The sequence below is a fragment of the Muscardinus avellanarius genome (assembly GCF_963383645.1).
Source record: "Muscardinus avellanarius genome assembly, chromosome: 16".
NCBI lineage: Eukaryota > Metazoa > Chordata > Mammalia > Rodentia > Gliridae > Muscardinus > Muscardinus avellanarius.
In genome coordinates this window covers 68,620,819-68,681,766 of record NC_137802.1, presented here as the reverse complement: position 1 = coordinate 68,681,766, position 60,948 = coordinate 68,620,819, and the positions used below count along the sequence as shown (strand labels likewise).

Here is a 60,948-nt window from a genome sequence, read left to right as displayed (position 1 = left end):
GGCTGGCTGCGAACCTATGATTCTCCTTTCTTGGCCTCCCAAGTGCTGGGATTACAGACTTGTGTCACCACACCTGGTTTTTACTCTTATTTTGAAACAGGGTCTCACTAGGTTGCTGAGGCTGTCTTCAAGCCTGGAATTCTCCTCTCTCAGCCTCCCAAATACTGGGATTACAAGCATGTGCCACCATGCCTAGCTTACTAACTATTTAATGATATATATATTCTTAGACTTTGTTTTATTCTTTCCTTCACCCTCAGCCCCCCCCTCTGAGTGTGTGTGTGTGTGTGTGTGTGTGTGTGTGTGTGTGTGTGTGGCTGGCTGGCTGGCTGGCTGGCAGGCAATTGAACCCAGAACATTCTACCCCCTAGTCCAATTTTATTTTTTATTTCGAGATAGGGTCTTGCTGGGTTGCCGAGTGTCTCACTACTTGCTGAGGTTGACTTCCAGCCTTTTTTTTTTTTTTTTTTTGGCGGTACTGGGGATGGAACTCAGGGGCACTCTACCTCCAAGCTACACCTCCAGCCTTGTTTTTATTCTTTATTTTGAAACAGGGTCTCACTAAGTTGCAGAGGGCCTCACTAAGTAGCTGATGCTGTCTGCACCCGTATACTCGTGACTCAGCTTCCCAAATGCTGGTATTACAAGCATGCGCCACCACGCCTGGCTCCCAGCCATTTTTATTTATGTATTTTTTGGTACTGGAGATTTTTTGGTACCAGGAGTATTCTGCCTCTGTGCTATACCCCCAGTCCTTTTTTTACTATTTTTTATTTTGAAATAGTGTCTCGCCAAGTTGCTGAGGCTGGCCTCAAACCTGCAATCCTGTCTCAGCCTCCCAAGTGCTAGGGTTACAGGTCTGTACCACCAGGCTTGGCTGTGGTAGACTTTGTTTCAGGTAGGGCTTGGAGGTATTATTTCAGAGCACAGCCCGGCCCCGCTGTGTTAGGATCAGTGTGTGTGAGGATCAGGGGAGGGGAGCTGGGCATTTGGTTCAGGGGTTAAACATGTGCCTAGCACATGGCCCTGGGTTTCATCTCAAGCAGTATAAAACAGAAAAACAACAAAAAGAAAAAAGCAAGAATAATGAGGAAGGGAACTGGTAGTAGGACGCTTGCCTAGCTTGTGCCACCGTGAGTTTAATCCCCAGCACCGAAAAAAGTTAAAGAAGGCTGAGGGCCAAGGGCTCTGGGCCGCTCCACTACTGTAGAGCACCCAGCCCTTTCTCTGGGCCCAGTGGCTGGCCGCGCCTCTCCGTGGCTGACGCTTCCCCCCAGGCTGGGTTTGCCATCCAGTTGCCAGGTTCTCTCTGGACGTGAATGATCGCCTACCAGGCCTGCTCATTCAGTCTCCAGATACTGAGCACTGCTCCAGCACCGGGCCTGCAGTGGCGAGGAAACGAGGTCAAGGCCCTGTGGCCCTGGACTTGCATGTTAGCAGGGGCCTTCCCCGGGACCGCAGAAATATAATAATAAATAAAGTATAGCTGGGTGGAGTAGCGCACGCTGTAACCCCAGCGCCTGGGAGGCTGAGACAGGAGGATCGCACGGGTTCAAAGCCAGCCTCAGCTACTGAGTGAGGCTCTCAGCAACTTAGTGAGACACTGTTTCCAAATAAAGTATAAAATAGGTCTGGGAGTGTAGCCCGGAGGTAGAAAGCCCCTGGGTTCCACCCCTAGTATCACACACACACAAAAAGAATAAAATAGGGCTGGGAGTGTAGATCGGAGGTAGAATGCCCTGGGTTCAATCTCTAGTACTACAAAAAAAAAAAAAGACTGGGGGGTGTAGCTGGGATGTAGAATGCCCCTAGGTTCAATCCCTAGTACCACACAAAAAAGTAATAAACCAGGCGTGGTGATACATGCCTATAATCCCAGCACTTGGGAGGCTAATGTAGGAAGACTTCAGGTTCAAAGCCAGCCTCAGCAACTTAGCAAGACTCTAAACAACACAACACAGCAAGTTGTGTTATTTTTTTCCAAATAAAAAATGGCTGAGGCCGGGCGTGGTGGTGCACACTTGTAATCCCCGCGCTTGGGAGGCGGAGACAGGAGGATCGCACAGGTTCGAAGCCAGCCTCGCTGGCTTAGGAGACCCTGTTTCCAAATAAAAATATAAAATAGGCCCGGGAGTGTAGCCCGGAGGTAGAAGGGCTTCCAGAAACCCCAGCACCACACACACACACACACACACACACACACACACACACACACACAAAAATGGCTGGGGGTGTAGCTCAGAGGCAGAATGCCCCTGGGTTCAATTTTGAGTAACACACACCCATACACACAAACACACACACACATACAATAATAGAATAGAGCTGGGGGTGTAGCTCAACACAAACACACATACAATAATAATAGAATAGTGCTAGGGGTGTAGCTACACACACACACACACACACACACACACACATATAATAGAATGGGGCCAGGGGTGTAGCTCAGTGGTAGCGCACCCCTAGGTTCACAACAACAACAGAAAATGAGAAACTAAATCGCTTCCGTGCTTCCCCGTGTGTTCTGTGTTTAGCTCGGTACTGATGGACGCCGCATGGGCCAGAGGCAGGGATGGTCGGCTATGACCCCAGAGCAGATGTCGAGAGCATCTCCAAGTTTGAGGTGGCGGTGGCCGGGTCTGTGTCTGGACTGGTCACCCGCGCACTCATCAGCCCCTTGGACGTCATCAAGATCCGCTTCCAGGTGCCCTCCCCCCACGCCACAGAACGTGCTTGGTCTTCCTTGCAAAAGCACTTCCTAAAGCTGGGGATTTGGTCGGGGCGAAGGATCCTTGCCCCGCTGCCTCTCTGGAATCTGCCCTTCTCACGCCGCCCGCCCCGCCACCCTGCTGACGCGCTCCCTTTCGGTTCTCAGCTGCAGATTGAGCGCTTGTCTCCCAGTGACCCCTACGCCAAATACCACGGGATCCTGCAGGCCGGGAGGCAGATTTTGCGGGAGGAGGGCCCAGCGGCATTCTGGAAAGGACACATTCCGGCCCAGATTCTCTCCATAGGCTACGGAGCTGTCCAAGTAGGTGGCCGGGACCCGGTCAGGCCCCTGGGGTCACATTGCTTGGGGTGGGGCAAGCAGGAGCACGCCTGGGGTGGGGTGAGGACAGGCTTCTCACCTGCCTTAAGGGGAACTGCCTGACCCCAGCAAAGATGGCGTCAGACGAGCTGTGCCCTGGGCATCCCCTCCCCGTGTCCCAGCCCGCATCCCTGTGTCTGGAGTGAGCACCAGGAGCAGACAGGACACCATGTTCCCGCTCCCGTGTGGGTCGGCAAAGAGCGATATTAAGGCCTTTCATTTCTCTTTGCCCTCTCTCTGGTACTGGAGGCTGAACTCAGGGGCATTCTACTTCTGAGCTATACTCCTAATCCCTTTTTTTTTTTTTTTTTTTGGGCGGGTCTGGGATTGAAACCCAGGTGCATTCAACCTCCAAGCTACAGCCCCTGCCCTATTTTTTATTCTTTTTTTTTTTTTTTTTTTGGTGGCACTGGGGTGGAACCCAGAGGCGTTCTACCTCCGGGCTATACTCCCAGACCTTTTTTATATTTTATTTGGAAACAGGGTCTCACTAAGTTGCTGAGAGCCTCACTAAGTAGCTGAGGCTGGCTTCGAACCCGTGTGATCCTCCTGTCTCAGCCTCCCAAGCGCTGGGATTACAAGCGTGCGCCACCACGCCCGGCTCCTCTTATTCTTTATTTTGAAACAGGGTCTCACTAAGTTATAGAGGGCCTTACTAAGTAGCTGAGGCTGTCCACAAACCACGATCCTCCAGTCTCAGCCTCCTGGATGCTGGGATTACAAGCGTGCGCCACCACGCCCGGCTCTCCTAACCCCTTTTACTTTTTGTTACGAAACAGGGTCTGGCTGAGTTACTGAGGTTGTCACTAAGTTGCCTGGAACCTATGATCCTCCTGTCTCAGCCTCCCAGGTAGTGGGATTAGAGGTGTGAGCCACCATGCCCAGCTACAAGTGGAGTTTTTTCTTTGTTTGATTCATTAATTCATTAATTCATTTATTTATTTTGTGGCATTGGGGATTGAACCTAGGGGCATTCTACCTCCAGGCTGCCCCCCAGCTCAATTTTATTTTTTATTTTTGAAACATGGTCTTACTAATTTGCTGAGTGCCTCACTGAGTTACTAAGGCTGGCCTCGAACCTGGAATCCCCGTCTCAGCCTCCCAAGTACTAGAGTTATAGGCGTCCGCCACCATGCCTGGCTCAAATGGAAAGTTTTCTTTTTCTTTTTTTTTAATGGTACTGGGAATTGAATCCAGGGGCATTCTGCCTTAGAGCTACACCTCCAGCCCTATTTATTCTTTATTCTGAAACACAGTCTCACTCAGTTGTGGCGGGCCTCACTAAGTAGCTGAGGCTGGCCTTGAACCTGTGCTCCTCCATTCTCAGCCTCTTAAGTATTGGGTTTGCAGGCATATGCCCTCACACCCTGCTGACTTTTTTGTCTTCTTATTTGAGTATATGTGTTGCTAAGGATGGAACCAGGGCCTCACATATGCTAGGCAAGCACTCTTCCACTGAGCTACACCCCCAGACCCCTTAATATGCTTTTTTTTGTGTGTGTGTGATACTGGAGGTGAAACCCTGGGGTCACTTACCTCCAGGCTGCATTTCCATCCCTCTTTTATTTTTTATTTTGGGATAGCATCTCACTAAGTTGCTGAGTTATCACTGAACCTATGATCATCCTGTCTCAGCCTCCTAAGTGCTGGGATTACAGGCATGTGCCACCATGCCTAGTATCATATCTTTCTTAACACTTTTGGTTGCACTCAAATAGAATATAAAATAGCAAGTTGGTCATGGTGCACACCTGTAATGCCAGTACTTGGAAGGCTGAGACAGGAGGACCACAGGTTCAAGGCCAGCCTTGGCTACTACTTTTTTTTTTTTTTTTTTTGCAGGTCTGGGGATGGAACCCAGGGCCATTCAACCTCCCAGCTACACTCCCTGCCATTTTTTTTTTTTTTTTGTGGTGGTACTGGGGGTGGAACCCAGAGGCTTTCTACCTCCAGGCTATACTCCCAGACCTATTTTTGGAAACAGGGTCTCACTAAGTTACTGAGAGCCTCACTAAGTAGCTGAGGCTGGCTTCGAACCTGTGTGATTCTCCTGTCTCAGCCTCCCAAGTGCGGGGATTACAAGCGTGTGCTACCACGCCCGGCCTTATCCCTGCCCTATTTTTTATTCTTTATTTTGAAACGGTCTCATCAAGTTGTGGAGGGCCTCACTAAGTAGCTGTCGGCAAACTGCAATCCTCCGGTCTCAGCCTCCCGAATGCTGGGATTACAAGTGTGCACCGCCATGCCTGGCTATTCTTTTATTATTTATTTATTTATTTATTTATTTATTTACTTTTGCGGGTCTGGGGATGGAACCCAGGGACATTCTACCTCCGAGCTACACCGCCTGCCCTATTTTTTTATTGTTTTATTTTGAAACAGGGTTTCACTGAGTTGCAGAACCTCACTTAGTAGCTGAGGCTGTCCTCGAACTGTGATCCTCAGGTCTCAGCCGCCAGAACGGTGGGATTACAAGGGTGTGCCACTAGTCTGGCTTATTCTTTTATTTTTGAAACAAGGTTTCACTAAATTGGAGGGCCTCACTAAGTAGATGAAGGTGGCCACAAACCTGTTATTCCCCCTAGCTCAGCCTCCCAAGTACTAGGATTACAAGTGTATGCCACCATGCCCAGCTGTGAGACCCTGTTTCAAAATAAAACTAAAATAGGGCTGGGGGTATAGCTTGGAGGTAGAATGTCCCTGGGTATAAAACACACACACACACACACACACTTTGTTTTTGTTCCCACTCACCGTGCTTGAAGGTGAAGCATTGGAGTTTTACACAGAATCATACCAGTGTGTCTATGTTTGTCACCTGCTCAGGCCCGGCCCCACCTGGGGGCAGGTGGTTGGGAATATTTGGTGTGTGCCCCCATCCTTTGGGCTGTCAGGGACTCTCACTTGTTCTTGCAGTTTTTGACTTTTGAGCTGCTGACCGAGCTGGTCCACAGAGCCAACGTGTACGACGTCCGTGGCTTCTCGGCGCACTTTGTGTGTGGTGGCCTGTCTGCCTGCGCCGCCACCCTCTCTGTGCACCCCGTGGATGTCCTGCGCACCCGCTTCGCAGCGCAGGGGGAGCCCAAGGTGAGTGGTCAGAGGCAGACGCGGGGCCTGGACGAGGGAGCTGGAGGGTTTGTCTTTGGAGGAAGCAAAGCTGGGGGTGCGTTGGGTTCTCGTACAGCAGCCAGTTGGTCAAGCCCCCGGCTGTGGTCGGCACCGTGCAGGGTGCTCTGTGTCCTTGCCCTGAAGGAGCTCGTGGCTGCTCTGGGCAGACAGAACTAAGGGTGCGAAGTAGAACACAGATGTGCCAGCGGTGGGCTAGACGGAGGCAGGCGTCTGCGAAGGTGGGGCTCTGCCTGTAATTGTGAGGTGAGGGTGCCCTTGGTGTCTGTGAAGAGTGGGTTGGAAGAAATGAGATGGCCCGGTCAGACTTGAGGAAGGACTCGCTGAGTGAAAGCCAGGGATCAAATCCCGAAAGAGAAGCCGGGCGTGGTGGCGCACACTCGTAATCCCAGCATTCGGGAGGCTGAGACTGGAGGATCGGGGTTCGCGGACAGCCTCAGCTACTTAGTGATGCCCTCCACAACTCAGTGAGACCCTGTCTCAAAATAAAGAATAAAAAATAGGGCAGGGGGTGTAGCTCGGAAGTCGAATGCCCCTGGGTTCCATCCCCAGACCCACACACACACAAATCCTCAAACAGACCTCTACCACAGTTAGCTTCCATGACTTTTTTAGGAATAGCTGGGGGCAGGGGGAGGAAGAAGAAGAAGAAGAAAGAATAAGAGAGAGAGTGTGTGTGTGTGTGTTCTCAACTAAGGCGAATTTTCCCCACTGTCTCCCTGTGCTTTAGGGCACCATTGATGTGGAAGGAAGGATACTTGGTTTAGTAACTTAACCTCAACCAAGTTAATCACTCGCCAGGCTGGGGCATGCCTGTAATCCCAGTACATGGGAGGCTGAGATTAGAGGGGCCCTAGGTTCAAAGCTAGCTTCAGAAACTTAGTGAGGAAGTCAGGCGCGGTGGCGCACGCTTGTCATCCCAGCATTCCGGCGACTGAGACCGGAGGATCGCGGTTCGCGGACAGCCTCAGCTACTTAGTGAGGGCCTCTGCAACTCAGTGAGACCCGGTTTCAAAATAAAGAATAAAGCTGGGCGTGGTGGCGCACGCTTGTAATCCCCGCGCTTGGGAGGCAGAGACAGGAGGATCGCGCAGGTCCGAAGCCAGCCGCACGCATTGGTTTAGGAGACCCTGTTTCCAAATAAAAATGTAAAAATAGGTCTGGGAGTGTAGCCCGGAGGTAGAAGGGCTTCCAGGAACCCCAGTACCACAAAAAAAATATAATAAAAAAAAGAAAGAAAGAAAGAATAAAAAATAGGGCAGAGGGTGTAGCTTGGAGGTTGAATGCCCCTGGGTTCCATCCCCAGACCCGCAAAATAAAAAAGAAACTTAGGCTCTCAACAACTTAGCAAGAAGACCCTGTTTCTAAATAAAATAAGGCTGGGGGTATGGCTTGGTGGTAGAATGCCACTGAGTTTAATCTCCACAAAACACACCACACACACACACACACACACACACACACACACACACACACGAAATTGCTGTATTTTGGGCTGTGTGCTGTGGTACATGCCTGTAATCCCAGCACTTGGGAGGCTAAGACAGGAGGATCTTGAAACCCTGCTTCAAAATAAAAAGGCTGGGGTGCAGCTCAGTAGAATGCCCCTGGGTTCAGTACTCTCAGTTCCAGGGTTCAATACTCTCAGTTCCAAGAAAATGGAAATAAAAAGGTCTGGGGGTATAGCTTGGAGGTAGAATGCCCTTGAGTTCCATCTCCAGTACCCCAAAAAAAAGTAACGTAAAATGACATGAGGTTAGTTACTTTTCTTTTTTCTTTCTTTTTCTCTTTGTGGTCCTGGGGATGGAACCCAGAGACATTCTACCTCCTACACTCCCAGCCCCTATTTTTTATTCTTTAGTTTTAAACAGGGTCTTACTGAGTTGCAAAGGGCCTCACTTAAGTTGTAGCTGAGGCTGGCCAAGAACCAAGATCCTCCTGTTTCAGCCTCTCAGATGCTTGTGTGTGTGTGTGTATTGAACTCAAAGACATTCTACCTCTGAGCCGTTTCCCCCAATCCTACTTTATTTATTTACTTATTGGAAGCAGGGTTCCGCTAGGTTGATGAGAATCTCACTACTTGTTGAGGCTTGTCCTAAAACCTGTGATACTCCTGTCTCAGCCTCCCAAGTACTAGAATTATAGGCATGTACCACCATACCCAGTTCTTCTTTTATTTTATTTCTTGCTGAGCCAGATGTAGTGTTGCATACCTGTAATCCCAGTGCTTGGGAGCCTGAAACAGGAGGATCACAATTTCAAGGCCAGCCTCAGCAACTTAGTGAGGCCCTCCACAACTTAGTGGGCCATGTTTCAAAATAAAAAATAAAACGCTGGGCATGGTGGCGCACGCTTGTAATACAACCCCGCGCTTGGGAGGCAGAGACAGGAGGATTGCGCGGGTTCGAAGCCAGCCTCGCTGGTTTTAGAGACCCTGTTTCCAAATTTAAAAAAAATATTAAAAAAATAGGTGTCTGGGAGTGTAGCCTGGAGGTAGAAGGGTTCCCAGGAACCCCAGTACCACCAAAATAAAAAATAAAATAGGGCCATGCGTGGTGGCACACACTCATACTTCCAGTACTTGGGAGGCTGAGACAGGAGGACCCGGAATTGTAGGCAGCCTCAGCTACTTACTGAGGCCTTCCACTATTTATGAGATCCTGTTTCAAAATAAAGAATAAAAATAGGGCTGGGGGGGTAGCTGAGAGGTAGACTGCCCCTGGTTTCCATCCCAGTACCGCAATAAATAAATAAATAAATTTACAGAAAAGGAGTTGCCAGAAAATCTTGCCCTTCTAATTTTTGTCCAGTGTTTTCCTGGACTGTCATGTTGGCAGAAAAAATTATACTCTGGTAGCCGGGTATTTTTTTAACCTCTTTGGTACCAGGGATGGAACCCAGGGGTATTCTACCTCCTAGCTACATCCCCAGCCCTATTTTTTTTCTTTTACTTTTTCTTTTTTTTTTTTGTGAGTCTGGGGGTGGAACCCAAGGGCATTCGACCTCCGAGCTACACCCTCAGCCCTATTTTTTATTCTTTATTTTGAAACCGGGTTTCACTGAGTTGCAGAGGGCTCACTAAGTAGCTGAGGCTTTCCTCGAACCATGATCCTCCTGTCTCAGCCTCCTGAATGCTGTGATTACAAGCATGTGTCACCATGCCTGGCTCTTATATTTAATTTATTTTATTTTATTTATTTTTTTATTTTTTTTATTTTTTTGCGGGGGTCTGGGGATGGAACCCAGGGGCATTCAACCTCCGAGCTACAGCCCCTGCCCAATTTTTTATTCTTTATTTTGAAACAGGGTCTCATTGAGTTGCAAAGGCCCTCACTAAGTAGCTGAGGCTGTCCGCAACCATGTCTCAGCCTCCCAAAAGCTGTGATTACAAGCATGAGCCACCACGTCCGGCTTCTTATATTTATTTTAAACAAGGTCTTACTAATTTGATGTGCATCTCACTACTTGCTAAGGCTGTCCTCAAACCCTTGGTCCTTCTGTCTGTGCCTCCCAAGTACTAGGATACAAACGTGCACCACAATGCCTGTCTTGGAGTTTTTGTTTTGTGTGGTGTTGGGGATTAAATTTAGGTATATTCATTCTTTTTTTTTTTTTTTTTTTGGTGGTACTGGGGTTCCTGGAAGCCCTTCTACCTCCAGGCTACACTCCCAGACCTATTTTTACATCTTTATTTGGAAACAGGGTCTCCTAAGCCAGCACGCGCGGCTAGCTTCGAACCTGCGCGATCCTCCTGTCTCTGCCTCCCAAGCACGGGGATTACAAGCGTGCGCCACCACGCCCGGCTACCTTCATTCCTTTTTAATTTCTGTTTTGAAACAGGTCTCACTAGGTTGCTGAGAGTCTCACGAAGTTGCTGAGACTGATCTTGAACCCATGACCCTCCTGTCTCAGCCTCCCAAGTCCTGGTATTACAGGCGTGTGCCCCCACGCCCGGCTGGTAGCTGGGTTTTTAGATGAGGGGCAGGAGATGAGATGGGCTGGCTTAGCTCACTCCAGTTGCTCATGTGCGTGTCCAGGTCTACAAGACGCTGCGAGATGCTCTGGGGACCATGTACAGGACCGAGGGCCCCTTAGTCTTCTACAAAGGCTTGACCCCCACCTTGATCGCCATCTTCCCCTACGCCGGGCTGCAGTTCTCCTGTTACAACTCCTTGAAACACACCTTTGAGTGGGTCATGCCGCACGATGGAAAACAAACTGGTAAGATGCTCCCTAGAGGAGCCAGTGCACCCCAGCACATGCCTGGGTCTCTTTCTGAATCACGAAGGAGGAAGTTTGTCATCAGAAGCTAAGACATCAGCCGGGCGTGGTGGCGCACACTTGCAATCCCAAGCATTCAGGAGGCTGAGACAGGAGGATCGCAGTTCATGGCCAGCCTCAGCTACTTAGTGAGGCCCTCTGCAACTCAGTGAGACCCTGTTTCAAAAAATAAAAAGACTAGCCGGACGTGGTGGCGCACGCTTGTAATCCCAGCATTCAGGAGGCTGAGACAGGAAGATTGTGGTTCATGGCCAGCCTCAGCTACTTAGTGAGGCCCTCTGCAATTCAGTGAGACCCTGTTTCAAAGTAAAAAATAAAAAATAGGGCTGGGGTGTAGCTCAAAGGTAGAATGCCCCTGGGTTCCATTCCCAGTACTGTAAAAAGAAAAAAAAAAAAAAACAGCTAAGGCATCCGTGGACTCCGTACCTGGCTCTTTAGCATGGCTGCACCTGTGCACAAACCCCGTGGCTTAGAGTTGGTGGCGTTCTTCCAGCTCTTTGGCTCCGTCACTGCTGCTCCAAGGCTCGTGCTGCGGGCCCGACCCTGCCACCTGTGGGCCTCATCGTTCTTGCTGACGCTGGCTCTGACTCCCAGATTGAATTGCGCTTTGAGAGCCAAGGATGCTGTGGGGTCCGTGGGGGCGGATCAGACCTGACCTGCCGCCCTCCCCACAGAGCATTCTTATCTTTGGCCTCAGTCTTGCTTCTCTGCTTCAGGGAACCTCAAAAACCTGCTTTGCGGCTGTGGAGCCGGAGTCATCAGCAAGACCTTCACGTATCCCCTGGACCTCTTCAAGAAACGCCTGCAGGTTGGAGGCTTTGAGCAGGCCAGAGTTACCTTCGGGCAGGTGAGCCATCCCCGTGGAGACCTCCCGACCTTGCCCTCACTGGCACACAAAGGGATTTAGGGCAGCACTGGCCCTGCACCCCCAGCCTGGCCCCTGGAGTTTTATTTCTTTGAATACGTAAACACATGTGCCCGGCGTGGTGGTGCACACTTGCAATCCCAGCATTTGGGAGGCTGAGACGGGAGGATCCCGGTTTGCAGGCAGCCTCAGCTACTTAGTGAGGCCCTCCACAACTCAGTGAAACACTGTTTCAAAATGAATAAAAATAGGGTAGGGGGTGTGGCTCGGAGGTGAATGCCCCTGAGTTCCATGCCCAGACCCACAAAAAAATAAAAATAAATAAAAATAAATAAATAAACACATGGACCATTTAAGAAAAAGTTGGGGTACACTGAATGCAAGGTTTTATAACCTTTTTTGCCTTTACTCACTTGTCCTGCATCATGCAAAGACAGTTTGAATCTGGTAGGGAGGGCTAGCAAGAGCCCAGGACAGAGGAGGGAGGCCCTGCTTCTAAGAGACCAGCTCCAGGCGGCCAGGGGTGGGAGGTACAGCTCATGAAGCGAGTGGGAGCACAGGTGGGTGAGGGCCGTCGAGGCCAGGGGTGGAATGCCTCGAGCACCGGCCTGTGTCCGGCCTGGACTCTGATGGCATCGGCCTCTTCGCCAGCTGCTGGAGCTTTCGGAGGGAGGGCTGGGCCTTGGGGGCGGGGAGGCAGGGAGAGGTGGCAGTGGTCACGCTAAGAGCTAGCAAGGGTCACATTCAGATCTGTAGCCTAAGGGGGACCAGGTGGCCCGGGGTGAAGGGTCTGAGACACCTGTGGGGAGAGGGTCCATAGCTGGCACTGGATCTCTGTCTGAGATGTCACTCAGCCTGTATCACCTGGCAGGAAGGAGCTCTGTCCAGCTGCTGACGTCTAGGGACTTCATCTTTCTTTGTTTTGTTTTGTTTTTTTTTTTGTGTGTGTGTGTGGCACTGGGGATGGAACCCAGAGGCATTCTACCTCTGAGCTACACCCCCAGCCCTATCTTATTCTGAAACAGGGTCTCACTAGGTCGCTGAGAATTTCACTACTTGCCGAGGCTGTCCTTGAACCCACGATCCTCCTGTCCCAGCCTCCCAACTACTGGGAGTACAAGCATGCACCACCATGCCCGGCTGGGAGTCTGAGACAGGAGAATCTGAGGCTCAGAGGTGGAGTGCCTTTGAGTTCAGTCCCCAAGCCACACGCCCACACAAAAAGAGTCAATGGACTCCCAAGTATCGGGATTACAGGTGTGCCCCAGCGGCTGTTGTTTCCCTCATCGAGCAGTATTTATTGGGAGTGGTAGTGCGCCAGTGCCTCCTGTTTCAGTCGTCTCCTTCCTTCTCAGGTGCGGAGCTACAAGGGCCTCCTGGATTGCTCCAGACAAGTGTTGCAAGAGGAAGGCCCCCAGGGCCTCTTCAAGGGCCTGTCCCCCAGCCTGCTGAAGGCCGCCCTCTCCACAGGCTTTGTCTTCTTCTGGTACGAGCTGGTCTGTAACCTCTTCCACTGCATGAACAGGGCAGACACATAGCCCTGCGGCCCCTCCTCAAAGAACCCAGACTCTGGTCTCGTGTTGCCTCGGGGGCCGCTTGGTCCATCCTCAGGCCAGCCACCCTGAGATGGCTTTCTCTAGGAAAGGATAAGGGTTTTCACCATGAAAGAACGAGCGGAGAACACGTGGGCTGTGGGACCAACAGACCAGTGAGGAGCTTACACCTGTTTCTCCTCGGTCCAGCCCAGCCACAGAAGGAATCGGACACCATCCTCCGCTTCGTAGCCCGTCTGTCCACTGGGAGCACGCTCCTGGTTCCGGAAGGGGCTGGGACTGGGCTGTTTTTCCCATCAACTAACTTAATAGACATTAAAGCAAAAAGCACATTCTTGCTCTTTCTCCACCACCTTCCCGTACAAGCCACATCCTTATTCACAGAGGACAGGGGAAGGCACCCCGGCTTCCTGAAATTCCACTTTGCTCAGTCGTTGCTGCCCCGCTCCTAGGGTTAGAGGAGAGTCCGGCTGAATCACACACTTCCCTAGGTCCAGACCTTCGGGTTCGCAGGGCACTCAGGGAGGCCTGAGCTCTCCCTGGGCAGGACCGTGGAGCCAAGCGGCTTCCAGGAAAGGCAGGTGCCGTAGCCAGGACTGGACGGGCGTGCTGAAGCCGGCAGGTTGCAGAGGCTTGGATGGATCGCCTCCCGCTGAGCCCTGGCGCAGCCCTGCTGGGCCAGCAGCTTACAGCAGGCCAGCTGGCCTCACCCCTGCCCGGCGTTCCTCCTGAGCTCAGCATGGCACTGTGTCCTCCAGCCTTGGATGCTCATGACCCTGAAGTAGCCCAGGGAGAGATGGCAGAAGGAAGGCCCTGGCAAGGGCACGGTTGGCTCCGAGGGGAGTTACCGCACAGACGCGTGTCTAGATGCAGAGAAACCAGGGGTGGGAGAGAAGAAAGCGTACTGTGCCTTCACTCTCTACCTGCCTGCTGGCTGTGGGGTTGGGCTCTGAGGAGGGAGAGCGCCTTCACCCTGCCCTCTCAGGGCTTGGGCTCCAGCCCCTGCAGGATTTGGAGGCAGCAGCTGCTGGAAGCGGCCCCCAGGCCTGGATCCGGGGCTCTCACCGTGAACCCTGGGCCCCTTCTCACTGTTAAGCCCTCTCCCTGGGCCTGACTTTGGGGACCTTGGCTGCTGGTTCTGCAGGTCCAGGCTGCAGGCCAGGCCGGCGCCTCCGGAGGCAGCTGCTTAAACATTTTTGATGAAATCCCATGAAGTAAAGTTTCTTTTCATGGCTCGCTGCTAAGAATTCTCTTCATCCGTTTCCCTGGGCACTTGAGCGGGCTCCTTAGCCGGAGGAGGGGACTTGTACAACCGTCAACACTTGCCTGTCCGTATCTTGAGGGCAGGGTGGCAGCAGTGATGCTCACCCGGACCCCTCCAGGACGACCCAGGGCTCCTCCTCGCCTCCTGGACGCATGTTGCCAACTAAGACCTTGAACTGCCCCTGGGACTTGAAACTTCCTCAGCGTTCTAGGAGAGGGACTTGGAGTGTGACCAGCCCCTTGGACCAGCTGGACCTTGGCCTCGTGGTGGGTGGGTGGAAGCCAGGACACCGGCCCCTCCAAGAGGTTGCCCGAGCCTTTGCCCGCCGCAGAGCCGGGCGGCTCCTCCTGCCGGAGTCCGGCGACCCGGGTCACCCGAGTCCCGCGAAGGGCCGGGGGTGCCAGGCACAAGGCCGAGCGAGGGCTCCGTGCGGGCCCAGGTGTTTGGGGCCGCCGGGTGGGGAGGGGGCGAGCGGCCGGCAGGTGGCGCCCTCGAGCCGGCCGGGCGGCGGGGTGGGGGTGAGCGCGGCGGCGGGCACGCGCGGCGGGGCGCGGGCACGCGGCGCGGACACGCGGGCGCGGCGCCGGCCCGGCAGGTGGGTCCCCGCGTCTCCCGCCACCCGCCCTGGGGTCCCCGGGGTCGCTCCCCGCCGAGCAGGGCGGAGGCGCCGCGCTGCTCGCTCTAAGGGGAGGATCCAGCGGCGCCCAGAAGTTAGGAGTCCCGGGTGGGGCAGCGCTTCTGCGCGCCGAAGGCCGGTGCGACCAGTCGCTTCTGGGCCGGCCGCTGCAGGGTGGGTTTGGGGGGCCGGGAAGACTCTGGCGGGTCGGGACAAGGGCTTGGGCCGCTGTGGCCCGGGCGGTCGGCGACTCGAGCCCCAGTTTGCCCGCCGGGAAAGCAGCGGAGCCCCGGCCCACGCCAGTTTCCATAGGCAAGCCCAGTAGCCTTCCCTCTGCACCCCCAGCCCGGCGCACCCCCTCTCCCACATCTCTCCTTTTTTTCTTCTTTTTGTGGTACAGGGGGTTGAACCCAAGGGCCTTCTACCTCTGAGCTACGTACGCAGCCCTATTTTATTTTTGTCTTATTTTCTTATTTTGAAACAGGGTTTCTCGCTAGCTTGTAACAGTCTCGCTAAGTTGCTGAGGCTGGTTTTGAACCTGTGGTCCCCTTGTCTCTGCCTCCCAAGAACTGGGATTACAGGCACGCGCCACCACATCGGGCTCCCCCAAATCTATCCTGATGGCCGAGGACAACCTGCCTCCTGTTGGGACAGGAGGATAGCGCATTCACCCTTCCTCCCTCCTCCTGGGTAATCGCAGAAGCCTAGGGTTTCCTAAAGGAGCAGCAGGTCTCTGCCAGAAGCCAGGCTTGGGGGGCTCACAGCCAACTACTGAATGCCATGGGCAACCCAGGTGCACCTGTCCCAAGCACTGGTCAGCCCCACCCAGGACCTGCAAGACTGCACACCTGACACCTCTCTCGTTCCCTCTTTTCCTTCCCAGGTGCTGTCATTGACCCCAACCCAGTAGACAGCTGCCGGGGCTGATGGTCATGGGGGAAGCCGGTAGAGAGGAGTATAAAATCCAGTCTTTTGATGCAGAGACCCAGCACCTGTTGAAGACAGCACTCAAAGGTGAGCAAGGAAGCTGCCCTGAGCCTACGCAGCTGCAGAGAAGGGGCTGAGCCTGAGGGCCAGGGAGTGCCCCGTCCTCTCCCCGCTCTCTGAGGAGTCACAACCTAACTCTTTTGTGTGTGTGTGTGTGCATGCGGGTCTGGGGATGGAACCAGGCATTTGACCTCTGAGCTACACCCCCTGCCCTATTTTTTATTCATTATTTTGAAACCGGGTCTCACTGAGTTGCAGAGGGCCTCTCTAAGTAGCTGAGGCTGTCCGCGAACCGTGATCCTCCAGGTCTCAGCCTCCCGAATGCTGGGATTACAAGCGTGCGCCACCACGCCCGGCAGAACCTAACTCTTGAATTGAAAGACAAGCAACATTGAGGCAAATATTGGGAGAATGAGTCAGGTCGGCTCTCAGACTGTAAAGCCTCCCCCACCTCCAGTACTGAAAGCTGAACCCAGAGGCATTCTACCTACAAGCTACATCCCAGCCTTTTTTAAATTTTGTTTTATTTTTTGCAGAACTGGGGATGGAACCTCGGGGCATTCTACCTCCGAACTACACCCCCTGCCCTATTTTCTATTCTTTATTTTTTATTTTTTGGTGGTACTGGGGATGGAACCCAGGGGCCTTCTACCTCCGGGCTACACTCCCAGAACTGTTTTATATATATATATTTAAATATGGAAACAGTCTCTTAAGCCAGCGGAGGCTGGCTTCGAATCTGTACGATCCTCCTGTCTCAGCCTCCTAAGCGCAGAGATTACAAGCGTGCACCACCACGCCTGGCTCTATTCTTTATTTTGAAACAGGGTCTCACTGAGTTGTGCAAACGGCCTAAGTAGCTGAGGCTGTCCACAAACCATGATCCTCCAGTCTCAGCCTCCCAAATGCTGGGATTACAAGCGTGCGCCACCACGCCTGGCTCCTTGTTCTGTTTTGAAACAGGGTTTCCCTAAATTTCTGAGAGTATTACTAAGTTGCTGAGGCTGTCCTTTCTGCTTTCTGTCCTCCAACCTGTAATCCTCCTATCTCGGCTTCAAATACTGGGATTAGAGGCATGTACCACTGGGCCTGGCTTTTTCTTTTTTTTTTTTTTTAAAGTACCCATGAAAGAGAGCACAGCTCCTGCTCTTTAAGCCTTTACATTTGATTTGCTAGTGTCTGCAGCTGGCTGGCTCTCTTGATGTATGGAGATCTGGGACAGGCTGGCAGAGGAGATACAGAATTGTCTTGGCCTGATGCCTTCTCACTATGACATTCAGAAGTGCCACCCAGTTAACAGTTGGCAGTACCCATCACTGCCAAGCTTAGCCTGCAGGGAGGCCTTGCCTGCCACCCTTGCCTGCCTTTGCCAGGGTCTTGTAGTGGAATTCCTTTTTTTTTTGGGGGGGGGTCTGGGATGGAACCCAGAGGCATTCGACCTCTAAGCTACACCCCCTGCCCAATTTCTTATTCTTTATTTTGAAACAGGGTCTCACTGAGTTGCAGAGGGCCTCACTAAGTAGCTGAGGCTGTCCGCAAACTGCGATCCTCTGGTCTCAACCTCCTGAATGCTGGGATTAAAAGCGTGCACCACCACGCCCGGCTGGAACCTTTTTTTTTTTCCTGCGGTACTGCTAAGTTATAGCCTTGGCCTATTTATTCACTAATGTGGTACTGGGGTTGAACTTGGGGGCACTCTGTCTCTGAGCTACACCCTCAGCCCTTTGTGTGTCTGTGTGTGCGGTACTGGAGATAGAACCCAGGAGCCTTCTACCTCTGGCTACACCTCAACCCTATTTTATTTTTGCAGTACTAGGGATGAAACCAGGGGCATTCTACCTCCCAGCTACACACTCAGCCCTATTTTTTATTCTTTATTTTGAAACAGGGTCTCATTGAGTTGCAAAGGGACATCACTAAGTAGCCTAGGTCGTCTGTGAACCGCAATCTTCCTGTCTCAGCCTCCCAAATTCTGGGATTACAACGTGTGCCACCATGCCTGGCCCCCCGTTTTATTTTTTGTTTTGAAACAGGGTCTCGCTAAATTGCTGAAAGCCTCACTGAACTGCTGAGGTTGGCTTTGAACCTGTGATGATCCATCTGATCTCAGCTTCCCAAGTACTGAGATTACAGGCATGCATCACCACACCCAGTCTCTCAGCCTTTGTTTTGAAAGTCTTTCTAGTTCCTGGGAGTGTTGCTAAATTGCTGAGGCGGGCCTCCAGTCTTAGCTTCCTAAATACTGGGATTACAGGCATGTGCCACCATGCCCAATTTTTACTTTTTTTTTTTTTTTTGTAGGTCTGGGGATGGAACCCAGAGAGGCATTCGACCTCTGAGCTACACCCCCTGCCCTATTTTTTATTCTTTATTTCAAAACCAGGTCTCACTGAGTTGCAGAGGGCCTCACGAAGTAGCTGAGGCTGTCCGCGAACCGCGATCCTCCGGTCTCAGCCTCCCAAGTACTGGGATGACAAGCGTGCGCCACCACGCCCGGCCAGTTCTTTTACTTTTGAGACAGACTCTCACTAAGCTGCCCAGACTGTCCTCTCCAGCCTTGCAATCCTACCACCTCCACCTCCCCTTGCAGCTGGGATGGTAAATGTGGACCACCATACCTGGCTATGAGAATATTTTGTTCTGTGAAATTGATATGGAAGGCTTAGCTAAATTCAGCGTTCCGTCCTCCATATAATGCCAGGAAGAAATGTCTGTTCTGAGAAGCTACACTAGTACGTTGCGTGGTTCTGAGGATTGAACCCAGGGGCAGTCTACCTCTCAACTACACCACCAACCCTGTTTTACTTTGAAACCAGGTCTCACAGAGTTGCTGGGGGTCTTGCTAGGTTGCTAAGGCTGGTCTTGAACTGAGATCCTTCTGTCTCAGCAACTTACTGGGTTAATCCTAGCAAGTACTGGCATTACAAGCATGTACCCCCATGCCTGGTTTCTACATTGGTACTTTGGTCTCTACCAGACACATAACCATTCCTGTTTCCTGTCGTTGGGCCACCAGGGAGCTGACAGCTAGAACTGCTCTTATGACCACTGCTCCCTTCTCTGTAGGGTTTTTCATCTTCTTGTGGTGCTGGGGATCAAATCTGGAGATTCACATATGCTAGGCAAGTACTCCACTACTGAGCTACATCCCAGGTCCCTTTCTTTCTTTCTTTCTTTTTTTTTTTCCAGTACTGGGGAAGAAACCCAGAACATTCTACCTCCAAGCTACACTCCCAGCCAGATTATTTATTATTTATTTATTTATTTATGGTGGTACTGGGGTTCCTGTAAGCCCTTCTACCTCCGGGCTACACTCCCAGACCTACTTTTTATATTTTTATTTGAAAACAAGGTCTCTTAAACCAGCGCGGCTGGCTTCGAACCTGCACGATCCTCCTGTCTCTGCCTCCCAAGCGCGGGGATTACAAGTGTGCACTACTACACCCGGCCAGATTTTTATTTTTATTTTTAAGTGAGTCTCATTAGGTTGGTGAGTCAAGTCTCATTAGGTTGATGAGTTTCACTGCTTGCTGAGGTTGTCCTTGAACCTGTGATCTTCCTGTCTCAGTCTCCTAAGTACTGGAATTACAGCTATGGACCCAGCTCCCCTTCTTCAAAGTTCGACGTACCAACTGGCTGTGGCAGCACACACCTGTAATCCCAGTGCCCAGAAGGCTAAGACAAGTGGATCACAGATTCAAGGCCAGCCTCAGCAATTTAGCAAGGCTCACGGAAATTTAGCAAGACCTTGTTTCCAATAAATAATATCAGTCTGCTGGGGTGTAGCATGGAAGTAGAATGCCCCTGGGTTCAGTCTCCAACACCACAAAGAAGTTAGGTACGTCACGCAGATGCTCCCCAGTGAACTAACCTCAGTGAACTTCCCAAGTCCTCCGGGAGCTGGCGGCGGCCCGTGTGCTGGACTGGCAGCGCTAGGTCCCTCTCTTCTCCACCCTAGATCCAGGTGCAGTGGACCTGGAGAAGGTTGCCAATGTGATTGTGGACCATTCTCTGCAGGACTGTGTGTTCAGCAAGGAAGCGGGACGCATGTGTTACGCCATCATACAGGTTGGGGTTGCTGGAGGCAGGCCTGCAGCAGAGCTGCAGAGGGCTTTAGCTCAGGGCAGGGAGAGGTGAAGGCCGGGGGACATGTACGGCGACCTCACCACTCACCACCCTCTCCCTGGCTCACAGGCAGAGAGTAAACAAGCAGGCCAGAGCGTCTTCCGCCGCGGACTCCTCAACCGGCTGCAGCAGGAGTACCAGGCCCGGGAGCAGCTGCGAGCCCGCTCGCCGCAGGGCTGGGTCTGCTACGTCACCTTCATCTGCAACATCTTTGACTACCTGAGGGTGAGGCCCCGGCAGCCGACGGTGGCCAGGCGGGACTGGCCCCCAGGCCACTGAGCGCTGCGGCCCCTCTTCCCCACAGGTGAACAACATGCCCATGATGGCCCTGGTGAACCCGGTCTATGACTGTCTGTGCCGGCTGGCCCAGCCCGACAGTCTGCGCAACGAGGAGGAGGTGAGCGGCCCTGGCTGGAAGGCTGTGGATGCGGGCAGTGCCAGCCCTCAGCTGTGGCGGTCCTGGAGGGCATCGGTGCTGGGCAGAAGCCCGGTGGGGGCATTTAAGGCCTGTCAGTTACGTGACAAGCTGCTGGGTCTGGAACTTATCCAGAACAGACGGCCGCCAAAACCGACTGGCTCAGCAGTGTCCTTCCCAGTAGGAAAGCCAAGCTCTGACAGGCATGATGGGAGCCATGCCAGCCTGGGCACAGATGGCCTGGAAGCCAAGCCCGGCTCAGGCAGCAGGGGCAGGCAGGAAAGTGGGGCTATGAGGCCGCCTGGAGGCAGGCGGAGCCCGGCCCGGCCAGGCGCTCCCTAGCCGAGTCCCTGGCCTGCCTTCCTTCCAGGTGATGTGGGTAGTAAGCTGGGCGGTGGGGTTAAGCAAGGAGGGGGTGAGGCCAACGCATCCGTCCGCTGCCTCTGCAGGTGGACTGCCTGGTGCTGCAGCTGCACCGGGTCGGGGAGCAGCTGGAGAAGATGAATGGGCAGCGCATGGATGAGCTCTTTGTCTTGATCCGGGATGGCTTCCTGCTCCCCACGGGCCTCAGCTCCCTGGCCCAGCTGCTGCTGCTGGAGATTATCGAGTTCCGGGCGGCAGGCTGGAAGACCACCCCGGCGGCGCACAAGTACTACTACAGCGAGGTTCCTGACTAGGTCCGGCTCGGTGCTCACTGGGGCGCCGGGCTTTCTTACTCTCCTCCAAGCTGGCAACAGAATCTCTGCCTTTCCCAAAGGCTTTCCCCACTTACACCATGGCCCTGCTCTGCTGTCTCCCCCCACTCAGATCGGGGAGACACCAAACGGATCTGCTCCCCGAGTCCAGGACCATCCCCTGTTTCCATACAGTCCTATCAGCCCCCCCCGCCCTGCTTTCCACCTGGGCCGTTGCAGGGCATCACCTAACCAGCACGCCACGTAACCACTGGCGCAACACTGCCTTGGTGCCTCAGCTTCCCTCTCTGTAAAACGGGTAGCCACAGCCATCAGTGGGATGCTTCAGGATGCTGAGCAGAGGCAGAGCACAAGTTACCCCAGCAACTGCTTTTTATACATTTTGTACAAGGACCACTGTGGAAACAAGCCTATTTCCTCCAGGAAGATTTTTTTTCCCCCCAGTACTAGGGATGGAACCCAGGAGCATTCTATCTCCGAGCTACACTCCCAGCCCTATTTCTTATTTCTAAACAGGGTCTCAAAGTAGCTGAGGCTGGCTGAGAATCTGCCGTCTTCCTGTCTTAGCCTCCCAAGTACTGGGACTGCAAGCGCGTTCCACTAAGCCGGCTTTCCAGGAAGTTTTAATCAATAGTAGCCCGTATGTCACTTGTTGCACCAGTTCAGGGTAAGAATTTTCTAATCCCTTTTTTTTTTTTTTTGGTACTGGGGATTGAGCTCGGGTATTCCGAGCTACAGCCCCAGCCCTATTTTTATTTTGAAACAAGGTCTCATTAAGTTGCTGAGAGCCTAAGTAGCTGAGGCTGGCTGCAAATCTGCAATCCTCTTGTCTCAGCCTCCCAAGTACTGGGATTACAAGCGTGCGCCACCATGCCCACCTCTAATAAATCTTTTCTGATGCTAAAACTTCTTTCCAAGGTGTCCAAAGGTTCACCCCACGGTGAGGGATGAGAAGACTGGAGTTTGTTCATGTACATTCTCAGGTTGATTGTGTTCCTGCTTTACAAAGAGACGGGGCAGGGAGAACCAGTTCTATCCCCAAAGAAAGGATTAACAGGCAATAAAAACGCCGCTCCATCCTTCTCAGAAAGGAAGTGCGGCTGTGACCCACAGGCTCACGAGGTGTCCTGTGGCGGAGGCCAGGGCTGCTCCCGGGCCTCCTCGCTGTCTACCACCAGCGGTAATGGGCCAGGGCGCGGTTGGCCTCAGCCATCTTGTGCAAGTCGTGCTTCCTCTTGATCACGGGGCCCTGGTTGTGAAAAGCCTCCAGCAGCTCGCTCGACAGCTTCTCTGGCATCAGCGTCCGCCGGTGCTTGTGCTCTCGGCACTCAGTGATCATCCACTTCATGGCTAGGAAGCGGCGACGGCGGTCAGTTAGGGGCACAGGGACCTGGGTGAGAAAGGACATGGGTCACTGGCCAAAGGGCTTGCCAGGGCAGGGGCCTCTGGCCTCCTCGGGCTCAGACGAGCAGCCACTAGTCTCTTTGGTTGAGTCCAGTAGGGTCCCTGAGAAGCCTGTCCTTTCCTTCACCTGTGGGTGAGCTCAGGTAGCAGACATAAGAGGCACTGGCTTCGCAGACCTCCTCGAGCCATGGCCCCTTTCCCTCCTATGCGGAACTCTGACAAATTGATAAAAGCACCAGTTGAGAAAAGCCCGGTTATCCGGGGTGATTTTGCCACCTCAGACCAAACATGACCTCGGTACAATAATTTCCAGACCCTCGCTAGGTGCTAGTCAGCAAAGATGGAGACAGTGAGAAAGTACCTACCCTTACAGAATCTCTCCTGGAAAAGGAGACGACTGCATCACAATGAAAATCAAATGACAGCACTGAATAGAGATTTGAAGCCGGGCGTGGTGGCGCACGCTTGTAATCCCAAAACTTAGGAGGCTGAGACAGAAGGACTGCAAGTTTGAAGACAGCCTCAGCAAGTAGCGAGACTCATCAATCTAGCAAGACCCTCTTTCAAAAGTAAAAAATGGGGTTGGTGTAGCTTGGGGGTAAAGTGCTCCAGGTTCAATTCCCAGTACCATACACACAAAAACAGCAAACAAAAACACTTGTGAATAAAGACTTACATGATAGAGATACCTAGGTCAGTTCAACAAATAGTGCTAAGTCATCAGGTATGAGTCAAGCAGTGCACTAGACACTGGCCGATGACGGGATAGCAGCACAGCTCCTCACCAGGAGAAGCGTAGTTTAGACACACAGGATTCTGGAGAGAGGGGAGGAGGATGTGCTCCCAGACGTCATTCAGCTGCTCTGCCCTCTCCTTTTCCCATATTCTGCCTGAGATTATTTTTTCTTCTTCTTTTTTTTTTTTTTGTGGTCCTGGGGACGGAACCCAGCGGCTTTCTACCTCTGGGCTACACTTCCAGACCTATTTTATACTTTATTTGGAAACACGGTCTCACTAAGTTGCTGAGAGTCTAAGTAACTGAGGCTGGCTTCGAACCTGCGCGATCTTCCTATCTCAGCCTCCCAAATGCTGGGATTACAAAGCGTGTGCCACCATGCCCAGCTTATTCGTTATTTTTTGAAACAGGGTCTCCCTGAGTTGCAAATGCCTCACTAAGTAGTAGCTGAGGCTGTCTGCGAACCACAATCCTCCTGTCTCAGCCTCCCAAATAATGCTGGGATTATAAATGTGGGCCACCACGCCCTGTTTCTTCTTCTCATTATTATTATTATTACTATTACTATCATTCTCCTTCTCCTTCTTCTTCCAGTATTAGGGATGGAACCTGGAACCTAGGGACATTCTACCTCTGAGCTACACTCCCAGCCCTATTTTTTTTTTTTTTTTTATTCTTTACTTTGAAACAGGGTCTCACTAAGTTGCGAAAGGGCCCAAGTAGCTGAGGCTGGCTATGAACATGCAATCCTCCTGTCTCAGCCTCCCAAGTACTGGGATTACAAGTGTGTGCCACCACACTCGGCTTCCAGCCTGATATTTTATTATTTATATCATTTTTTAATTTTTTGGCCGTACTGGGGATGGAACCCAGGGGCCTTCTACCTCTGGGGTACATTCCCAGACCTCTTTTTTTATATTTTATTTGGAAACAGGATCTCACTAAGTTGCTGAGAGCCTAGGTAGCTAAAGCTGGTTTCGAACCTGTGCAATCCTCCTGTCTCAGCCTCTCAAGTACTGGGATTAGAAGCATGCATCATCATACTCGGCTTTTATTCTTTATTTTGAAACAGGGTCTTACTGAGTTGAAAAGGGCCTCACTAAGTAGCTGAGGCTATCCACAAACTGTGATCCTCCTGTCTCAGCCTCCCAAATGCTGGGACTGTAAGCGTGCACCACCACGCCTGGCTGTTATTTACTTATTTTTTATTTTTTATTATTTTTTTGCAGGTCTGGGGATGGAACCCAGGGGCATTCAACCTCCGAGCTACACCCCCTGCCCTATTTTTTATTCTTTATTTTGAAACAGGGTCTCACTAAGTTGCAGAAGGCCTCACTAAGTAGCTGAGGCTATCCTCGAACCATGGTCCTCCTGTCTCAGCTTCCCGAATGCTGGGATTACAAGCGTGTGCCACCAAGCCCGGCTTGGCTTTTATTTATTTTGAAACAGGGTCTCACTAAGTTGTGGAGGGCCTAAGTAGCTGAGGCTTGCCGCAAACCTGTGATCCTCCTGTCTCAGCCTCATTGGTACTGGGATTAAAAGTGTATATCACAACACTAGGCTGCCTGTGATTTTTATACTAGAGGAGTCAGAAGATTAGATCAAACAGTACTTAGTCTCTAAAGAGCTATCAATCTTGGCTCAACTTTGGGACGTCCCACTTTTTTTGTTGTTGGTATTGGGGATCAACCCCAGGGTTCCTCACATGCCAAACAATTCTTAGCACCGAGCTATACTCCCAGCTGCCCATTCCCACCTTACTTCGATTGGGGGCAATCCTGTAGTCTTGCCAGACCATTTACCTGGTAGAAATGGCCACCTTTGAGGATGGGTACCAGCCCAATCACCGGCTCACAGTTTTTCAGTGCTTGATGGAAGATGGTATAGGGGTTGCGCTCAATGGCTGCCCGTTCCTCTGCAGAAGCAGCACGGTACTTCTCAAACTGCTTCCTCTTCACAGTTTCCAGAGTCTGCAAAGGAAATCAGTGGAAGACGCTGCTCCAGGTTCCCCCAAGAGTTTACCTAGCTCAGCTAATGCCTTTCCCTGCATTCACATCGCCCATTTCTTCTATAGCAGTACACCGCCTCCCTCACCCAAGACAGAGTTCTTAACCACCTTCCTCTTTGCCAGGTTGGGACAGAAAGAGTGGGCTGACGTGTGCGTCAGTAGGCGACTCCTGCAGGACTTCATCAAAGCCTCTACCCCAGCTTTACAGGGCAGTTAATTTTATAATGACGGGTGTATGATCCATTCTCTGATTTTTTTAAGCTAAATGGAAAGAACAGAGCCCAGTACAAAACCAGAAGGAAAAGAAAGCCCGCAGGAGAGGAGGGCACTTACCTGGGTCATGAGGGATCTGGCCAGTACCTTGTTCCCTCCTTTCATCATCATGTTGGTGAATTTGCTTCAGGGAGAAAAACAACACGTTTAGCTTTTTCTTTCTTTTTTTTTTTTTTGTGGCACTGGGGATTGAACCCAGGGGCATTCTATCTCTGAGCTACACCCCAACCCTATTTCATTTTTATTTGGAAACACGGTATCATCTCTAGGCTGATGAGAGCCTCACTACTTGCTGAGACTGTCCTCGAACCTGTGATCCTCCTGTCTCAGCTCTCCGCCCCTGTACTGGGATTACAAGCGTGCACCACCACACCCGGCCACACATTTAGCTTTCTACGGCTTGTGTAAATCATGGAATCCTTACTCGAGGCCCTCCCTGAGGCGGTCTTTTTTTGCACTCTGTGCAGTAAGAGTGTTTCCATCTAACCTGATTAATGGATCTGCAAACACGGAGCATGTTTTTGTCGCTGGAGCAGCTTTGATAAGCTGAGTCTTCTTCAGCTCCTGGTCATTCTTCTCCTCCGTGGTGAGCTCCGCCGCAGGCTTGCGGTAATGCTCCTTGTCAGTTACAGGATCCCTGAATTCCGGACCATAGCGGCTCCACCTCACCTGGGTGAGCCTGGGAGAGGGAAGCGGAGGGGCAGACAGAAAGCTGACTCCACAAGGGAGCTTGACTTAACAATGGGTATGCCTACCAACCGGCCGACGAGGCGAGCAGTGCGGCCATCAGCCAAACCTGACCCGCATGTGATTTTTCTCTCATCCCAAGAGGTAGGAGGCCCTCCCCCAAACAGGCCGGGAACGCTTCCTTCTCCACTGCGCGGTACGGACAGGCGCATCTCCCTTCCCACCTTTCTAGGAGCTGGTGGCTCAGGCTCTATGCTCTTGAGCGGAGCCCCACTTTCAGCTCCGAGTCAGAACCAAAACCAGCCTGGTTTCTCGGGCCCAGGGGCATCACTACATCACTAAGCCTTCAGACTGCCCCAAGGTCACGGAGCTAAGTAAGAGGCTTGAACTCGGCTACGTCGCACCCCCAGGGCAGTGCAATCTCCAGGGCCAGCGCCGCCTGCCCGTAGCTGTCTTCCTTCCCCGCAGGTCCCTCTGCGAGGACCCCAGCGGCGCTCCCAGCTGCCCGCCGCCCTCTCACCCTGGAATCCGCCGGACAGCGCGCTGCCCGCCCAGCAGCAGGGCCGCGCAGCCCGGTGCAGCCTTCAGCGCGGGGGCCGCCATCTTGGCCGGCTGCGAGGACCCCACGGGGCTGCCCGCGGCGCGCCTGAGCGAGTGGCGGGAGACAGGCCCCCGGCGCTGCGTTTCACCCCACTGATCCAGGCGCTAGGCCTTTCGCCCTGCGGCGAAGGGAAACACTCGTCTTCCCGTTACCCGTCGCACACTGGCGCGGGCTCCGGCAGAGGCGCCCGCTCCTCTGAGGACCCCATGCAGGCCCCGCCCCGTCCCAGCTCGCGCAGACTCTCGCGAGATTTGAGGCCGCGGGGTCGGCCCGGGCGGCTGCAATATGGCGGAGGCGGAAGGGGAGAGCCTGGAGTCCTGGCTGAGTGAGTAGCCGCGGGCGCTTCTGTCTGCCCTCGAGCCGCCCGGCGGCCCTGTCCTCACCCCCGAGGCCCGGCCCGGGCTCCGCGCCGCCGCCCGGCAGCTGGCGCCCCGGCGGCCCGCCCCGGCCCGAGCATCCCGCGCTCACGCCCCTCGGCGAGGCGACCCGGCCCTGCGGCGCAGCCCTCGGTCCTCTCGGGCCCCGGCCCGGGGAAAGCGACGGTCACGGTCTGCGGGTTGACAGGCATCGGTGCTTTGGGGAGATTGTGGTGGGGCTGCTCCCTGACCTGACTCCGGGACCCCTGTCCCCCAATCCTTGGGAAAGGATTTGAACGGAAGCTCTGGGAGCTGTGGGTGCCGACGGCCATCCACACACACCCGCCAGCTTCAGCGTCGTGATCCTAGGTGCTGGAGGAGGGGCCGTTGTGCTTTGAAGAGAGAGTTAGTTTCCAAAGATAGTGACACAGAGAACAGGTATACGTAGTGTGTTAAATCGACGTTGGAACCTCCCCCCCCACACACACACACTTGACATCCTAACAGGATAACCCGCCCTGGAGTGAAGCAGAGGATTACAGTGTGGAGCTGTGGCTCTAGCGGCCTGTTGCTGTGCTTGATCATGCACATTGCTGTAAAGGAATACGATTTAGCAGGCTGTACTCGATTGAAGCGTACGTGAACTTTCCTAAGTGGAGGCCTTTTTAAGTGGAGACAGAAATTGGACCGGAAAAGAGACGTAAGATGCCTAGATAATGCTTTGTGCTGGTGTCTCTTATTCAATAGCCTCCAGGCTCTTGAGGGTGATGGCTCTTGCCTCCAGTTGCCTGATCTTTCTTAAGAAACCCCCTTGAGACACGCCAGTAATCCTAATATTTGGGAGGCTGAGACAGGAGGATTACAGGCTTCAGGCCAGCATGGTAATTTCGGGAGACCCTGTTTCAAAATAAAGAATAAAAATAGGGCCGGGGGTGTAGCTCGGAGGTAGAATACTCCTGGGTTCCATCCCCAGTACCACAAAAAAGGGAGGGAGTGAAATGGCAGTAGAGCTGGGAGGTAGAATGTCCCTGAGTTCAGTCTCCTGTGTATGTGTGGGTAGAATGCCCTGGTCTCAGGGCCCAGTGTCACACATACAAGGAAGGGAAGGAAGGGAAAAAAATAAAAACAGGTTGAATTTAGGACTTGAAGGAAGGATATCCCAAAAGGGAGAAAAAACAAGATTATGTTTGAGAAGTCTACTGTTGCAGGCAGGTCACAAAGCTGTCTGGATATATGGAACTGTTCTCCAAGAAACACAGAGTGCTCTACAGATGTTTACTAAAACCTATTACCAATTATACTAGCAAAGTGGGTTCTGCTGCCACAATTTCTCAAAATGAGAACACCCTGACTCCAATCAAACCACTTGACTAGAACCACTCAGCTGGCTATAACCATCATAAAATTGGTTCTTTGTTTTTTGCATTCCTGGGGATTGAATCCAGGAGCAGTGTACCTCCAAGCTACAACTCCAGCCCTATTTTATTTTGAAACAGGGTTTTGCTAAGTTGCCCAGGCTGTCCTGGAATCTGCCATCTTTCTGTCTCAGCCTTCCAGGTGCTAGAATTAATGCATGAGCCACTATACTCCTCCCCAGCCTCCTCTCCTTCTTTTGTTAGTGGGAGATTGAATCTAGGGGCATTCTACCTCCGAGCTACACCCCTAGCCCTATATTTTATTCTTTATTTGGAAACAGGGTTTCACTGAGTCATAAAGGGCCTCACTAAATAGTAGCTGAGGCTGTCCGCGAACTGTGATCCTCCTGTCTCAGCCTCCCAAATACTGGAATTACAAGCGTGCACCACCACGCCCAGCTCTTTTATTCTTTATTTTGAAACAGCGTCTCACTGAGTTGAAAAAGACTAAGTAGCTGAGGCTGGCCATGAACCTGCAATCCTTCTGTCTCAGCCTCTCAAATGCTGGGATTACAAGCGTTCACCAACATGCCTGACCTTTTATTTATTTTTGAAACACATCTCACTAAGTTGTGGAGGGCCTCTCTAAATAGCTGAGGCTGGTAGAGAACCCAGATCCTCCTGTCTCAGCCTCCCAAGTACTGGGATTATATGTTGCTCCATTACGGCCAGCTACCCCAAACCCCTTTTTTAAAATGTTTTAGGTTGAGACAGAGTCTTGCAAAATTGCTAAGGCTGGCTGAGACCACGAGGATCACAGGTTCAAGGTCAGCCTCAGCAATGTAGTGAAACTCAGCAACCTAGTGAGACCCTGTTTCCAAAACAAAAAAATAAAGGCTGAGAGTATAGCTAGAATGCCCCTTGGTTCAATCCCCAGTGCCACCAAAAAAAAAAAAAAAGAAAAAATTTGAGAACAATTTCCTCGGGAAACAGCCAATTGTTTGATGATGTGGAGGGCGCCATCCTCTTGGGGCATGCAGTAGGGTGTTAAGCAGGAACGGCTGGCTCAGTGAACTCCTATAGGGCATGGGGAGAGAGAAAGCTGGGACATTAAGACCAAGTTCTGAAAAGCTGGGCGTTCTAGCCCAAGCAGCTTAAATTCCTTCAGTTATCAGGTCTCTGCTCTTCCTGTATCTAATGAAACTGGTGCATTAGGATTGATACAGGAGATCTACATAGGATGAGTAAGAACAGAAATTTTGGAAGTAAGGAGATGGAGTGGCGGCAGGGACAAGAAAGAGATTTAAAAAGGAATTGAGAAGGAAGGGGCCCTGTGACTGACAGGGATGGTGAGGAAAGGGAAGGGGTAAAAAATGGGGTTTCACACCTGAGTGCCTGGGAGTAGGGGTCAAACGAGTGTGTGTGTGCAGTACCTGGGCCTTGCATATGCTAGGCAAGCTGTTCACCACTGAGCCACTTCCCTGGTCCTTTAGTTTATTATTATTTATTTATTTTATTTATTTTTTGTGGTACTGGGGATGGAACCCAGGGACATTCTGCCTCTGAGCCACACTCCAGCTCTATTTTTTGTTGTTGTTCTGGTGTGGTACTGGGGGTGGAACCCAGAGGCTTTCTACATCTGGGCTATACTTCCAGACCTATTTTATATTTTATTTGAAACAGGGTCTCACTAAGTTGCTGAGAGCCTCACTAAGTAGCTGAAGCTGGCTTTGAACCTGTGTGATCCTCCTGTCTTGGCCTCCCAAGCGCAGGGATTACAAGTGTGTGTCACCACACCCGGCTAGCCTTATTATTTATTTTCTTTCTTTCTTTCTTTCTTTCTTTCTTTCTTTCTTTCTTTCTTTCTTTCTTTCTTTCTTTCTTTGCAGTACTGGGGATGGAAGAACCCAGGGGCATTCAACCTCCAAGCTACACCCAGCCGTAATTTTTATTTTTTATTTTATTTTATTTTATTTTTGGTGGTACTGGGGGTGGAACCCACAGGCTTTCTACCTCCGGGCTATACTCCCAGACCTTTTTTATATTTTATTTGGAAACAGGGTCTCACTAATTTGCTGGAAGCCTCACTGAGTAGCTGAGGCAGGCCTCCAACACGTGTGATCCTCCTGTGTCAGCCTCCCAAGCGCAGGGATTATAAGCGTGCGCCCCGGCTTATTGTTTTTGTTTTTTTGCCGATCTGGGGATGGAACCCGGGGGCATTTGACCTCTGAGCTACACTCCCTGCCCTATTTTTTTATACATTATTTTGAAACAGGGTCTCACTAAGTTACAGAGGGCATCACTAAGTAGCTGAGGCTGTCCACAGACCGTGCTTCTCCTGTCTCAGCCTCCCAAATGCTGGGATTACAAGCGTGCGCCACCATGCCCAGCTCTAGTTTTTTGGGGTTTTTTTTTGGTGGTGGTACTGGAGGTGGAACCCAGGGGTTTTCTACCTCTGAGCTATACTCCCAGACCTATTTTATTCCTTATTTGGAAACAGGGTCTCACTAAGTTGCTGAGAACCAGCCTCACTAAGTAGCTGAAGCTGGCTTTGAACCTATGTGATCCTTCTGCCCCAGCCTCCCAAACACTGGGATTCCAAGCCAGTGCCACCATGCCCAGCTTCTGGCTCTAGTGTTTTAAATTTTGAGACACCATCTCATGCTAAGTTGCTCGGGCTGGCCTTGAACTTATGATCCTCTGGCATAGCTGAGATTACAGGTGTGTGCCCTGTACCTGACACCAAACAGGCGTTAGAATAGTAGCACTACTTATAGAAATAGGAACTCAGTAAGGAGAAGTGATGAGTTTGTTTTTAAACTTGCTCCTGTGCCAAACTGACATCATAATTATGAACTGCCTGTTTTACGCACTGATTATTCCCCGGGTCCCCCCAGTCCCTCCCCTAGCACATGTTCAGCCAGCAGGGCACAGCTTCCTCCAGGGAAGGCCTGTGTCTGCAGATTCCTGCAGTCCCTCCAAGTCTAGCATGCTGCTCATCCATCTCCTGTGGGTGCCTGAGAGGGACTGTAAGTGACTTAGTTTCTCTTTTGTTTCAAGACTCAGCACTGCAGGTTGACCTTGATCTCTTTCCAGCCCATACCCTTGCATCTGTTAATTTCCTTTTTTTCTTTTTTTCTTTTTTCCTTTGTGGTGCTGGGGATGGAACCCGGAGGCATTATACCTCTGAGCTACATCCCCAGCCCTATTTTGTGTGTGTGTGTGTGTGGGTGGGTGGGTCTGGGGATGGAACCCAAGGGCATTCGACCTCCGAGTTACACCCCCTGGCCTATTTTTTATTCTTTATTTTGAAACAGGGTCTCACAAGTTGCAGAGGGCCTCACTAAGTGGCTGAGGCTGTCCATGAATCATGATCCTCCAGTCTCTGCCTCCCGAATGCTGGGATTACAAGTGTGCACCACCATGCCCAGGCAACCTGTGTAATTTTGTGGGACTCCGTCTCAAAAAATAAAAAGAGCTGAGGATGGAGCTCATTGGTGGAGTACACCTGGATTCAGTTCCCAAGAGTGGGAAAAAAAATCCTTAGTCACAAGAAATCAGAATATTGGAACGTGTGTGTGCACATGTATGTGCGTGTGTTGAGTGTACTTCTGAGTTAGACCCCCAGCCCTATTTTATTATGTATGTATTTTAGGGGCACTGGGGAATGAATCCAGAGGCATTTTACCTCCAAGCTACACCCCACCTTATTTTATTTTGTTTTGAAACACCTGGCTTGAATATAAGAACTTTTAAAAGTACCCTTTCACCAGAGGCTTGGAGGAGCATGGGTGTTTAAAAGGATGTATATCTCAGTCTCCATTTGTCTTCTGACCCTACAGCCCTAAATTTAGCAAGTAGCTTGAGAGTGCTTTCTGGAAAAGGCAGATCAGATCTAAGTCAGAGATGGGAACGCATTTAACCCCCCTCAGCCATCCCTTGCAAGCACAGGTTCTGGGGGGAACTTAGAGGAGAGCCCAACCCAAATACTACTGAACTTCGCATTTAGCACCAAGGTTGGTTGGTTGGTTATTGATTTCTTCTCTTTTGTGATCCTGGGGATTGAATCCAGGGGCATTCTACCTTCAGGCCACACCCTCAGCCATATTTTGAAACAGGGTCTGGCTAGGGAGCGTCTCACTACTTGTTGATGCTGTCCTCAAACCTGTGATCTCCTGCCATCCTACTAAGTACCGGGATTATGAGATTTCAAACCCCAATGACCTTTTGAGCACTCACCAGCATCTGTCTCTGTTTAATTTTGACAGGCCTTTTAGTCCTCAGGGTGCTGGATTGTCAAGCCAAGATTCAGTTTGTTTTATTAGAAGGATAGACTGAACAATGGTTGGCACATAGTAAGGACTCCGTGTTGTCTTAACAGTGATGAGCATTGTGTGCGACTTTAAAAACATTTAAAGTAAGTGGGCCAGCGCTTGGGAGGCTGAGACAGGAGGATCGCACAGGTTCAAGGCCAGCCTCAGCTACTTACTGAGGCTCTCAGCAACTTACTGAGACCCTGTTTCCAAATAATATAAAATAGGTCTGGGAGTATAGCTGGAGGTAGAAAGCCTCTGGGTTCCACCCTCAGTAGCCCCCCCCCACAATAATAATAATAATAATAATAATAATAATAATAATAATAATAATAGGGCTGGGGGGCTGTTACTAAGAGGTAGAATGTCCCTGGGTTCCACCCCCAGTACCACCAAAAAATAAACAAAGTACGTGGGGCATGGTGGCACATGCTTGGAATCCCAGTACTTGGGAGGCTGAGACAGGAGCATGGAAAGTTCACAGCCAGCCTCAGCTACGTAGTGAGGCCCTCTGCAACTCAATGAGACCCTGTTTCAAAATAAAGAATAAAAATAGGGCAGGGGCTGTAGCTCGGAGGTAGAATGCCTCTGGTTTCAATCTCCAGTCCCCCCCCCCCCCCCGACACACAAAATTTAAAGTATTAAAGAATGTTAGTTTTGAAATTTTATTTTTTATTTTTTTATTTTCTTATTTTCTGCAGTACTAGGGTAGAACCCAGGGGCATTCTACCTCCAAGCTACACCCCCAGCCCTATTTTTTATTCTTTATTTTGAAACAGGGTCTCACTGAGTTGCAAAGGGCCTAAGTAATAGCCGAGGATGTTTGCAAACTGTAATCCTCCTCTCTCAGCCTCCGAAATGCTGGGATTACAAGCTTGCGCCACCACACCCGGCTTGAAAAAAATATTTTTGATGTATCTTTAAAAAAGACTCATTTGAGCCAGGCATGGTGGCACGTGCTTGTAATCCCAGCATTCGGAGGCTGAGACCAGAGGATTGCGGTTCGCAGACAGCCTCAGCTACTTAGTGAGGCCCTCTGCAACTCAGTGAGACCCTGTTTCAAAATAAAGAATAAAAAATAGGGCAGGGCTGTAGCTCGGAGGTAGAATGCCCCTGGGTTCCATCCCCAGACCCGCAAAAAAGAAAAGAAAAGACAAGACTCCTTTGTGTGAAGCACTGGGATTGAACCCAGGGGCATTCTCTTCTGAGCTACACTCCCAGCCCTAATTAATTAATTAATTGATTAATTTTATTTATTTACTTACTTATTTTGAAACTCAGGGGCCTTCTACCTCCGGGCTACACTCCCAGGCCTATTTTTATATTTTTATTTGGAAACAGGGTCTCTTAAGCCAGCTGAGGCTGGCTTCGAACCTGCACGATCCTCCTGTCCAAGCATGCGCATTACAAGCGTGTGCCACCACACCCGGCTATTCTTTATTTTATCTATTTATTTATTTATTTTTGTTGGTACTGGGGTTCCTGGAAACGCTTCTCCGGGCTATACTCCCAGACCTATTTTTTATATTTTTATTTGGAAACAGGGTCTCTTAAGCCAGAGAGGCTGACTTCGAACCTGTGCGATCCTCCAGTCTCTGCCTCCCAAGCGCGGGGATTACAAGCGTGTGCCACCACGCCCTGCTTTTTATTTTTTTAAAACAGGGTCTGACTCAGTTGCAAAGGGCCAAAGTATTAGCTGAGGATGTCTGCGAACCATGATCCTCCTGTCTCAGCCTCCCAAATGCTGGGATTATAAGTGCACCGTCACATCCGGCTAATTTATTTTTATTTGGAAGTAAGGTCTTGCTAAGTCGTTAAGGGCCTCACTAAGTTACTAATATGCCACCACATCTGACTGAAAATAATCTTTTTGTGTGTGTGTATAGCACTGGGAAGTGAACCCAGGGACTTCCTGCCTCTGAGCTACACCCCCAGCCCTATTTTATTTTCATTTTCAAACAGGGTCTCACTAGGTTGATGAGAGTTTTACTCTTTGCTTCGGCTATTCTCAAAGCTGTAATCCTCATGTCTCAGCTTCCCAAGTACTTATTTTTTATTTTTTTGGTGGTACTGGGGGTGGAACCCAGAGGCTTTCTACCTCCGGGCTATACTCCCAAACCTTTTTTTTTTTAATATATTTTATTTGGAAACAGGGTCTCACTAAGTTGCCGAAAGCCTCACTAAGTAGCTGAGGCTGGCTTCGAACCCGTGCGATCCTCCTGTCTCAGCCTCCCAAGCGCGGGGATTACAAGCATGCGCCACCACGCCCAGCTCCAAGTCCTTTGTATAAAAATAAAATAGGAAGCTGGGCTTGCTGGTGTGTGCCTGTAATCCCAATACTTGGGATGTTGAGACAGGAGGATCAGAAGTTTGAGGATAGTGTAAGCAAGTACTGAGATTCTCTTAAACCTGGTAAGACCTTGTTTCCAAATAAATAAAAATTCATGCTAGGGGTAGAGCTTGAAGATAGAATGCCTCTGGGTTCGATCCCCAGTACCACACAAGAAATATATTTAGAAAATCATAGAGGAGGGTGTATAGCTTAGAGGTCATATGCCTCTGGGTTTAATCCCCATGACCCTCCTCAAAATTGCGCGCGCATGTGTATGTAAGCACGATTTGTTTGTTGCTTTTAACAGAACTATCAAGACTCCTCTAAAATTTGAAAGCAAACTTTTAGTTCCTAAAAATTGTGAAGAAAATCTTCCATTATGTTGTCTTTGCTCTTCATAACAGCTCTCCTCTTCTTCTGTTTTAAGATAAAGCCACCAATCCTTCCAACCGCCAGGAAGACTGGGAATACATAATTGGCTTCTGTGACCAGATCAACAAAGAGCTTGAAGGGTGAGTCTCAGCACCGTTAGGGCCAAGTGAGAGCGAGGTGAGGGCTGCGTGTAGCACCCGGACACTGGCCCAGGAGGGCTGGCCAGACGGGCCCACGCTGTGTGCTGACTGCTCTGCTCGTCCCGCAGGCCCCAGATCGCTGTCCGACTGCTGGCCCACAAGATCCAGTCTCCGCAGGAATGGGAGGCAGTGCAGGCCCTGACGGTAGGTCTGCAGCGGGAGATGACGGCAGCAGGTCTCCCTCGCCCAGCCTTCGCTCATGCACTCGGGCCCTTGGTTGTTCTCAGCACTCATGTTGAATTGCTGTCAGAAAGGCTTGACACGGCCGGGCGTGGTGGCGCACGCATGTAATCCCCGCGCTTGGGAGGCGGAGACAGGAGGATTGCGCAGGTTCGAAGCCAGCCTCAGCTACTTAGTGAGGCTCTCAGCAACTTAGTGAGACCCTGTTTCAAAAATAAAATATAAAATAGGGCTGGGAGTGTATCCCGGAGGTAGAACGCCTCAGGTTCCACCCCCAGTACCACCCCCCCAAAAAAAAAAGAAAGAAAGGCTTGATACAGGCTACATGTATCTAGAACATGTTCATCTGCTGGTTCACAGTGAACATGCCACATTGAAGCCTTGGGGCTTCAAAGATGACTGAGATCTGGGCAAGGTGATGCATGCTTTTAATCCTAGTCTTTAGGAGGCTGAGACAGGAGGATCACAGGTGCAAAGCCAGCCTCAGCAAGTTAGTGCGGCTCTCAGCAACCCAATGAAACCCTGGCTCCAAATAAATAAAATTGGGCTGGGGGTGTAGCTTGAAGGTAGATTGCCTCTGGGTTCAATCCCCAATACCAGACACACACACACACAAATGACCAAGGCGCCTTCCCTGGCGATGTGACCACACGGTCACAGGAGAGGCTGGCAGAGCAGGGGAGGATCCAGGAGACAGGACCTTGAGTCCTTCGCGGGGCTCAGAGAGGCTTCTTGAGGTCTTGACAGTTAAGAGTTGGCCAGCTGAAGTAAGCAGTTTGTTCAGCAGCAGAAAATAATACCTGACTAGGAAGAGGTCACCTTGACGGGCGAGCCCTGTGTTTTCTCAGATGAGGGAATTCAAGCTGAGGAGCAGTGTGGTGCTCAGGTGCCTCCCCGCTCCTGAAGCCAGAGAGCTGCTGAGCTCAGAAGAAGCCAGGGCTCGCTTGTGGAAAGGACTCTGCACCCCCAGCCAGAAAACGTTAATGACAGCCAGGCTGGTGGCGCACGCTTGTGATCCCAGCATTTGGGAGGCTGAGACCGGAGGACCGCGGTTCGCAGACAGCCTCAGCTACTTAGTAAGGTCCTCTGCAACTCAGTGAGATCCTGTTTCAAAGTAAAGAATAAAATATTGGGCAGGGGGTGTAGCTTGGAGGTCAAATGCCTCTGGGTTCCATCCCCAGACCCACAAAAAAAAAAAAGAAAAAGAAAAATGTTAATGACCCTGGGCCTCGGTTTCCCTCGTCTATAAAATACCAGGACACGGTCGGAGAGGATGGCTCCTTCCAGTGCTGGGAGCCGGGCTGTCTTGGGGTCTGGGTCTCGGCATTTCTTACTCGGGCCTCTGCCTGGCATCTCCAGCAGAGGCTTTCCATTTGAGTGGAGCGTGAGCGTGCGAGTGATCCTGTGCTGAACCTGCACTCCATGTCCATGATGACCTCCTTCATCTGGGAGTATTCTCTCCCCACCATCTGGGTGTCAGGGTCAGCATGCTGGAGCCAGGAGCTGCCAGCCACCACCACTGAGCGCCTCTCCTCTTTGTGGCTGCAGGTATTGGAGGCGTGTATGAAGAACTGTGGGAGGAGATTTCATAACGAAGTGGGAAAGTTTCGTTTTTTAAATGAGTTAATCAAAGTCGTCTCTCCAAAGGTCAGTTGGTGATAAATTTCCTCCTTCCTAGGGACTTCTTTTGGTACTGGGGATTGAAGCTATACCACCAGACCCTTTTTTTTTTTTTTTTTTTTTTTTTTTTCGGTATTGGGAATGAAACCCAGGGGCATTCTACCTCCAAGTGACACCCCCAGCCTTATTATTTTTATTTGGGAACAGGATCTCACTAAAATTGCTGTGGCTGAAGCTTGTCTTGAACTTGCAATCCTCCTGTCTCAGCCTCCCGAATGCTGGGATTACAAGCGTGCACCACCACGCCTGGCTGCCCTGTTTTAGTTTAGTAACGGGGGTTGCTGAGGCTGGCTTTTAAATGTGCAGTCCTCCTCTCTCAGCCTCTTAAGTACTGGGATTACAGGCATGCACCACCATGCCTGGCTTCTGGGGTCTTCTTGTGTGTCCCTCCCTCCGTATCATCTTACTGGCCTTCGCCCTCAACCCCTCCACAGAGCTGAGCCCTGTCCTTTCCTTGCAGTGGGAGGGCTCATAGGTGGGGAGATGAGCCAACAGGCCAGGCCAGGCGGCCACCTCCGCCGACTCCCAGTCAGAGGGCGGCGGGGTGCGGCAGTGGCTGCCCCTGGGGAGGGCCTGGGCCCCACGCGCGCATGGCGGGTGTGGCTGTCGGGGCCTCTCTAGCGTGGTATAAGGAGCTGGCTGCCCTCAGCGCTCACTTAAAGCAAAGGGGAGGCTTTCTCACAATAGGCATTCTCACGGTTCTTCAGGGGAAAATGCTGTCAGGTTTCAGGTAGTTTGTACACGGACATGCAGCGCTGAGCTCCCGGCCTCGGCCCAGACCCTTCAGATGGACACAGCCACGCCACTGAGGTCCCTCCCTCCCCTGCTCCATCACACACACTTAGCGGCTCCTGGGTCTGAGCTGTGGGGCTGTAACTAAAGAGCAACGCGCTGTAGCTGTGGGGAGAGCCTGCCTCTGCCTCCAGACCGCAGTACTAGGTTCTCCCATTTCCTTTTGCCTCCTAGTACCTGGGGGACAGGGTGTCTGAGAAAGTGAAGACCAAGGTCATAGAGCTGCTTTATAGCTGGACCCTGGCCCTGCCGGAAGAGGCGAAGATCAAAGATGCCTACCATATGCTGAAGAGACAGGGTAGGTGGCCACCTCCCTTCAGCCTCGGGGCGGTCTTGAAGGCTGGCCACACAAGGAAGAGGGGACTGCCTCTTTCCCACCTGCAGTGGCATTGGCGGCAGGGCAGGGCTGTTTGGGATTTGTGGGGGAGGGTGTGAGCGGCCTGGCCCGTCCCTGCTCCCCTTACGGTCTCGATCTCAGTGCTGTGGCCGTGGTGTGTGCAGAGGGGATGGCGAGACCACAGCCTGAGTGGCGCTGCCCTTTCAGGTATAGTGCAGTCTGACCCACTGATCCCCATGGACAGGACGCTGATCCCCTCTCCACCACCGCGTCCCAAAAACCCTGTTTTTGATGACGAGGAGAAATCGAAGGTATCGTCTCTTCTGTCCTGGGAGGCGCGCGGGGAGCGGTGGCGGTGGCGGCAGCCTTTGAGTGGCTCGGTGCTGGAAGTGCCAGTTCTCCCCTACCTCTGCTGTCCTTCCCTTCCAGCTTTTAGCCAAGCTGCTGAAGAGCAAAAACCCCGATGATTTGCAAGAGGCCAATAAGCTCATCAAGTCCATGGTGAAGGAAGTGAGTGCAGCGTGGCCACCGCACAGCCCCGGGCGCTTGGCCTGTCCTCCTCGCCACCAGCCCTCACTTGGCGCTGGGGCAGGGGCGCCTGGGGCAGAGAGCAGCGCACAGTGGGGCGCTGGGCGCGGGGTGTCACTGTGGAGGAAGTGGGTTGGCGCGGAGGCCTGGGGTTCCTGCGCCCACTGGCGGGGCGGAGCTCCGGGCCGCCTGTCTGGTGCGGGGCAGGCAGCAGGAGGGCGGGAGCTCACTGCCCCGGCCTTGGCTGAGCAGGATGAGGCTCGCATCCAGAAGGTGACCAAGCGCCTGCACACCCTGGAGGAGGTCAACAACAGCGTGAAGCTGCTGCACGAGATGCTGCTGCACTACAGCCACGAGCGCTCGTCGGAGGCGGACAAGGAGCTCATGAAGGTGCGCGGCCCGGGGCTGCCTGCGGCCTGAGCTCGTTCCTCCGCCCGCAGCAGGGCAGGGGTAGTGGCGCCCATTACCCCTGGCAGCTCACGTACCCCGGGCTGGAAGGGTTGAGTGGGACTCCAGGGCTGCGCCCCGTACTCCTCCTGGCCTGCTGCCTCAGGGACAGCCGAACAGAGGGGCTTCCTGGTCCTGGTACTGGTGGTGAGGCCCAGGCCGGGGCTGGGTTGGCGCTTGGGGTCTGAGGCACAGGCCAGCCTGGGAGGCAGGACGGCTTCGCTGCACCCGAGACTGATCTGACACAGGGTGACTGGAGCAAGTGCGCTCCGGTTCCAGCTGTCAGCACCTGACCCTGTGCTTTGGGGAGCCCTGCCACTTGCTGGGCACGGCTGCCGAATCAGACAGTTACTGAGGACCGCTTTATTTGTACTTTGTGTGTGTATGAAAGAGATTCTGGAGATTGAACCCAGGGGCATTCTGCCTATGTGCTACACCCTCAGCCCTGTTTTGTTCTTGTTGTTGTTTGTTTGCTTGTTTTGTTTTTTGTTTTTGTGGTACTGGGATTGGAACCCAGGGACATTCTACCTCTAAGCTACACCCCCCAGCCCTATTTCTTTTCTTTTTTTTTTTTTTTTTGGTGATACTGGGGTTCCTGGAAGCCCTTCTACCTCCGGGCTACGCTCCCAGACCTATTTTTATATATTTTTTTATTTGAAAACGGTCTCTTAAGCCAGCGCGGCTGGCTTCGAACCTGCAGGATCCTCCTGTCTCCACCTCCAAAGCGCGGGGATTACAAGCGTGCGCCACCATACCCAGCTATTTCTTATTTTTTTAACTTTGAAACAGGGTCTCACTGAGTTGCAAAGGGCCTCACTAAGTAGTTGAGGCTGTCTGCGAACTGCAGTCCTCCTGTCTCAGCCTCCAAAATGCTGGGATTACAATACATGCGCCACCATGCCTGGTTTGGCTTTACTTTTTACTTATTTGTTTTTTGTACTGGGGATTTGGACCCAGGGGCATTCTACCTCTGAGCTACATCCCCAGCCCTGTTTTATTTTCTGTTTTGAAACAGGGTCTCACTAAATTGCTGAGGCTGGCCTCAAACCTGCAGTCCTCCTGCCTTAGCCTCCCAAGGCCTGGGATTACACTATTCCCGGCCTTACTTTTTATTTTGAAGCAGGGTCTCGTTGAGTTGTGGCGGGCCTCCCAGCTGCTGAGGTGGTCACGAACCTGGACCCCCGCCCGGCTGCAGCGGTGACTGTTGTGTGGGTCTCTCCCAGGAGTTGTTTGATCGGTGTGAGAACAAGAGACGTACTCTGTTTAAGCTAGCCAGCGAGACGGAGGACAATGACAGTAGTTTGGGTGAGTAGAAAGGAAAGTGGTTGGCAAGGAAGCGCCAAGCGTGTGGACACGTGTGGAAGCTGTCCCAGCCGGGAGTGAGGAGTTTCTCTGTTCTGCTCTAGGGGACATCCTGCAGGCCAGTGACAACCTCTCCCGGGTCATCAACTCTTATAAAGCGGTTATAGAAGGGCAGGTCATCAATGGTGAGGTGCCAGCCTCAGCCGGACCTGACTCTGAAGGTGAGATGCTGGTTCTGCCGGGCCCTCCAGAGCAGCCGGCCCCGTGGGGCCCACAGGACCTGGGGGCCCAGGTCTCCCGCAGCCCTTGGAAGTAAAAGCAGTTGAGTTAGGCCAGAGGCTAGGGTGTTGGCTGCTGTGCCAGTCCTGCCTCCCACTGCACAGCCACTGGAATGATTCTTCTTGTTCCCTTTCTGTTGACCCATCCAGGGAACAGCCACTGCAGTAACCAGGGCACACTCATCGACCTGGCTGAGTCAGAGACACCTGGCAGTTCACCCCCAGCCTTGGCCCCAGCACCTGCCCCGCCCTCCTCAGGCATCCCCATCCTCCCTCCGCCCCCTCAGACCTCAGGACCCCGCAGCCGCTCCTGCTCCTCCAGCCAGGCGGAGGCTCCCCCGGGGCCCGACGGCACAGGCAACGCCCTTTCCTTGCTGGACGAGGAGCTGCTCTGCTTGGGTACGCCTGGCCCGCCCCGGAGGGTAGAGGGTGGCTGTATGGAGCTGCTGGAGGGCCTAAGCTGCCATGAAGTTGGGAGGCCTGGGGGTCTCTAGTATGCATCTCATCAAGTCCAGCGTTCCTCAAGGTCACCAGGACCACCTTCCTGGTGGACATGGTGAACTCTAGATCACACTGTGCTTTCTTCCCGGGAGACCTTTTACCTCGCGTGCAGGGATGTAAGGGAGCCCCACCTCCTCGCCCACTGATGTCTCTTGTCACGTGAGCCTTCATCAGGACGCTGCAGCCCAGAGCTTCTTACCAAATTTTCTTGTGTATTCTCAGGCCTCAATGACCTGGCTCCCACGGCTTCCCCCAAAGAATCAACTGGAAATAGCCATTGGCACCTGTTCCAGGTAGGGGTACATTCATGGTGACATCACTGCAGTGTCCTCTCCCCAGACCAGGCTCTCAGCCGCACTGAGCTGGAGCCTGGGCTCTCACAGCTGGGCCAGCAGGCTGCTGCTGGCAGGAGGCCCTCCCAGCCCCTTGCTTACTTACCATTTCCTTTGCAGAGTGAGCAGTCCAGCCTGGACTTCTTCAGCCCCAGGCCAGGGCCCACTGTTGGTTGCTCAGAGGGACCCCTGCTCCTGTCCTCCGGCCCCACCTCAAGTACCTCTCCACCTCGACTGCCGCCTCCCTTCCCTGCTCCCATGGTCCCAGCCAGCACCCCTGCTCCCAGCGTGGGCTCCTTCGTGTTCTCATCTGGACTTGCCCCAGCTTTGGCCCCAAAGGCGGAGCCCACAGCCCCAGAGTGCCACAGCTCGGGCCTGGGCGACAGCTCCCTGCACCACCTGGATGCCCTTGATCAGCTTCTGGAAGAGGCCAAAGTGTAATGAGTGAGGAAAGCGGTGGGGAGGCTGAGAGCTGGACCTGGCACGCAGAGCCGGAGGCGGCCTGGGATGGGGTCCCTGCTGGTCTCCAGGCTGGAAGCAGGCTGTGGGTGGCAAGCCGTGGCTGGCCCGGAGGGCCATGGTACAGGCTTGGCCAGCGGCTCTGGCCCACTTTGACTTGCCTCCTGTCCTTCCTGCCTCCCAGGACCTCAGGCCTAGTGAAAGCCGCCTCCCCCCTGTTCCCCAGCTCCGCCCCCGCCAAGCCTCTCCTGACCTCCGCAGGGCCTGGCAGTCCTCTCTTCCAGCCGCCAGCCTTTCCGTCCCAGGGCAGCCCCATGAGGGGGCCCGAGCTCTCCCTGGCCAGTGTGCACGTACCTCTGGAGTCAATCAAGCCTAGTAGGTGTCGGAGGTGGGAAGGAGGTGCTCTAGGCGTGTGATGGGTGGATATGGGTGCTCTACGCAGAGGCAGAAGCCCCTTGGAGCTGAGTGTCCACTTACCTCCTGCTTGTTGCAGCCTGGAGACCTTACCCCGACTCCGTAAGGGAGCACTGCAGCCCTTCTCACTGCTTGACTTCAGGGGCGGCAGCAGCTCTAGGGCGCCCAGTGCTCTTCTGCCTACCCACAAGCCACTTTCTTGTAGGCAGTGCCCTTCCTGTGACAGCCTACGATAAAAATGGCTTCCGCATCCTCTTCCACTTCGCCAAGGAGTGCCCTCCAGGACGGCCTGATGTGCTGGTGGTGGTGGTGTCCATGCTGAACACAGCTCCCTTGCCGGTCAAGAGCATCGTGCTGCAGGCTGCGGTACCCAAGGTAGTCCTGGCTCCTGCAGCCTCCAGATGCTAGGTCTGCCTTATCTTGAACCCACTTCCTTGAGGAGCTCCTAGTAGCCAGGAGATGGCAGTCTCTGTGTATCTGATGTGAGCCGACTGATCAGGGGTACCTTCAAAGGGGTTTTTCTACTTTCTCTTCAGTCAATGAAAGTGAAGTTGCAGCCACCCTCTGGGACAGAACTCTCTCCCTTCAGTCCCATCCAGCCACCGGCAGCCATCACCCAGGTCATGCTGCTGGCCAATCCGACGAAGGTGAGCAGGGAGCCCCAGGGGTCTCAGCTGCCCAGACTAGACTGAGCCCCTGCCCCAGGCCTGAGGCAGCCTCCCAGGGGCAGTGTGACCTGCAGTATTCCCTCCCTCCACTGCCCCAGATGTGCCTGAGCCTTGGTGGATATGGTGGGGCCAAGACCTCTAGCACAGAGGGCCGCAAGGGTAGCAGGGAAGAGGGCATCCTGCCAAGGGTCTCCCTTGGCCAGGATCTCACTCACCCGCTGCCCTCTGTCACAGGAGAAGGTGCGGCTTCGGTATAGGCTGACCTTCGCCCTGGGGGAGCAGCTGAGCACAGAGGTGGGCGAGGTGGACCAGTTCCCTCCTGTGGAGCAGTGGGGGAACCTATGACCCCAGAGGATGCTGTGATCTCTACTTGGAAGCCAGGCAGGCTGCCCTGAGACGGAGGGTTCCAGTCCAGTCACGGACGGCAATGCTTGTAGCCTTGACGTGGATCAGGGGGCCCTGGGCATTCCTGCTGGGAGCCAAGCTGCTGCTGTGATAATCTCGCCTCCTTGGGCCCCCTAAAAGGACCTGTTTTTATCTTACCTGTGTGACTTGAAGCGGCCATATACCGTCAGGGGTGGGGAATGGCCCCTGGCTTCACTGTCTGGGACCCAGGCCTGGAGTGGGGTTCCCTCTTTTTGCTGGCATTCCCTTATGCCCAGGGGGGAGGGCTCTAGAGAGAAACTACTGGGTCCTCAGGAATGCCAAAGGCACAGTGTGAGAGGCCGCAGCCTGTGGCTGGCTGCGCCCCACTGGCAGGCCTGCGGCTGTCTCTTCCATGATGGGCATGACGGGCGGCGAGGACTCCGCCTGCCTTCTATGGGCGGCTGCCCCTGGGGTGGCTACTGAGTGGGGTGTGTGCTTGTCCCTGGCAGTGACAGGCTGTGTCCTATGGACATCTCAGCAGGACATGGAATTCATTCTAGCAGAAACAGAACTTGGCCTCATGACAGCTTCAACTAGGGATAGGAAGGAAATGGAAGAGAAGCAGTTTCCCCTTCGGATGCAGGTACTGGAGCTTTCTGGGAAAGGTGTCCCTCCTGCCGTGCGGACAGGCCATCCTTCTCACTACCTCTTGCTTGGCATGACGTAAACTGCCGTCCTTCCCTTAGAGTCTGAAGGGGGGACTGTTCCCGCTGCCGTGTCCTCCTGCATCGGCCTCCTCTCGTCCACCAGGTAGTGTGTGGCGTGGTACCTACGGGTGGACCTAGGAAGCCTCAGGGCTAAGCACGCTGCCCTAGATTAATGTCCTGTCGTGCTGCGCAAAGCCCCTGCTGTAGAGAACTGCTACCTATAAGAGGTTTGGAAGTGATGAGATGGGGGCCAGGCTTGAGTCGAGCCAGGCCATTAGCCAGCAGTGCTTGGTCCTAGCTGCTCTGGGACAGGCTCAGCAATTGGCACCTCTAGGACAGGTGGGTCAAGCCAGGTCCCTAGTGCCCTGAGCCTTGCCAGGCTCCTCTACTCTGCATCCAGAGGCCTCCGAGCCCGCCCTCTGCCACTGTAGCAAGCAGGCCTCAGCTCCATGAGGACAGGTCAGGTGAGTCATTTTAACTACTTAGCAAATCCGAGAGCTTTCCAGAAGCCAGCTGCTGCCGCCCTGGAGTGTCTGGGATTCCCGTGTGGAAGTGTACCGTGCTAACAAGCTCTGGACATTACAGTCATGAGTGTTACTCGTTATTTGAGGTCACTGCTCACAGTAAACTGCTGTACTGGATGTACCAACTCTGCTGCCCTTGTTTTGCTGCATGTTAAATAAAACCATTTTTACCCTACTTGGAATCCTCCTAATATAGACACCACTCTCCACCCAATGGGAAAGTGCTGCCAGTGAATTCCAGACATAGGTAGGTAGAAGGCTACACTGGAATTAACCTGTGTTAAAGTAGAGGTTTGAAGCCAGGCGTGGTGGCGCACCCTTGTGATCCCAGCATTTGGGGGTTGAGACGGGAGGACGGCGGTTTGATGACAGCTTCAGCTACTTTGTGAGGCCCTTTGCAACTCAGACCCTGATTCAAAATAAAGAATAAGAAAATAGGACAGGGTGTAGCTTGGAGGTAGAGTGCCTCTGGGTTTCAGCCTCAGTACTGCAGTCAATTGATTAGTATAGGTTGGTGACACAAGCTTGTAATCCTAGCATTCTGGAGGCAAAGAGCAGAGGATTGCAGTTCGCAGACAGCTACTTAGGCCCTCTGCAACCTAAAATATATCTTGGAGTGTAGCCTGCAGGTAGAAAGCCTCTGGGTTCCATCCCCAGTACCACAGAAGAAAAAATTGTAGGTTTAGCCAGGCATGGTAGTGCATACTTGTAATGCCCTCACTTGGGAGGCTGAGGCAGGAGGATTGCAGGTTCAAGGCCAGCCTTACCAAATTAGGCTCTCTGCAACTTTTAGTGACACCGTATTTCAAAATAAAAGATAAAATAGGTCTGGGGATGTAGGTCAGGGGTACAAAACCCCTGGATTCAATCCCAAGTACCACAAAAATAAATAAGCAAACCACCTGGCGCCCTTGTTCTTCCCAGCTAATAGGCAGAACACTGCACTCATCTTTCCTGATCTTGGTGGGGGGGCTCGTCTAAGGGGATAACCTCTTAGCTGGACAGTGTAGCAAAACCCACCTCAAAAGGAAAACAGCCCAGCGTGTTGTGGCACCCCTGTAATCCCAGCACTTGGGAGGCCGAGACAAGAGGATCACAAGTTCAAGGACAACCCCAGCAAGGAGTGAGACTCATCAACCTGTGAGGCCGTTCCAAAATAAAGAATTAAAGGCTGGGGTGTGGCTTGGAGGTAGAGTGTCCCTGGGTTCCATCCCCAGCACCCCACACACAAAAAAGAAAAAGCTGAGGCCAGCCTCAGCAATTTAGCAAAGCCCTATTTCCAAATAAATAAAGGTTAGGGGTGTCTTGGAGGTAGAATACCCCCGAGTTAAATTTCTAGCACCAAGTAAATAAAAAGAAAATGTAAAACAAGTTTTTTTTTCCTGGGGGGTTGGTATTGGGGACTAAACCCAAAGGCATTCTACCAACCTATACTCCTAGCCCCCCCCCTTTTTTGGGTGGAACTGGGGATTGAACCCAGGGACATTCTACCTCTGAGTTATACCCCCAGTTCTCTATTTTTCATTTTTTATTTTGAAACAGTCTCACTAAGTTGCAGACGTCCTCGTCCTCACTAGGTAACTGAAGCCGGCTGCAAATCTCTGATCCTCCTTTCTCAGCCTCCCAAGTACTGGGATTACAAGCATGTGCCACCACACCTGGCTACTATTTTATTTTTTATTTGTAAACAGGGTCTCACTAAGTTGCGAAGGCTAGCTGTGAACCTGAGGTCCTCTCCTCTCAGCCTCTAAGCACTAGGATTACAGGCATGCAACACCACGGCCGGCTCATTTTATTTTTGCCACTTCAGGTTCAGAGTTGACACATAAAAACTCCTTGGTTGAAATCTTAAAAACTTTTATGTGCAAACCGGGCGTGGTGGCGCACGCTTGTAATCCCCGCGCTTGGGAGGCTGAGACAGGAGGGTTGTGCAGGTTTGAAGCCAGCCTCAGCTGGCTTAAGAGACCCTGTTTCCAAATAAAATATAAAATAGGTCTGGGAGTGTAGCCCGGAGGTAGAAGGTCCCTGAGTTCCATCCCCAGTACCACCAAAAAAAAAAAAAAAATTATGTGCAAAAGAGAACGTTTATTATCTTAAAAAATCTATATACATCGCCATACAAAGTTACCATGGGCAGCAGCCCTCAGGCCAGCCTCAGGAACCTTCCAATGAGCCTTCTCTTATAATTGCCCGGGCAAGGTTCCGAGCCAGAGCAAGTCTCAGCATTTCCACCTTGGTGGTCTCCACGTCGTCGTCCTAGAAAGCAGAGCAGTCATGAGGCACCGCTGGCAGAATCCCCTCATTAATGCTCCCAAAGGTAGATGGGGAGTTCTCAAGTTCTCAATGCTATAAGCCGTATGCAGGGCCACAATGCAGCTGATCAACGGAAAGAAAAAGCAGGCAACTAAAACCACCCATTTCTTCCTTCCTAAAATTTAGCCTGTCAAATACAGGCTAAGCAGTAACTAAGAGGCCCATGAGCGGGCAGGGGAGGGAAAGCCGAGATGGAGGGGCCTCCCCCATCTTCACGGTGAAGCCAAGTGACCTGGAGTCGCTGGGCGTCAGGCTCTCCACACTCTGGCCTCGCTGAGGTCAGGTCCTCCAGACATCGCATCAGCGCATAGGTCTGCTCCGCTGAGAAAATCACCTGGGGGGAGAGGCCGACGCCATCAGCTGCCAGCCACGGCCTGCGTCCTCGTGAGGCCATGGGGCGTCTTCCTGCCCACGCCTGCCCGTCAGGCCCCGGGAGCCCTGGACTGATGGCGGCAGGGCACTCTAAGAACAGGCGGCTCACGAGCTACTTGGGAGAAGACGCGTATCTGTGACGGCCACGGGACTGCGGAAGGGAGGGATCCCCACACTCAAGCCTCACCTGCTTCTGTTCCAAAAGGGGCAAAGCGTCCGTGAGCAGAGTCATCCAGAAGGAGCGGGGCGCAATCTGAGAAGTCATGAGGGACAGCAGGAGAGAGGCGGCATCCCTGAAGCGCTTCTCGCCGTACATCCGGTGGAACTCCCGGTACTTTCCTACAAGAGGGAGGGAGCGCCGGGTCACCTGCACATGCCCCTATAGGGCTCCCAGGTGACACCGCGAAAAGTCACCTGGCCCTAAACAGGAGAGGGACCAAACCAGCCATTCAGAGCAGGGAGGTGTTTCTAGGGCTGCCTCCAAGCTCCCAGCCCCAGGAGACAGGCCCTGGAAGTTTAAAACGCAGGCGTTAACAGGCCCTGAAGAGCCGAATCTGAATAAGTACTGCGCTGGGCATGGTGCACACACTTGGGAGGCCGAGACAGGAAGATGGCAGGCTCACAGCCAGCCTGTGCCTCTTAGTGAGGCCCTCCACAATTTAGGGAGACCCTGTTTCAAAATAGGCCAGGCGTGGTGGCACACACTTGGAATCCCAGCACTTGGGAGGCTGAGACCAAGGATCCTGGTTCACGGCCAGCCTCAGCTACTTCGTGAGGCCCTTTGCAACTCAGTGAGACCCAGTTTCAAAACAAAGAATAAAAAATAGGGCTGGGGGTATAGCTCAGAGGTCGAATGCCCCTGGGTTCCATCCCCAGGCCCACAAAAAAAGGGGGGGGAGACGAGGTAGCACCCCTTGGTTCAATCCAAGAGAGAGAAAGAGAGGAGGGCCGGGGGCATAGCTCTGAGGTAGACTGACTCTGGATTTAATCCCCAATACCACAAAGAGAGAGAGAGAAAGAGTAATAAGACAGTTTTTTTTGCGATACTAGGGATGGAACCCAGGGGCATTCTACCTCTAATCTACACCCTCAGCCCTACTTTTTTAGTTTTTTATTTTTCAAACAGGGTCTCAATGAGTTGCAAAGGCCTCATTAAGTAGCTGAGGATGTCCAGAACAGGTCTCCGCCTCCCAAATGCTGGGATTACAATTGTGCGCCACCACGCCCGGCACGCCTGGCCTCTTATACTATTTTTGTAACTTTTCTCTAAGTTTGAAATTACTAGAAAGTAAAATTTTACCAAGAACTCTGCAGGGTCTGAAATGTAGAGTTTAATATCGTTTGGAGTTTGGGCTTATCAGGAAGGAGATAACTGGAGAAATCTAGAATGATCCTCCCCTATCCACAACCGCGCACTTGTGCCCCGGAGACAGAGTACAGAGACTCACCCAGGAATGTCAGCCGGTCGCTGAGCATCATGGCTGGCCCCAGGTTGTCAATGAGCTCCAGCTCAGAAAAGCAGCCTCGCTCACAGTAATCCCTGAGGAACCTACGGGCCAGTGAGAGATGAGAGCGGAGTCCGGCCCACCACAACCTTGACCTCCAGCATCCCTGGGAGTCCGCACCACTTGTACCCACCTGTCTGACACCAACGTGGCAAAGGCGGCATCTTTGGCACGGATGCTCCAAGAGAGGGCAGAGCCCAGGCGATTGTTGCGGACAGCCTTCATGGCTAAGATCTTACAGATGCTGCGAACTTTGCAGGGGAAAAGGCAAAAGAAGCCCTTCACCCATGATCCACTCCAGAGACCATGGGGAGAGGCGTGGCTGTCCCAAGCCTCACCGCACCCCGGGTTTCTCCATGGGCTCCCCACATGGATAGGTTCGAAGAACCAGAAATTCCTGGGTTTACTAATGGTGTCCTCAGCCTATCAGCAATACAGTGAAGAGCCACACTATAGGATTCATTTCATGACTGGCTGTGCTTTCAAGGGCGGCAAGAAGTTTTGTTTCTCTCCACATACCAGACCCTCCATCATATGTCAAAAGGGTCTTTTCTAACAGGCAAAGCGCTCGGTTTCCCCTACATCCCAAGGAAGCCTGGGCCTTGCCGACCATGCCCCGGCCGGGCTGCTGAAGAGGCCAGTAGCACGGCGGGGCAATGGTGGGGCTCACCTTGCTCGGTCATCTGCCGCTGCTCGCAGATCCGCAGCACCTTGAGGGCCTTCTGCTCCGTGTTGAGTGGGATGCGCTCGAGGTGCAGCTCCAAGGAAACTCGGCCCAACTCTGGGCAGGAGTCAAAGTAATCCACCCCCAGCTGCCACAGGCTGCAAAGGCCCAGGGCAGATGCGAGAGGCTGCTGCCTGCTGCCTGCGGTTTGACCCCCCAATTAGAGTGGCCCTCAGGGAAGCAGGCAGAAGAGGGGAGTCCTGGCCCACAAACCCAAGAGCACCCCATACCCCCAAGGCCATCTCACCTGTGATGAGCAAAGAGTCCTGAGGCATATTCCAGCAGCAGGAATTCTCTCATGTTGGAACCAAAACTGGAAGAAAACGGAGCACAGGACTGAGACTGCAGGCCTGCCAGGGCCCCTCCCGCCACCTGCCCCACCTGAGGCTGCTGAGCAGGGGCGCTCGCTTACTAGAGGTTGTGCGCCTGGAGGAGCCTGCAGTGATCCAGCAGATCTGTGAGGTGAGCCACAAACCACCAGTTGCTCAGGGCGATGCTGCAGGTTCAGACAACAACACAAGAAGGTCAGGAAGAACGCCCCCACCCGTGTGGTGTGAGCGCGAACCCACCCCTGTGCCTCAAAGGATGGGCCACGGGGCTCCCCCATCCCCCACCCCATCAGCATGGCTACTACCAAAAAGCCAAAGCCCAGCGAGCAGACACAGGCCCTGAATCCCAGGACTCAGGAGGCTAACAAAGGATCACAGGTCAAGGCCAGATTAAGCAAGTAGTAAGACTTGTGGCAACCTGGCAAGGCCCTGTTTCAAGATAAAAGATAAGAAGCCTGGTGTGGTGGTGTACACTTGTAATCCCAGTACTTGGGAGGCTGACACAGGAGGATCACAGGTTCGCCGCCAGCCTCGGCAACTTAGTGAGATGGACTGACAGCGATCCAGCAAGACCATGTTTGAAAACAAAAAAATAAAAAGGGCTAGGGGTGTAGCTCAGACCCCTGGATTCCATCCTGAGTACCACAAATACAAACCACGGGCAGACACTAACAGCGGTGGGGCCTTTGAACCTTTTCACTCTAATTTCTCCACGTTGATAAACGCTCCCCACACCTGTACTAGTGGTTTTCTCTGACAATATTGGCAAAATACTCGGTTTTCTTTTCCTAAATGTGCCAACATTTTCTTAAAAGCTCAGTCTCCTTTTGGGCAAAACAAAACGAGCAGGTGGCAGGCGGGGAGCCATCCCACTGTCCAGATCCACGGAGCTCACTGGCCTCAGCTGAGCAGGGCCATCTGCTGCCACCTGCAACCTGCTCCGTTCCCACGGGCTTCAGTACAACGCCCAGTCCTGACTGCAGGAGAAGGGAGGGGAGAGGCTTTCTTCCGTGTGTGTGTGTGTGTGTGTGTGTGTGTGTGTGTGTGTGTTAGTGGGAATTTAATGCAGGGGTGTAGGTTTTAGCACTCAGCTACATCCCCTATCCTATTATTATTATTATTTTGAAACTGGGATGAAACCCAGGGGGATTCAATATCTGAGCTACACCCCCAGCCCTATTTTTTACTCTTTGTTTTGTTATTTCTTTCTCTATTTTTTGCAGTACTGGGGACTGAACCCAGGTGCATTCTACTTCCAAGCTATACCCCCCTCCCTAATTTTTATTCTTTTTTGTCTTTTTGGGTTTTATTTGGTACTAGGGATGGAATCCAGGGACATTCTACCTTGGAGCAACACCTCTAGCTCTATTTTTTCTTCTTCTTTTTTTTTTTTTGTGGTACTGGGGTTCCTGGAAACCCTTCTACCTCTGGGCTACACTCCCAGACACCTATTTTTTATATTTTTATTTGGAAACAGGGTCTCTTAAGCCAGAGAGGCTGGCTTCGAACCTGCACGGTCCTCCTGTCTCCACCTCCCAAGCGCAGGGATTACAAGCATGTGCCACCACACCCGGCTTTACTCTTTATTTTGAAACAGGGTCTCACTGGTGCAAAGGGCCTCACTAAGTAGCTGAAGCTGTCCTCAAACCTGAGATCTTCCTGGCTCAGCCTCCCAAGTACTGGGATTGCAAGTGTGCACCACCATGCCCAGCTTTACTTACTTATTTATGTGTGTGGTACTGGGGGTGGAACCCAGGGGCTTTTCTAGCTCCAGGCTATACTCCCAGACCTATTTTATACTTTATTTGGAAATATGGTCTCACTAAGTTGCTGAGAGCCTCACTGTATGTTGAAACAGGTTCTCACTGAGTTGCAAAGGGCCTAAGTAGCTGAGACTGGCAGCGAACTAGGATCCTCCTGTCTCAGCCTCCCAAATGCTGGGATTACAAACATGCGCCACCACGCCCACCTGAGATTCTGTTTTGTTTTTTTTTTTTGTTTTTTTTCCTGTGTGTGTGTGTGGTACAAGGATGGAACCCAGGGACTTTCTACCTACGGGCTGCAGTCCTATACCTATTTTATGTTTTATTTGGAAACAGAGTCTCACTAAGTAGCTGAGGCTGGCTTCAAACCTGTGCAGTCCTCCTGTCTCAGCCTCCCAGGTGCTGGGATTACAAGCGTGCGCCACCACGCCCCGCTGAGATTCTGTTTTACATGAAATTAAAGCATAACATCAGGCTAGGGGCATAGTTCAGAAATAGAGCGCTCTTGGGTTCAATCCCCATACCACAAAAACATCTTAAAATTAAAACGCGAGGCCTACCTGCACTCTTTGATCACTTGATGGATGTCGAACTCGAAGGCGGCCATCAAGATGTTGTCCAGGGGCTCTGGGCTGCTCTCCCCTCCCAGAAACATGTCCAGGCTGGACTGTGGAGAGGTAGTGACCCACTCAGTCAACAGGAGGAAACAGATTCAAGGGGGCAGGCAGGACCGCCTAGAACGGGGACCCAGAGTGGGGCAGTGGGCTCCTTCAGAGGGCCGAGCACCGTCCTGTTCCTGGGGTGGCTACACCGGGAGCCCCAGGACCGCGGCCCGGCCCGCAGAGCTCGCTCACCTGGGCGTACAAGTGAAGATCGATGGGTTTTACTGTGGGGTTGGAGTAGAGCAGCCGCGTCACCAGGAAATGGTACCAGTTACTCAGGAGCGCCTTCTGCTCCAGCAAGGTGGCCTCGTCCCCCAGCATGATCTGGGGAGAGACCGTCCCTGAGCGGCTCCTCTCAGGCCCTGCTTTCTCCCCTCGGCTGGGCCCGGGCCAAGGAGCCAGCTCAGGCCGCAGCTGCCGGCTCACCCCACACCTTGCAGAGAGACTCCAGGCGGGGGCTGGCGGCGAATGTGCCATCCTGCAGGTGCCGCTCACACTCCTCGCGCCAGTGCTGCCACTTCAGCTCCAGCTCCGTCAGTGTCTGGGTGTTGCCAGGCTGCGGGAGAGGCTGCAGTAAGCTGCCACCACCAGCGCTTCCCGCTCCCGCCTCCTGGGACCTGGCAAGCGCCGCCTCCCACGTACGCTGAGAATGGGCATGGTCCTCATCAGGTCGCCCAGGATTCGGCACATGCCTGCAGAGGGGGGGCTGGCGTCCGCCTCCTTGGACAGCATCTGCCGGGCCTCATCCAGCCGGCCCTGCAGCACCAGGATAGTCACCTGCAGGGAGATGCGGACGCTGAGCACGGCTGGCACCTGGCCTGGCAAGGAGGCCTCTGCCCCCCAGAAGTCACCCACCACCCTGTCTCATGGGCTTGACACCTGGCCCTGATCAGCAAACTGCCAGGAATAGCCCACTACAGGTTGTGACTTCTCAGCACGTGAAGCAGAGACTCAAAATCCCTGTCAGTTACTTCCTGAGCTGGTATTCCCCTTCCTAAGCAGTTCTCCCAGCTAGTCCCAAAGGCAGCAACTCCCGACGAGTTTCACACTTTAAATCTCAACTTTATACCACTCCAGTTAGGTAGCAAACAGCTCCTGCCACCTCACAGCCAGATGTGAACAGACATGCTTGCAAGTACTTTTACTAATTTTTTTTTTTAATGATACTGGGGATTGAACCAAGGGGCATTCTACCTCTCCCCAGGCCATTTTATTTTTAATTAGTTAATTTATTTATTTATTTTTGCAGTACCAAGGATGAAATTCAGGGCATTCTAACTCCAAGGTACACCCCCAGCCCTATTTTTTACTCTTTAAATTGAAACAGGGTCTCACTGAGTTGCGAGGGCAATCACAGGAGGGTCGCAGGCTCGAGGAATGCCCCACACTCAAAAAAGAGGTCTCTCTCACCAGTTTACTAAGAGTCTCGCTAAGGCTATCCTCAAACCTGCATTTCTCCTGTGTCAGCCTCCCAAGTATTGGAATTACAGGTGTGTGCCACCACGACCCGCTTATGTACTTACATTTTTCTTCGTGGCACTAGAGATTGAACCCAGGGATATTCTACCTCTGAAATATGCCCCCAGTCCTAAATATTTTGCTTACTTTGAAACAGGGGCCCACTAAATTGTAGAGGGTCTTGCTAAGTTGCTGAGTCTGACCATAAATCTGTGATCTTCCTGTCTCGGCCTCCCAAGCACTGGGATAACGGGGCACCGCCACACCCAGTTTTACACTCTGCTCAGAAGCAAGAAAGAAAACAAGTAAGACTGTCTCCATGACCAGAGAATTGAAGAGCCAGGTGAGGACATGGACGCAATCTCATACCTGCTGGAGAGCACTGGGGGCAAGAGAATGCAGGCAGGGTGGACCAGCCCGCAGGAGATCCTTACCAAGTTCCAGAAGCTCTCGTGCTTGCTTGGATTCTCACTGCCCAGAACATCTGCCGACAAGCTGTCCACCTCGCACACATGGAGTCGAACCCAGTCGAGGAGGTGGAGGAGGAGAGGGCCAGCTGGGGGAGACAGACTGGTCACATACAAGACCCTCGGCTGCATCTGCTGCAAGCTCCACTTGACCACAGAGAGAGAGGATGTTCAGGTGGACGAGCTGACTTTGGAGGAGGCTCAGCCCTCTCAAGTGGATACACAGGGCCCTGAATAAAGGACCAGGCTAGAAAAGGCCAGCGGGCAGGGGTGGAGGCAGAAGGATCACGGAATTGAGGCCAGCGCACAGTAACTTACTGAGACTTCTTCCTTCCTTCCTTCCTTTTCTTTTTTTTGCAGTACGGGGGATGGAACCCGGGGGCATTCTACCTCTGAACTACACTCCCAGCCCTATTTTCTATTCTTTATTTTGAAACAAAGTCTCACTGAGTTGCAGAGAACCTCACTAAGTACCTGTGGCTAGCCTCTAAACTGATTCTCCTATCTCAGCCTCCCAAGTACTGGGATTGCAAGTGCTTGCCACCACGCAGCTGTGAGACCTTATTTCAAAAATAAAAAAATAAAAAGGGCTGAGGATGTTGCTCAGTGATAGAATGCCCCTGGAGTCACACACAAAAAAAGTGGGTAGCTGTGCCTGGCAGCCTCATCACCACCGTCAGATTCCTTACAAATCTATAATGGCGAAGCGAGCAATGGACAATCAGGGACAGACCTGACTAGTGCTACAAACGCAAGATGAGACCCACACACCCCAGTCTCCTCATGACCCACTGGAGATTAGGGAGGTAATCAGGCAGGCCATCCTCCAACTCACTGTCCCAAGTGGCCAGGGCAGGCAGGCGCACCACTGAGCCCTGCTTGGTTTAGGTTTCTTACTTTTTTTTTTTTGTGGTACTGAGGGTAGAATCCAGAGACTTTCTACCTCTGGGCTACACTCCCAGACTTATTCTATATTTTACTTGGAAACAGGGTCTCACTAAGTTGTTGAGAGCCTCACTAAGTAGCTGAGGATGGCTTCAAACCTGTGCGATCCTCCTGTCTCAGCCTCCGAAGCGCAGGGATTACAAGCGTGCGCCACCACGCCTGGATGGTTTAGGTTTCTAAAATCTGTATGTTTTGCGGATTCTGACAAAATGTCATGTGTCTATGTAGAAGGCAATCACCTGAACAACTGATTTTTTTTTTTTTTTTTGGTAGTGCTGATGATTGCATACAGGGGCATTCTAACTTTGAGTTATGCCCAGAGTCCTATTTTATTTATTATTTTGGAACAGGGTCTCACTAAATTGCAGAGGGTCTCGCTAAGTTGCCGAGAATGGCTTTGAGAATTCAATTCTCCTGTGCCTGCCTCCCAAGCACTGGGATTTTTTTTTTTTTTTTTTTTTTTGGTGGTACTGGGGGCGGAACCCAGGGGCTTTTCTACCTCCAGGCTACACTCTTAGATCCGTTTTATACTTTATTTGGAAACAGGGTCTCACTAAGTTGCTGAGAGCCTCACTAAGTAGCTGAGGCTGGCTTCCATCCAACCTGTGCAATCCTCCTGTCTCAGCCCCCCAAGCGCGGGGATTACAAGCGTGCACCACCACGCTCAGCAGCACTGGGATTATAAGTGTGCACCATTTACACACTTATTGTATGGTGGTACACGTGTGTGATCCCAGTACTTTGCAGGCTGACACTGGAAGATGGCAGGTTGGAGACATCTTCAGCAGTTTAGCAAGATTCTTAGCAACCTAATGAGATTCTGTTTCCAAATAAAAAATAAAAAATTTCTGGGGGTGTATCCCAGAGACAGAACACCCCTGAGTTCGATCCCCAGTAACACACACATAAATACAAAAACAAACAAACAAACGACACGTTCCGCAGGAACGATGAAGCAAGAGCAAAGATTGGCGGGAACCCGATGCTGAGAAAGGGTTGCCCAGGCTCACCTGGGGCTACTTCAATGAACAGAATTTCACACAGGTTCCAAATGAGCTCCATCGCTGACAAAATGGACACCTAAGGAAGAAGCAAACAGAAGCTTTTGCTGGGTGTATTGTGTGTGTGTGTGTGTGTGTGTGTGTGTGTGTGTGTGTGTGTCCCTAGGAACAGAACTCAGGGTGTTCTACTTAAAGAGCTGAGATACATTCCAGCCCTCTTTAATATTTTTGGTACTGGAGATTGAACCCAAGCGCATTCTACCTCTAAGCTATCCCAGATCTATTTTCTGTTTGAGAGTCTCATTAAGTTGCTGGGGCTCACCTGTGGTCTTCCATCTTACCTCCTCTGTGCTGGGATGACAGGCAGGAGCCACAGCACCCAGTGCCAGCCCTTATTTTATTTTTACTTTGAGACTATGTTGCCCAAGCTGACCTGGTACTTGCAGTCCTCCTGCCTCAGCCTCCCAAATAGCTGGAGTCATAGGCCTGCAACTCCATGCCCAGTAAAGAATAGGATTTCACTGACAATATTCCTGAAACTTGTTGGGAGCAAAAGAATAAAGCAAGGCTTGGATCATATGACAGCCCTATAATCCCTGGCATTCCTGTGGCAGAGTTTCCACACAAGCCCATGAAAGAATTTTAGATTGTGAAATGTAGATTAAAATTAGGGGATGTAGTTCGGAGGTCGAATGCCCCTGGGTTCCATCCCCAGACACCCCCTGCCCCAAAAAATTGCGAATCTTGGGCTAAGGCGCAGGTCAGTGTAGAGCATATGCTTACTGGCACACACAGGCCCTGGGTTCAGTCTTTAGCACAACACGCACAAGCTCAAGCACATGCGTGCGCGCACACACACAAGGGCACGCACGCACACACACACATGCACACACATACACGTGTGAGCGTAAAGTACAAGACCCCAAAATAAATCAGACCTCTACCTGCCCTTAGAAATATGTAGGCTCCCTTTTCTACCCACCCGTTTCTCCACAGACACCATCATCCTGTTCACAAGTGGACAAGAAACCCCTGGCTTACCAGAAACACAGCGCTAGTCCCTATTCACTACTCAGTTTGGAAAATACCAAGATTGCACCCCAGTAAGAGAGAGCGATATGCCATCCAGCTGTAACTAGAAATGTGACCACTCAGCAAAACCTGTTAATTCATGAGCTGAGTTTCTGAGAAGCAGTGGTTCCAAAAGCTGCGTTCGGTCTCAGGTGTCCACTCATCAACACCAGGGCTTCTATTTTTCATAAACTGGAAACTCGTATGTCGAGCAGCGCCTCTTGTTCCAATATGCTACACCTTGAAAGGGGGTCCAGCCTGATCTCTGCCACCCCAAAGAGATGCCTGTCAAGCTGGAATGAAGAGCGGCTACCCCTGTAACAGTCACCCTGGGTGGGCGCGGAGGACACAGGGACACGGTACTAACAACGCGCTAAAGGAAGCTCCCTTTACCTGGCTGCTGAACTGGCGGCTGCTGGCTGGATCCTTAGCAGCAACTAGCAAAGCAAAACAAACATTTTGTGTGAGTAACAACTAGAACTTTAAATTTTTTTTTTTTGGTGGTACTGGGGGTGGAACCCAGAGGCTTTCTATTTCCGGGCTATACTCCCAGACCCATTTTATATTTTATTTGGAAACAGGGTCTCACTAAGTTGCTGAGAGCCTCACTAAGTAGCCGAGGCTGACTTCGAACCTGCGCGATCCTCCTGTCTCAGCCCCCCAAGCACGGGGATTACAAGCGTGCGCCACCACGCCTGGCCAAGTACTGGAATTAAAAGTATGCGACACCATGCATGGCTTTTGGATATTTTTTTAATGGTTCATATAGCCAGGTATGGTGGTACACGCTTGTAATCCCAGTACTTGAGAGGGTGAAACAGGAGGATCCAGGTTCACAGCCAGCCTGAGCTACTTCATGAGGTCCTCCACAACTTAGTGAGATTCTGTTTCATAAGTGAAAAATAAAAAATACGTGTGGGGGTTTTAGCTCAAAGGTAGAATGCCCCCTAGGTCAATCCCTAGCACCAAAAAAAAAAAAAAAAAAAAAAAAAAGGATCACAGTTCACAGCCTCAGCTACTTATTTTTATTTTTTTTGGTGGTACTGGGGGTAGAACCCAGAGGCTTTCTACCTCCGGGCTATACTCCCAGACCTTTTTTATATTTTATTTGGAAACAGGGTCTCACTAGGTTGCCGAGAGCCTCACTAAGTAGCTGAGGCTGACTTCGAACCCGTGTGATCCTCCTGTCTCAGCCTCCCAAGCGCGGGGATTACAAGCGTGCGCCACCACGCCCGGCTTAGCCTCAGCTACTTAAAGAGGCCCTCTGCAACTTGAAAAAAATATTCAACCTCAGCACTTGGGAGGCTGACACAGGAGCACCGTGGTTCAAAGACAGTCTCAGCTCCTACTTAGGCCCTTTACAACTCAGTGAGACCTTGTTTCAAAACAAAGAATAAAAAATAGAGCAGGTGGCTTAGCTCAGAGATAAATTCCCATCCCCAGTACCCCCCCACACACAAAGTATTGTGTAAAATGGGAAAGTGGGAGTTTGAGATTGTGATCTAAGATTTTATCTCATCGTCTTTATACCCAGATATTTCAAGTAGTCACAGATACACAAACAAAACCCTTACTTGCTGCCTGGTGCATCTCCTCCATACAGGCTCTTATGACTGATCGGTAGTTCTTACTCACTCCAACCAATCTACAAGAAATGAAATAACATACCGGATGAACCTGGGATATCGTGTGCACCCAAATGTAAGGAAGCCCTCAAAAGAGATGGAAATTGGCTAAAAGAAAGACAGGAGCCAAGCCAGGACAATGGCAAACACCTGCAAACCTAGTATGGGGAGGCTGAGAAAGGAGGACCACAGGTTTAAAACTTAAGGCAACATAGTGAGGCCCTATTTCAAAATTAAAAATAAAAGTTTGGCATGGTGGCACACGCTCGTAATCCCCATACCTGGGAGGCGGAGACAGGAGGATCGCGGTTCATGGACAGCCTCAGCTACTTAGTGAGGCCCTTTGCAACTCAATGAGACCCTGTTTCAAAATAAAGGATAAAAAGTAAGCTGGGCGTGGTGATACACGCTTGTATATAATCCCAGCATTTGGGAGGCCGAGACAGAAAAATCACTGTTCAGATAGCCTCAGCTACTTAGGCCCTTTGCAACTCAGTGAGACCCTGTTTCAAAATAAAGAATAAAAAATAGGGCTGGGGGTATAGCTCGAAGATGGAATTGGAATGCCCCTGGGTTCCATCCCAGTACAAAAAAAAAAAAAAAAAAAAAAAAAAAATCCCCAAAACAAAGCTGAGTATGCTAGCACACACCTGGAACCCCAGGACTTGGGAGCCTGAGACAGGAGCTGCGGAATCAACCTCATCAACTTGGTGATATTGCCTCTGGGTTTAATCCGTAGCACCACAATCAAACCAAAAACCAACAACAAACAAGCTAAGAATAAGGGGAAAAAATAACAGGACAAAGATCAAGGATGCATTTTATAATTTATTTGTGATCTTCAGTGCCAATCAGTAGCCTACTTACTGAGCTTTTCTGGATTTTCCAGTCAATTCTTCTTCGATTCTCTGGAGGCCCACAAAGATTCCATGGGATTCATTGAAGAGTTTTCTCAAAATTTGAGAGTAAACATCAACATCCTTCCGGATGATGTAGATAAAGGGGCAGCTTGACACCTTCTCTGATTTTTCTGAAATGAAAACAAAAAAATTAAAATCTGTGATCATCTCCCCAAAAACAAATCCATTCTAAAAATTTTAAGCCAGGCACAATGCCCTGTTACCCCAGTACTTCAGAGGCTAGACAGGATTGCAGGTTTCAGGCCAGCAACTTAGTGAGACCCTGTTTAAAAATAAAAAGGGCTAAGCCGGGAGCAATGGCGCACGCTTGTAATCCCAGCATTCAGGAGGCTAAAACCGGAGGATCGCCGTTTGCGGACAGCCTCAGCTACTTAAGTGAGGCTCTCCACAACTTACTGAGACCCTGTTTCAAATTAAAAATAAATAATAGGGCAGAGGGTGTAGCTCTGAGGTTAACTGCCCCTGGTTTCAGTCCCCAGACCCACAAAAAAATAAAAAATAATAATAAAATAAAAAGGGTTGGGGGGGCATAGCCCAGCGGCAGAATGCTTCTGCGCTCAATCCCCAGTATGAAGAAAAGCTCCACTGTCTCATGTGTTAGTCAAATCTGAGAAAATAAAACC

The 60,948-nt window shown here is 52.0% G+C and overlaps 5 protein-coding genes across 9 annotated transcripts in view; 3 read left to right on the top strand and 2 right to left on the bottom strand.

Moving 5' to 3' along the window:
• Window positions 1–2,575: 2,575 nt before the first annotated feature.
• SLC25A19 (solute carrier family 25 member 19) lies at window positions 2,576–12,901 on the top strand (the record flags this gene model as incomplete). The annotated part of the gene is made up of 6 exons (XM_080714127.1): window positions 2,576–2,707; window positions 2,879–3,034; window positions 6,008–6,178; window positions 10,255–10,438; window positions 11,215–11,345; window positions 12,719–12,901. 6 exons carry the CDS (start codon window positions 2,576–2,578, stop codon window positions 12,899–12,901), a joined length of 957 nt encoding a protein of 318 aa, XP_080570253.1.
• Window positions 12,902–15,722: 2,821 nt separating this feature from the next.
• Window positions 15,723–21,000, top strand: MIF4GD (MIF4G domain containing; the record flags this gene model as incomplete). Of its 2 annotated transcripts, XM_080712236.1 has the most annotated exons (5): window positions 15,723–15,810; window positions 19,742–19,851; window positions 19,978–20,133; window positions 20,213–20,305; window positions 20,773–21,000. In XM_080712236.1, the coding sequence occupies 5 exons, from the start codon at window positions 15,723–15,725 to the stop codon at window positions 20,998–21,000; spliced, it is 675 nt and encodes a 224-aa protein (XP_080568362.1). The 2 variants fall into 2 exon arrangements, with proteins under 2 accessions (XP_080568362.1, XP_080568363.1); XM_080712237.1 differs by lacking the exon at window positions 19,978–20,133 and having other exon boundaries at window positions 15,729–15,810.
• Window positions 21,001–22,186: 1,186 nt separating this feature from the next.
• MRPS7 (mitochondrial ribosomal protein S7) lies at window positions 22,187–26,935 on the bottom strand (the record flags this gene model as incomplete). Its single annotated transcript, XM_080714126.1, has 6 exons — window positions 22,187–22,408; window positions 24,961–25,128; window positions 25,500–25,563; window positions 25,927–26,118; window positions 26,647–26,804; window positions 26,891–26,935. 6 exons carry the CDS (start codon window positions 26,933–26,935, stop codon window positions 22,187–22,189), a joined length of 849 nt encoding a protein of 282 aa, XP_080570252.1.
• Window positions 26,936–27,012: 77 nt separating this feature from the next.
• Window positions 27,013–43,918, top strand: GGA3 (golgi associated, gamma adaptin ear containing, ARF binding protein 3; the record flags this gene model as incomplete). 3 transcript variants are annotated; one of them, XM_080713242.1, is made up of 17 exons in its annotated part: window positions 27,013–27,052; window positions 35,511–35,595; window positions 35,724–35,799; window positions 37,384–37,482; window positions 38,482–38,605; window positions 38,852–38,955; window positions 39,074–39,154; window positions 39,425–39,562; window positions 40,843–40,924; window positions 41,026–41,142; window positions 41,350–41,598; window positions 41,923–41,993; window positions 42,153–42,469; window positions 42,676–42,866; window positions 43,111–43,280; window positions 43,442–43,552; window positions 43,808–43,918. In XM_080713242.1, 17 exons carry the CDS (start codon window positions 27,013–27,015, stop codon window positions 43,916–43,918), a joined length of 2,166 nt encoding a protein of 721 aa, XP_080569368.1. The 3 variants fall into 3 exon arrangements, with proteins under 3 accessions (XP_080569368.1, XP_080569369.1, XP_080569370.1); XM_080713243.1 differs by lacking the exon at window positions 37,384–37,482; XM_080713244.1 differs by lacking the exon at window positions 41,350–41,598.
• Window positions 43,919–47,324: 3,406 nt separating this feature from the next.
• NUP85 (nucleoporin 85) overlaps window positions 47,325–60,948 on the bottom strand; it is a gene marked incomplete at both ends in the record, with an annotated part of 15,592 nt that continues 1,968 nt past the window's right edge. The window contains 17 exons of one of the 2 annotated variants that reach the window (XM_080712734.1): window positions 47,325–47,426; window positions 47,716–47,817; window positions 48,043–48,194; window positions 49,304–49,404; window positions 49,494–49,611; window positions 50,031–50,182; window positions 50,332–50,397; window positions 50,497–50,580; window positions 52,737–52,843; window positions 53,031–53,162; window positions 53,272–53,394; window positions 53,481–53,615; window positions 54,731–54,852; window positions 56,719–56,788; window positions 58,174–58,217; window positions 59,355–59,425; window positions 60,273–60,435. In XM_080712734.1, the coding sequence (XP_080568860.1) occupies window positions 47,325–47,426; window positions 47,716–47,817; window positions 48,043–48,194; window positions 49,304–49,404; window positions 49,494–49,611; window positions 50,031–50,182; window positions 50,332–50,397; window positions 50,497–50,580; window positions 52,737–52,843; window positions 53,031–53,162; window positions 53,272–53,394; window positions 53,481–53,615; window positions 54,731–54,852; window positions 56,719–56,788; window positions 58,174–58,217; window positions 59,355–59,425; window positions 60,273–60,435 (1,844 nt within the window). The remainder of the gene's footprint in view (window positions 47,427–47,715; window positions 47,818–48,042; window positions 48,195–49,303; window positions 49,405–49,493; window positions 49,612–50,030; window positions 50,183–50,331; window positions 50,398–50,496; window positions 50,581–52,736; window positions 52,844–53,030; window positions 53,163–53,271; window positions 53,395–53,480; window positions 53,616–54,730; window positions 54,853–56,718; window positions 56,789–58,173; window positions 58,218–59,354; window positions 59,426–60,272; window positions 60,436–60,948) is intronic. The other variant, XM_080712735.1, reaches the window with a different exon arrangement.